General features: G+C 41.6%; 3 protein-coding genes across 3 annotated transcripts; all 3 read right to left on the bottom strand.

The window, feature by feature from the left end:
• Nucleotides 1-25,228: 25,228 nt before the first annotated feature.
• On the bottom strand, nucleotides 25,229-25,837 carry LOC311118169 (stonustoxin subunit beta-like; the record flags this gene model as incomplete). Its single annotated transcript, XM_084193027.1, has 1 exon — nucleotides 25,229-25,837. A coding segment is annotated over one exon (534 nt), but the record flags the coding sequence as incomplete, so codon positions are not given.
• Nucleotides 25,838-39,110: 13,273 nt separating this feature from the next.
• Nucleotides 39,111-44,455, bottom strand: LOC311118168 (NLR family CARD domain-containing protein 3-like; the record flags this gene model as incomplete). Its single annotated transcript, XM_084193026.1, has 5 exons — nucleotides 44,399-44,455; nucleotides 42,134-43,898; nucleotides 41,668-41,841; nucleotides 41,096-41,269; nucleotides 39,111-39,300 (listed from the first exon to the last, which is right to left on the bottom strand). The coding sequence occupies exons 1-5, from the start codon at nucleotides 44,433-44,435 to the stop codon at nucleotides 39,111-39,113; spliced, it is 2,340 nt and encodes a 779-aa protein (XP_084049152.1). The 5' UTR covers nucleotides 44,436-44,455.
• A 6-nt stretch (nucleotides 44,456-44,461) lies between these two features.
• Nucleotides 44,462-56,030, bottom strand: LOC311118167 (uncharacterized protein; the record flags this gene model as incomplete). The annotated part of the gene is made up of 5 exons (XM_084193025.1): nucleotides 44,462-44,473; nucleotides 44,517-44,627; nucleotides 44,757-44,841; nucleotides 45,158-45,274; nucleotides 55,993-56,030. The coding sequence occupies 5 exons, from the start codon at nucleotides 56,028-56,030 to the stop codon at nucleotides 44,462-44,464; spliced, it is 363 nt and encodes a 120-aa protein (XP_084049151.1).
• Nucleotides 56,031-71,933: the final 15,903 nt, after the last annotated feature.

The raw sequence follows: 71,933 nt of genomic DNA, 5'->3' as shown, positions 1-71,933 counted from the left end.
AACAATATCATCAACTATATGAATACACATAACAATATCATCAACTATATGAATACACATAACAATATCATCAACTATATTAATATCACAACAATATCATCAACTATATGAATACACATAACAATATCATCAACTATATTAATACACATAACAATATCATCAACTATATGAATACACATAACAATATCATCAACTATATTAATACACATAACAATATCATCAACTATATTAATACACATAACAATATCATAAACTATATTAATACACATAACAATATCATCAACTATATTAATACACATAACAATATCATCAACTATATTAATACACATAACAACATCATCAACTATATTAATACACATAACAATATCATCAACTATATTAATACACATAACAATATCATCAACTATATTAATATAATAACAATCGTCGTCTTACCTTTTATGTGTCTCTCAATAGAAGCAGAGTCTAGAATGATCATTCGGTCACTGAAAGTTACTTTCGTTTGCTGAACCTATTTACATATCAGGTTCCTCCCTCTCACTCTCACTCTCACTCACACTCTCACCCACTCACTCTCTCACTCTCTCTCTCTCTGTCTCTCTCTCTCTCTCTCTCTCTCTCTCTCTCTCTCTCTCTCTCTCTCTCTCTCTCTCTCTCTCTCTCTCTCTCTCTCTCTCTCTCTCTCTCTCTCTCTCTCTCTCTCTCTCTCTCTCTCTCTCTCTCTCTCTCTCTCTCTCTCTCTCTCTCTCTCTCTCTCTCTCACTCTCACTCTCACTCTCTCACTCTCACTCTCACTCACACTCTCACTCTCACTCTCATTTTCATTTCATTCGTCAGTTCTACCAGCTAATGTGATATTTTTAGATTCCATAACATTTGAGGACATAACTTAAGACTATGTAGTTTCAATGTTTTGTTCACCTACAATCTAACCACAAAGCTGGCCATCTTTTCCCCTCCCTTTCTGGCTGACCTCCTCCTTCCCTTCTAAGTTCAAGTGTGTTTATTTATTATATACACATGATATACACTGTGTGGACAAAACATTAGGAATACCTGCTCTTTCCATGACATAGACTGACCAGGTGAATCCAGGTGAAAGCTATGATCCCTTATTGATGTTACGGAGGACTGTGGTGGTCATGACATTCTGTCAGCCGGTGATTGTCATTCAGATAACTGCCTGTCTCATGCTTATTGACCTTAATTAACATCAACACATTTAGCATCTCCTGGCTTCCACCCATAGCCTGCAAGCCACTGATGCGGACCTTTGGAACATCTACATTTGCAAAAGTCTAATAAATCCCATTGAATATAGCCTACACCGTCACAATAACTCTATGTATTTATTTTAGATAGGTATACAGACACATGACATGAAGAAAATGTAGCCTACTTCAGAAGAACACACTCATGAACACAATCATGCTGGCGCCCTCTTATTATCAATAGCTCCTGCACAACTGCTACCACCCACGTCAACATTCCATTCCAGGAACGGCCTTGGAGACAGACTGGTCGCTACACGACAACACTCACTGGAAAACAACAACAGTTTCTAGAAATGTACACAAAAAGAAACCTGCTTAGTGACAGTCCCTGTTCTCCTGCCTTCTTTAGGGAGAAGAACGTCAACGACAGTTTTGCTAGCTAGCTGGCTAATTTGTCTACCTGGTGTAGCTAGCTAACGTTTTGACCTCATTGGTTCCTCCATGAATGAGGTGTGGCATCAAAGTAACGTGATGACCACTTCAAGGTCGTAGGCTTTCATAATATAATTTCTATAGAATATATAATATTCATTCATAAAAAAAAAAGTGTTAACCACAAAGTATGGGCTTGTTGTTTTGTTTTGGATTTATTGCTTTCATGTTTATTATTGTTGTTTCATGTTTCATGTTTAATATTGTTGTTTCATGTTTCATGTAGGCCTAATTAAAATGTAAATTGCCTCATGCAGCGCGACACATCTCCTTCGCATAGAGTTGATCAGGCTGCTGCCCACACGACGCCAGTACATTTGAAACCGGATTAATCTGTGAAGAGCACACTTCTCCAGCGTGCCAGTGGCCATCGAAGGTGAGCATTTGCCCGATGCAGTCGTTTATGACACCGAACTGCAGTAAGGTCAAGACCCTGGTGAGGACGACGAGTACGCAGATGAGCTTCCCTGAGACTGTTTCTGACAGTTTGTGCAGAAATTCTTTGGTTGTGCAAACCCACAGTTTCATCAGCTGTCCGGGTGGATGGTTTCAGACGATCCCACAGGTGAAGAAGCCGGATGTGGAGGTCCTGGGCTGGCGTGGTTACACGTGGTCTGCGGTTGTGAGGCCGGTTGGACGTACTGCCAAATTCTCTAAAACAATGTTGGAGGCGGCTTATGGTAGTGAAATGTACATTCAACATTCAATTCTCATTCAACAGCTCTGGTGGACATTCATGCAATCAGGATGCCAATTGCATGCTCCCTCAAAACTTGATACATCTGTGGCGTTGTGTTGTGTGACAAAACTGCAAATTTTAGAGTGCCGTTTTATTGTCCCCAGCACAAAGTGCACCTGTGTAATGATAATGCTGTTTAATCAGCTTATTGATATGACACATCTGTCAATATTAAACATGAAACATGAAACAACACGAATCAACATGAAAACAATGAATCCAAAACAAAACAACAAGCCCATACTTTGTGGTTAACACTTTATTTAAATGAATGGATATTATCCATATATTCTATAGATATTATATTATGAAAGCCTACGACCTTGAAGTGGTCACCACATTACTTTGATGCCACACCTCTCTTGGAAAGATTTGATTCGGGCACATCCATTATTCACCCTACTCCACACAATATGAAAAATGTATTTGCGTGCGAGGTGTGACAGCAAAGTATGCTATAGTCAAAGTTCACATTTGAAGTTTAAACCAATTAAATAACCATTGGTTACCAACAGCCACAGACAGATGGAGGCAGGGAGTTCCATTGTCTGTGTGCTGCCCTGGAGAATGTCCTGTTGCCAAAACGGTGAAGGTTGGGTTTGGGGATAATGAGATGTCCAGCAGTGGAAGACCTGAGTGACCCAGTGGGTTGGATGATGAGATGTCCAGCAGTGGAAGACCTGAGTGACCCAGTGGGTTGGATGATGAGATGTCCAGCAGTGGAAGACCTGAGTGACCCAGTGGGTTGGATGATGAGATGTCCAGCAGTGGAAGACCTGAGTGACCCAGTGGGTTGGATGATGAGATGTCCAGCAGTGGAAGACCTGAGTGACCCAGTGGGTTGGATGATGAGATGTCCAGCAGTGGAAGACCTGAGTGACCCAGTGGGTTGGATGATGAGATGTCCAGCAGTGGAAGACCTGAGTAACCCAGTGGGTTGGATGATGAGATGTCCAGCAGTGGAAGACCTGAGTGACCCAGTGGGTTGGATGATGAGATGTCCAGCAGTGGAAGACCTGAGTGACCCAGTGGGTTGGATGATGAGATGTCCAGCAGTGGAAGACCTGAGTGACCCAGTGGGTTGGATGATGAGATGTCCAACAGTGGAAGACCTGAGTGACCCAGTGGGTTGGATGATGAGATGTCCAGCAGTGGAAGACCTGAGTGACCCAGTGGGTTGGATGATGAGATGTCCAGCAGTGGAAGACCTGAGTGACCCAGTGGGTTGGTGGGGGAAGTAAGGGGGAGGTTCTCCTGATCACCAAGGTCAGCAGGGAATGGGGACATTCACATCATGTCGTCCAATGGAGGGAATCACCAGACCAGAACTCAAAGAAAATATTTCTTTATCAGAAATGTTCTAGTCAAATTACCAAAAGGTAACTGCAAAAGTTCCAAATCACTGTCACTTCCTATAATAACATGACACTTATCAGAACGTTTTCTTGCTGATATCACAACACAGGCTGTCATTGGAAAATACATACAGTGAAAAGGAAAACAGCAAATCTAGGATCAAATGACTGCAGGCTGGAAATAGACTGACTTTACAGACCTTATGGAAGTGGTGAACTGGGACAATTAATGAAAACCATGGGCAGTCAGTCACCTGATATTCAGACAGAGGGGGTTTGTTCATGCAAGAACCAATGGGGTCAAAATTAGCTAAAATTAGCCCGCTAGCTAACAAAACTTTGCTAGATGTTCTTCTCCCTAAAGAATGCAGGAGAACAGGGACTACCACTTAGCAGGAGTTTTTTGTGTACATTTGGAGAAACTGTTGATATGGGTGGTAGTAGTCATGTGGAACCTATTGATAATAAGAGGCCGTCAGCATATTGAAAGGTTCCTCCAGGAACCTTTTCACCTTCAGGTTCCTCCAAGAACCATTTATGATCAGAAAGGTTCAAATATGAACCCATTGATTAGGAAACGTTCCCAGAGGAACTCTCCAAATATAAGAACCTTTTTTACATTTCAACTTTCCTAATTGAACCCCTAATTCTTAGTGTGTTCTTCTGAAATAGGCTACATTTTCTTAATGTCATGTTTCTTTAGACCTGTCTAAAATAAATAATTTTACATTTTAGTCATTTAGCAGACGCTCTTATCCAGAGCGATTTACAGTTAGTGAATGCATACATTGTCATACTGGAGTTATTGTGATGGTGTAGGCTATTGAATGGATTTATTAGACTTTTTAAATGTAGATGTTCCAATGGTCCGCATCAGTGACTTGTAGGCTATGCGTGGAATCCAGGGAATGCTAAATGTGTTGATGTTAATTAAGGACAATAAGCATGAGACCGGCAGTTATCTGAATGACAATCACCGGCTGACAGAATGTCATGACTGACACAGCTTTAGGTGACATCAATAAGGGATCATAGCTTTCACCTGGATTCACCTGGTCAGTCTATGTCATGGAAAGAGCAGGTATCCCTAATGTTTTGTCCACACAGTGTATATCATGTGTATATAATAAATAAACACACTTGAACTTAGAAGGGAAGGAGGAGGTCAGCCATAAAGGAGAAAAGATGGCCAGCTTTGTGGTTAGATTGAAGGTGAACATAACTTAGAAAATACACAGGCCCTTAAGTAATGTGTCCTCAAATATTATTTAATCTAAAAATCTCACATTAGCTGACAAAATTAAATGAATCATAGAGGTCTTATAACTAATTCCATTCTACAGGCTAATTTGTTTTGTCTCCTGTCTCTTTATATTCATATACCCTGGGGGCCATGTAGCTTCGTATCTGTCATGTTTGGAGTTGTGTTGCGCTGTTATGCCTTTATAGTTGAGTTGCCTTGGTCAAATACAAATGAATGTTTAAATGAGACAATGACACTGTTGTTCATATACAAATATTGAAAGAATTTAAAGAGAAAACGTAAAGATATGAAACTATTGTCTCATTTTCATTGTGTATTTTATTGCCGGTCCCTAACTAGACCCTGATATAGGCTATCCAAAGGCAGTCAGGTGACATGTCCCTAACTAGACCCTGATATAGGCTATCCAAAGCCAGTCAGGTGACATGTCCCTATCTAGACCCTGATATAGGCTATCCAAAGGCAGTCAGGTGACATGTCCCTAACTAGACCCTGATATAGGCTATCCAAAGCCAGTCAGGTGACATGTCCCTAACTAGACCCTGATATAGGCTATCCAAAGGCAGTCAGGTGACATGTCCCTAACTAGACCCTGATATAGGCTATCCAAAGGCAGTCAGGTGACGTGTCCCTAACTAGACCCTGATATAGGCTATCCAAAGGCAGTCAGGTGACATGTCCCTAACTAGCCCCTGATATAGGCTATCCAAAGGCAGTCAGGTGACATGTCCCTATCTAGACCCTGATATAGGCTATCCAAAGGCAGTCAGGTGACGTGTCCCTAACTAGACCCTGATATAGGCTATCCAAAGCCAGTCAGGTGACATGTCCCTAACTAGCCCCTGATATAGGCTATCCAAAGCCAGTCAGGTGACATGTCCCTAACTAGCCCCTGATATAGGCTATCCAAAGGCAGTCAGGTGACATGTCCCTAACTAGACCCTGATATAGGCTATCCAAAGGCAGTCAGGTGACATGTCCCTAACTAGACCCTGATATAGGCTATCCAAAGGCAGTCAGGTGACATGTCCCTAACTAGACCCTGATATAGGCTATCCAAAGGCAGTCAGGTGACATGTCCCTAACTAGCCCCTGATATAGGCTATCCAAAGGCAGTCAGGTGACATGTCCCTAACTAGACCCTGATATAGGCTATCCAAAGCCAGTCAGGTGACATGTCCCTAACTAGACCCTGATATAGGCTATCCAAAGCCAGTCAGGTGACATGTCCCTAACTAGACCCTGATATAGGCTATCCAAAGGCAGTCAGGTGACATGTCCCTAACTAGCCCCTGATATAGGCTATCCAAAGCCAGTCAGGTGACATGTCCCTAACTAGACCCTGATATAGGCTATCCAAAGGCAGTCAGGTGACATGTCCCTAACTAGACCCTGATATAGGCTATCCAAAGCCAGTCAGGTGACATGTCCCTAACTAGCCCCTGATATAGGCTATCCAAAGGCAGTCAGGTGACATGTCCCTAACTAGCCACTGATATAGGCTATCCAAAGCCAGTCAGGTGACATGTCCCTAACTAGACCCTGATATAGGCTATCCAAAGCCAGTCAGGTGACATGTCCCTAACTAGACCCTGATATAGGCTATCCAAAGCCAGTCAGGTGACATTTGGGAACCTGTAAACACACACAAGAGACACCCACATCAAACCACACCACAAAACCAACTCACGTTTGAATTCAGTCATGGCCGCTAATATTTCTTAATGAACCCAATCTAAAACGATGCCAAATCAGGAAGTGCAGTCACCCTTTAAAACTAACTAATGACATGTTGCACCTCAACCTTTCTACCTTTCAGATGAGCCAAGGAGGAGGACAGATGACAACAGCAGGCCAGTGGATCCCTTAGAACAGCAGCAGCCAGGGGCAAATGGTAGGGAGGAGGATGATTTAGGTGACCCAGACACAGGCCAAGGGCTGAACTACATACAAGCTGCATACAGTGCCTTGCAAAGGTATTCATCCCCCTTGGCGTTTTTCCTATTTTGTTGCATTACAATCTGTAATTTAAATGGATTTTTATTTGGATTTCATGTAATGGACATACACAAAATAGTCCAAATTGGTGAAGTGAAATGAAAAAAATAACTTGTTTCAATAAATTCAAAAGAATTAATTACGAAAAAGTGGTGCATGCATATGTATTCACCCCCTTTGCTATGAAGCCCCTAAATAAGATCTGGTGCAACCAATTACCTTCAGAAGTCACATAATTAGTTAAATGAAATCCACCTGTGTGCAATCTAAGTGTCACATGATCTGTCACATGATCTCAGTATATATACACCTGTTCTGAATGACCCCAGAGTCTGCAACACCACTAAGCAAGGGGCACCACCAAACAAGCGGCACACCATGAAGACCAAGGAGCTCTCCAAACAGGTCAGGGACAAAGTTGTGGAGAAGTACAGATCAGGGTTGGGTTATAAAAAAAAAAAAAGAAACTTTGTACATCCCACGGAGGGAGACTACTCTCCCAGGCAGCTCTCGAGACCAGGTTTCTTTCTGATTGTATCTTTCCCTATGAATGGCCTGGCACTGTCCATCCGTCCCCAGTAGATGGTGATCTCCGTCCATCATAAGTCTGGCGCCTGAGGGCGTAGACAGGAAAACAGACACTTTCCATTTTGCCTACTCACTAATTGGTTTAGAACGTCAACGGTTGGAATATCAACAAAAACTCCATCGGGAGTACAATAAATTATAGCCTTAAGTTTAAAAACAAATCTCTACATGTTCAACATTTCAATGGTTCTATTTAACAGGGCATAGGTTTTGTTTCAAAATGTATTACCAAGACGGAGGAAATCCCATAAGCATTTATAGTTTTTATTAGTTAGGGGTAAGTCAATTCCCATACTTTTACCAAATGTGAACAAATGGCAATCTTTTTCTTAGACTATTTCCCAGAGCCTTTAGACAGTCATACAATGCTTTAACCTTATCTTTATCAAATGATCCATAAAGGGACCAACTCAGAATACTTTTCTCACCCCTTACGTACGTCTACGTTTGGGTGTGCACGTTTGTAAAACAATTATTATTTCCATGATTCCTTTATCAAATCTCCAGTAATCGATTATACACACATACAATTTCTCATTTTTTCCCCATATCTTCACAGAAGCCATATATCGGAACCCCTAGATAACATTATATATAGGAACCCCTAGATAACATTATATATCGGAACCCCTAGATAACATTATATATCGAAACGTATTATTCAATCAGCTGACTAGGCAAATTCCAATCTATTATTATCAACATTTCAATCTTATTATGCAATGATTGGTTCAGTAGTCTTCAGGCTTCGTGTCCTAAGAGTTCAGTTCCCCTCACATTTCCACCTGATCTGTCACGGTTCTCTCTTCGATACCCACACTCATTTTATTGGTTATTAATCTGATCCTTTACAGTCTAAGAAATAACAACCCACACTCTCCTCATTCACACGGGAGGCTATTCATCCTGTCAAAAAGGTTAGCCATTCACACATATTCACTCATACTTGCATGTTCAACACACCCAGGCCCGGCGCCACCAGGGGGCAGAAGAGGGCAATGCCCCCTTAGTTGGAATATTGTGCCTCCTCAGTTCTGTATCCATATTCTGTCCCACAATCTGCCCCCTCCGTCATGCCCAACCAATTTGTTGTGTATGCTTCATTCTTGCAACTCCCTTGCACGCATCATACCTACGTCATACACATTTTACCGGTTAGAGGGGCGGGGTCAATTTGACCGTTTAGGTTTTTACTTTCAAAGTTACTTACTACGAAAAACAAAACGCGCAGCTGGATGGAATTTAGCTAATGTTAACAGTTAGGTAGGTAGCTGATAGTATGATGGATACTAGAAAGTGGCTTCGCCAGGCCACAACGGCAGCATCGGATCAAAGCGGGGGGGGAGGAGGAGAAGCCTGCCACATAGAGGCCAAAGGCAAGGCTGCTGGTCGACGCTAATCACAGAGGCCAAGGCTGCTGGGCCGACGCTAATCACCGAGGCCAAGGCCGCTGGGCTGACGCTAATCACCGAGCCAAGGCCGCTGGTCCGATGCTAATCACCGAGGCCAAGGCTGCTGAGCCGACGCTAATCACCGAGGCCAAGGCCGCTTGGCCGACACTAATCACAGAGGCCAAGGCCGCTGAGCCGACGCTAATCACCGAGGCCAAGGCTGCTGGTCGACGCTAATCACCGAGGCCAAGGCCGCTGGGCTGACGCTAATCACTGAGCCAAGGCCGCTGGTCCAACGCTAATCACTGAGGCCAAGGCTGCTGAGCCGACGCTAATCACCGGTGTCAAGGCCGCTTGGCCGACGCTAATCACCGAGGCCAAGGCCACTGGGCCGACGCTAATCACCGAGGCCAAGGCCGCTGAGCCGATGCTAATCACCGAGGCCAAGGCCGCTGGGCCAACGCTAATCACCGAGGCCAAGGCCGCTGGGCTGACGCTAATCACCGAGCCAAGGCCGCTGGTCCAACGCTAATCACTGAGGCCAAGGCTGCTGAGCCGACGCTAATCACCGGGGTCAAGGCCGCTTGGCCGATGCTAATCACCGAAGCCAAGGCCACTGGGCCGACGCTAATCACCGAGGCCAAGGCCGCTGAGCCGATGCTAATCACCGAGGCCAAGGCCGAGGCCAAGGCTGCTGAGCCGACGCTGATAACAGAGGCCAAGGCTGCTGGGCCGACGCTAATAACCGAGGCCAAGGCTGCTGGGCCGACGCTAATCACCGAGGCCAAGGCTGCTGGGCCGACGCTAATCACCGAGGCCAAGGCCGCTGGGCTGACGCTAATCACCGAGCCAAGGCCGCTGGTCCAACGCTAATCACTGAGGCCAAGGCTGCTGAGCCGATGCTAATCACCGGGGTCAATGCCGCTTGGCCGACGCTAATCACCGAGGCCAAGGCCACTGGGCCGACGCTAATCACAGAGGCCAAGGCTGCTGAGCCGATGCTAATCACCGAGGCCAAGGCCGCTGGGCCGACGCTAATCACCGAGGCCAAGGCCACTGGGCCGACGCTAATCACCGAGGCCCAGGCCGCCGAGCCCAGCAGCAAAGGCAGCTGCGCAACTGTCTTGCAGCCTGGTGACCAGGAGGTAACCAACCCGGCCTGCAGCCGCCAAGACCAAACCTAGCAGCAGCACCGCCAGTATATTACAAGCACCGACGCCTCCGTTAGTGCCTGACGACCTCGGTGATGAGGAGCAAGCGCAGGTTTGTCTGGGGAAATACCCAACCTGCCTGTACTGTGGGAGAAAACGGACATTTTGTAGCACGTGGTTCAAAGGCAGAGAGTGACTGCTGCAAGCCAGATGCAGTTTGATGAGTTATGGGAGAGACACAAGCACATTCAGTGAGCACAGACGGAGTATGTTGCACAGGAGGAAGCGCAGCTGATTCAACTGACATTTGAGAGGGATCTTACAAGCAAATTCCGTGGGGAGTGGAAGGAGAGACTGCTGAGGAGGTTCAACACAGCATCAAGGCGGCTGCAACTCTTTTGAATCTGGGTAAGAACAGGCAGCCTGGCTGGGCTTGGAGTATTTAGTTATTTGCTAGCTTTTGGAAATGTGTGGCAAACGTCAGAAATAGGCGTAGACGTGATTTTCTTTATTGGCGTTGCTGCCAAGTCTACTACTTGATTTCTGTGATTGGATTGGAAAAGTTTGGTTTATAATATATTCGGATTGTTTTTAATGTTGTTTTATAATGTAGAAGAGGTGCTTTGCATTACATTGATGAGGGTGGGCAGACCTTGACCAATGGTTGGGTAACGATGTAGCTATAGTGTTGCCATTAACAACTCATTGCTATGGAATACTAATGTCTCTGTTATCATACGCAGCGTAGTACGGCACTCTGGTGGGAAGACAGCTTGGTAGCTGCGTCCAAGCTGCATTGGACCGATAAGTCCTGGTAGTGCATTCTACATTATTGTTTGCTTTCCGCCATTGGAAATGCATTGTATTGGCATGAGGAAGGGTTATTACGGTAATTAGCAACTGTTTTGCATTGTATTGGCATGAGGAAGTGTTATTACGGTAATTAGCAACTGTTTTACATTGTATTGGCATTAGGAAGTGTTATTACGGTAATTAGCAACTGTTTTGCATTGGATTGGCATGAGGAAGTGTTATTACGGTAATTAGCAACTGTTTTGCATTGTATTGGCATGAGGAAGTGTTATTACGGTAATTAGCAACTGTTTTGCATTGGATTGATGGGTATTTTGCATGTAGCTGTGTAGCGTTGTCATAACTTGCAATTTCTGGAGGCGGTTATGAATTGTCCACGTTTGTAAAGCGGTGCAGTAGCCTGTATTCTTGCGGCAAGACAGCCGTGTGTGGCTGCAAACACATTGTGTGTAATTGTACTATCAATTATTATCCACCCTGTGTTATCAGCAAGCGAAAATAGTTGTGCCCCCTTAGTAACTTCTGATGCCCCCTTGCCGAGTTAATCCTACCGCCGGGCCTGGATTACAGGTGAAATAAATGATGGTGAACGTGCAAGGTGATGAGATTGATGCTCCTTTCCAATAAATATCGAGGGTCTTATTCTGGTGACATGTTGATCGATGCTTGGCTGCTAATGAAGGTAGTTATGTGGCACTACATTAGATCACTCTAATATGGTATCCTTGCGCGCTGCAGGATACATTCAGAGTAAGAATGTGTGATTAGTCCGGAGTCCCGGCTAGTGCTGCGGCTGACCCCCTTAAATACCTGCCGCCTCAGTACATCCACCTCTTCCTTTTCTCACCTCATTCATTTGTCTTGGAGATGAGAGGCTGGTGGTTGACAGAGGAAAAGGAAACCAGGTAGAAAGAGGAGGATACAGGGCATTCAGAAAGGATTCTGACCCCTTGACCTTTTTCCACATTTTGTTACGTTACAGCATTCTACAATTTATTAAATAAATAACAGTCCTCATCAAATCAAATCAAATTTTATTTGTCACATACACGTGTTTAGCAGATGTTATAGCGGGTGTAGCGAAATGCTTGTGCTTCTAGCTCCGACAGTGCAGTAATATCTAACAAGTAATATCTAACAATTTCACAACATATACCCAATACACACAAAACTAGTAAGGAATGGGATTTAAGAATATATACATATATGGACAAGCAATGACAGAGCGTCATGGACTAAGATACAGTAGAATATTATAGAATACAGTATATACATATGAGATGAGTAGTGCAAGATATGTAAACATTATTCATGGTCCACTGATTCATATTGATACCAGTCCATTCATTGGCTGTAAAAGTGGGTAAAAACAGAAAAGCATATAATTGTAGCTATGTGGTCTTTACTTGAGTGTGTTTCAGCAGGGTGAGGTCAGAGAGATGCTTCCAAGTCAGTATTTTTCTGAACTCATAAAATCCTTTATACAATCTGATGGGATGAATGTTCAACCCCATTAAAATAACCATAAAGTCTATATAGCACCTTTAAGTTAAGACCTCACAGATCTGTTCATGGCAAAAGCAGCTCAATTCATGATATTAATTCATTCTTGAAGAATATAACTTATAAATCCTGAGCCTCATCTTGAGGAGTCACCTGTGACAGTATTCATAAAGAGTAGGAGTACTGATCTGGGATCAGTTTTTCCTTTTAGATCATAATGAAACAGATTAAATGGACAGGGGGGACCTGATCCTAGATCAGCACTCCTCCTCTGGGAAACTGCATGTATGAAACCGAACACATAGTCGTAGTCTAGTTACAGCAGGTGTTTACTGCCATCTAGTGGAAGATACCAATAAAACACTTTATTATCAGGATGGGGAGACGGTTGAGCTGAAACTGAAAGAACAGGATACATTTGGATATGACAGAGCAGAAAACACTATATGGAGAGAACTGAAAAATAAAGTAAGTATTTCTGAACAATAATCTGAACAATAATCTATTCTAATGGACAGAGTAAGAGAATGAATACCTGGAATGAGATATAAGGTAGGCTATTATACATGTTATTTAGATTGTCATTAAGGAGACACCTATTTTACAACCCTTATTCCATAAAACATATTAACGCTGTAGAACTGATGCGCATCAAGAAATAAGGTGACAAATCACAGGAAAACTACTTTAGGCGCTCTATAGCGCGTTAGATACATTCTGTCGGAGGTGGTTTAAACTGAAATCTAATGTCGACTTTGCTTATAGAAAACCATATCATGCGAAGGTTTTTACACATGCTCTGTTCTTGGGTTTCATTCTTGGGATTTGTTATCAGCAAAACGTCTGGTAAAGATGGTGCAGGAGCTTTTCAATGATATGGTTTGATGTTTGTCTCAGGGTTTCTCAATCCTTTTGTTCTTGCCCAGCATTTACACACCTGATTCAACTAATCATCAGATATTTGAAGACAGTTTATTTGAGGACTGTTAACAATTATTATAGGCCTACAGTAATTCGTTTTTTTGGAGAGAAAAAAAACAGCTAAATCTGGTTTCGGGTAAATTATAAGTTTAGCTAAAATAATGTAAGAGATGTCTTGAAGAAGGACTATACATTTTTTTTACGCGAGATTCGGTACCATGTCATCAGATACTGCTGTCACATGCAACTGACTGTTAGCGCCACCCTCTGGTTACTATTGGTATATAAAGGGGTGAGGCCATGACTGCAGTTGAAACTGAAAATAACAAAGTATCTGTACAGGGGCCATTTTGAGATGACAGAGCAGCTCATAGTTTAATCTCTAAACTACAACGCAGTTTGAAAGTAAAGTGAGTATTTCAGGTTAATCATCTAGAATAAAGGGAACATTTGGAATTCACCAAACTAGTGTTGGAGTGCTGCTGGGCCATTCCTACCATGCAGAGCCTTTTCTGGCCCCAGGAAATATCACTTCTTATTTAGTGTAAAATGTGGATTCCAAAAGGCTCTAAATATAAAGTCAGGTGTCATTTACCTTAAACTGGAGGCAAAAGAAAAACACACCTGTTTAGGAGAGGTGCTGGGTAGCAGAGTAGAACACCTGTTTAGGAGAGGTGCTGGGTAGCAGAGTAGAACACCTGTTTAGGAGAGGTGCTGGGTAGCAGAGTAGAACACCTGTTTAGGAGAGGTGCTGGCTAACAGAGTAGAACACCTGTTTAGGAGAGGTGCTGGGTAACAGAGTAGAACACCTGTTTAGGAGAGGTGCTGGGTAACAGAGAAGAACACCTGTTTAGGAGAGGTGCTGGCTAACAGAGTAGAACACCTGTTTAGGAGAGGTGCTGGATAGGAGAGGAGAACACCTGTTTAAGAGAGGTGCTGGCTAACAGAGTAGAACACCTGTTTAGGAGAGGTGCTGGCTAACAGAGTAGAACACCTGTTTAGGAGAGGTGCTGGCTAACAGAGTAGAACACCTGTTTAGGAGAGGTGCTGGCTAACAGAGGAGAACACCTGTTTAGGAGAGGTGCTGGCTAACAGATGAGAACACCTGTTTAGGAGAGGTGCTGGTTAGTAGAGGAGAACACCTGTTTAGGAGAGGTGCTGGCTAACAGAGGAGAACACCTGTTTAGGAGAGGTGCTGGCTAACAGATGAGAACACCTGTTTAGGAGAGGTGCTGGTTAGTAGAGGAGAACACCTGTTTAGGAGATGTGCTGGGTAGCAGAGTAGAACACCTGTTTAGGAGAGGTACTTTGTAACAGAGTAGAACACCTGTTTAGGAGAGGTGCTGGCTAACAGAGGAGAACACCTGTTTAGGAGAGGTGCAGGGTAGCAGAGTAGAACACCTTTTTAGGAGAGGTGCTGGGAAACAGAGTAGAACACCTGTTTAGGAGAGGTGCTGGCTAGCAGAGTAGAACACCTGTTTAGGAGAGGTGCTGGCTAACAGAGGAGAACACCTGTTTAGGAGAGGTGCTGGCTAACAGAGGAGAACACCTGTTTAGGAGAGGTGCTGGCTAACAGAGTTGAACACCTGTTTAGGAGAGGTGCTGGCTAACAGAGTAGAACACCTGTTTAGGAGAGGTGCTGGGTAGCAGAGTAGAACACCTGTTTAGGAGAGGTGCTGGCTAACAGAGTAGAACACCTGTTTAGGAGAGGTGCTGGCTAACAGAGTAGAACACCTGTTTAGGAGAGGTGCTGGGTAGTAGAGGAGAACACCTGTTTAGGAGAGGTGCTGGCTAACAGAGTAGAACACCTGTTTAGGAGAGGTGCTGGCTAACAGAGTAGAACACCTGTTTAGGAGAGGTGCTGGCTAACAGAGTAGAACACCTGTTTAGGAGAGGTGCTGGGTAGCAGAGTAGAACACCTGTTTAGGAGAGGTGCTGGGTAGCAAAGTAGAACACCTGTTTAGGAGAGGTGCAGGGTAGCAGAGTAGAACACCTTTTTAGGAGAGGTGCTGGGAAACAGAGTAGAACACCTGTTTAGGAGAGGTGCTGGCTAACAGAGGAGAACACCTGTTTAGGAGAGGTGCTGGGTAGCAGAGGAGAACACCTTTTTAGGAGAGGTGCTGGCTAGCAGAGTAGAACACCTTTTTAGGAGAGGTGCTCGCTAGCAGAGTAGAACACCTGTTTAGGAGAGGTGCTGGCTAGCAGAGTAGAACACCTGTTTAGGAGAGGTGCTGGCTAACAGAGGAGAACACCTGTTTAGGAGAGGTGCTGGCTAACAGAGGAGAACACCTGTTTAGGAGAGGTGCTGGCTAACAGAGTTGAACACCTGTTTAGGAGAGGTGCTGGCTAACAGAGTAGAACACCTGTTTAGGAGAGGTGCTGGGTAGCAGAGTAGAACACCTGTTTAGGAGAGGTGCTGGCTAACAGAGTAGAACACCTGTTTAGGAGAGGTGCTGGCTAACAGAGTAGAACACCTGTTTAGGAGAGGTGCTGGGTAGTAGAGGAGAACACCTGTTTAGGAGAGGTGCTGGCTAACAGAGTAGAACACCTGTTTAGGAGAGGTGCTGGCTAACAGAGTAGAACACCTGTTTAGGAGAGGTGCTGGGTAGCAGAGTAGAACACCTGTTTAGGAGAGGTGCTGGGTAGCAAAGTAGAACACCTGTTTAGGAGAGGTGCTGGGTAGCAGAGTAGAACACCTGTTTAGGAGAGGTGCTGGGTAGCAGAGTAGAACACCTGTTTAGGAGAGGTGCTGTGTAACAGAGTAGAACACCTGTTTAGGAGAGGTGCTGGGTAGCAGAGTAGAACACCTGTTTAGGAGAGGTACTGGGTAACAGAGTAGAACACCTGTTTAGGAGAGGTGCTGGCTAACAGAGTAGAACACCTGTTTAGGAGAGGTGCTGGCTAACAGAGTAGAACACCTGTTTAGGAGAGGTGCTGGCTAACAGAGTAGAACACCTGTTTAGGAGAGGTGCTGGGTAAAAGAGGAGAACACCTGTTTAGGAGAGGTGCTGGCTAACAGAGTAGAACACCTGTTTAGGAGAGGTGCTGGCTAACAGAGTAGAACACCTGTTTAGGAGAGGTGCTGGCTAACAGAGTAGAACACCTGTTTAGGAGAGTTGCTGGGTAGCAGAGTAGAACACCTGTTTAGGAGAGGTGCTGGGTAGCAAAGTAGAACACCTGTTTAGGAGAGGTGCTGGGTAGCAGAGTAGAACACCTGTTTAGGAGAGGTGCTGGGTTGCAGAGTAGAACACCTGTTTAGGAGAGGTGCTGGGTTGCAGAGTAGAACACCTGTTTAGGAGAGGTGCTGGGTAACAGAGTAGAACACCTGTTTAGGAGAGGTGCTGGGTAACAGAGTAGAACACCTGTTTAGGAGAGGTGCTAGGTAGCAGAGTAGAACACCTGTTTAGGAGAGGTGCTGGCTAACAGAGTAGAACACCTGTTTAGGAAAGGTGCTGGGTAGCAGAGTAGAACACCTGTTTAGGAGAGGTGCTGGCTAACAGAGTAGAACACCTGTTTAGGAGAGGTGCTGGGTAACAGAGTAGAACACCTGTTTAGGAGAGGTGCTGGCTAAAAGAGGAGAACACCTGTTTAGGAGAGGTGCTGGCTAACAGAGGAGAACACCTGTTTAGGAGAGGTGCTGGGTAGCAGAGTAGAACACCTGTTTAGGAGAGGTGCTGGCTAACAGAGTAGAACACCTGTTTAGGAGAGGTGCTGGGTAACAGAGTAGAACACCTGTTTAGGAGAGGTGCTGGCTAACAGAGGAGAACACCTGTTTAGGAGAGGTGCTGGGCAGCAGAGTAGAACACCTGTTTAGGAGAGGTGCTGGGTAACAGAGTAGAACACCTGTTTAGGAGAGGTGCTGGGTAGCAGAGTAGAACACCTGTTTAGGAGAGGTGCTGGCTAACAGAGGAGAACACCTGTTTAGGAGAGGTGCTGGCTAACAGAGTAGAACACCTGTTTAGGAGAGGTGCTGGCTAGCAGAGGAGAACACTTGTTTAGGAGAGGTGCTGGGTAGCAGAGGAGAACACCTGTTTAGGAGAGGTGCTGGCTAACAGAGGAGAACACCTGTTTAGGAGAGGTGCTGGCTAACAGAGTAGAACACCTGTTTAGGAGAGGTGCTGGCTAGCAGAGGAGAACACCTGTTTAGGAGAGGTGCTGGGTAACAGAGTAGAACACCTGTTTAGGAGAGGTGAGGTGTTGCAGAGTAGAACACCTGTTTAGGAGAGGTGCTGGGTAGCAGAGTAGAACACCTGTTTAGGAGAGGTGCTGGGTAACAGAGTAGAACACCTGTTTAGGAGAGGTGCTGGGTAGCAGAGTAGAACACCTGTTTAGGAGAGGTGCTGGGTAACAGAGTAGAACACCTGTTTAGGAGAGGTGCTGGGTAGCAGAGGAGAACACCTGTTTAGGAGAGGTGCTGGGTAACAGAGGAGAACACTTGTAAAAGAAAAGGAGATTCTCACACTCTATGAGCTCAGATGAAATAATGTAGTAACCTGATGACCAACGTTTCAAGAGTCAGCTGTCTTCATCATTTACCTTAAAAATACCAAAATATGGATCATAATGAAACAGATTAAATGGACAGGGGGGACCTGATCCTAGATCAGCACTCCTCCTCTGGGAAACTGCATGTATGAAACCGAACACATAGTCGTAGTCTAGTTACAGCAGGTGTTTACTGCCATCTAGTGGAAGATACCAATAAAACACTTTATTATCAGGGTGAGGAGACGGTTGAGCTGAAACAGAACGTGGAAGTTTTCAGCTGGGCTAACGTAATTACAAATGGGTTTTCTAATGATCAATTAGCCTTTTAAAATGATACACTTGTCTTAGCAAACACAACGTGCCATTAGAACACAGGACTGATGGTTGCTGATAATGGGCCTCTGTACGCCTATGTAGATATTCCATAAAAAATCTGCCGTTTCCAGCTACAATAGCCATTTACAACATTAACAATGTCTACACTGTATTTCTGATCAATTTGATGTTATTTTAATGGACAAAAAAATGGCTTTTCTTTCGAAAACAAGGACATTTCAAAGTGACCCCAAACTTTTGAACGGTAGTGTATATCAGAACAAATAGCAGCAGGAATGGTTATACAGCTAGAGACACAATACTGTTAAAATATACATCAGTACATTATGGAAACTAGTTATTGCAGTTAAATACAATTATAATAAACCCTCTAACCCCTCCTGGGACCACCCCAACCCACCCTCCAACCCCTCCTGGGACCACCCCAACCCACCCTCCAACCCCTCCTGGGACCACCCCAACCCACCCTCCAACCCCTCCTGGGACCACCCCAACCCACCCCAACCCACCCTCCAACCCGTCCTGGTACCACCCCAACACACCCTCCAACCCCTCCTGGGACCACCCCAACCGACCCTCCAACCCCTCCTGGGACCACCCCAACCCACCCTCCAACCCCTCCTGGTACCACCCCAACCCACCCTCCAACCCCTCCTGGGACCACCCCAACCCACCCTCCAACCCCTCCTGGGACCACCCCAGCCCACCCTCCAACCCCTCCTGGGACCACCCCAACCCACCCTCCAATCCCTCCTGGGACCACCCCAACCCACCCTCCAACCCCTCCTGGGACCACCCCAACACACCCTCCAACCCCTCCTGGGACCACCCCAACCCACCCTCCAACCCCTCCTGGGACCACCCCAACCCACCCTCCAACCCCTCCTGGGACCACCCCAACCCACCCTCCAACCCCTCCTGGGACCACCCCAACCCACCCTCCAACCCCTCCTGGGACCACCCCAACCCACCCTCCAACCCCTCCTGGGACCACCCCAACCCACCCTCCAACCCGTCCTGGTACCACCCCAACACACCCTCCAACCCCTCCTGGGACCACCCCAACCGACCCTCCAACCCCTCCTGGGACCACCCCAACCCACCCTCCAACCCCTCCTGGTACCACCCCAACCCACCCTCCAACCCCTCCTGGGACCACCCCAACCCACCCTCCAACCCCTCCTGGGACCACCCCAGCCCACCCTCCAACCCCTCCTGGGACCACCCCAACCCACCCTCCAATCCCTCCTGGGACCACCCCAACCCACCCTCCAACCCCTCCTGGGACCACCCCAACACACCCTCCAACCCCTCCTGGGACCACCCCAACCCACCCTCCAACCCCTCCTGGGACCACCCCAACCCACCCTCCAACCCCTCCTGGGACCACCCCAACCCACCCTCCAACCCCTCCTGGGACCACCCCAACCCACCCTCCAACCCCTCCTGGGACCACCCCAACCCACCCTCCAACCCCTCCTGGGACCACCCCAACCCACCCTCCAACCCCTCCTGGGACCACCCCAACCCACCCTCCAACCCCTCCTGGGACCACCCCAACCCACCCTCCAACCCCTCCTGGGACCACCCCAACCCAGCCTCCAACCCCTCCTGGGACCACCCCAACCCACCCTCCAACCCCTCCTGGTACCATAGACACACTGATTTCAATGTCCTTTGCCAAGGTCAGATGACTTTCAGTCAACAGTCTCTTTTGTGTAGCTTCACTCCGTAGCCCACATACTAGTCTGTCTCTAATGATGTCATTTAGAACAGCATTAAACTCAGTGTTCTGGTAGTTTCTTTAATGCAGCAGCACACATTGTTACTGATTCTCCCTCTTCCTGATGTCTCCTGTGGAACCTGAACCTTTCAGCATTAACTAGTGGTTCTGGTGAAAAATGTCCTTTAAGTATCTCCACAATATCCCCATACGTCTTATTACCTGTTCTGACTGGCTGTAGCAGGCTGCCTAGTAAATTAAATGTCTTTGGCCCCATTACACTAAAACATGGAGGCACAATGTTGTCCTCATCCATGTCATTTACAAGAACAAAATATTCATACTGTTCTGTATATGAGCTCCACTGATCAATACTTTCATCAAACTGTCCAATGTTTCCATCAATTCCAATAATTGTTCGTTTCTCAATAAGCTCCTGATTGTCACTCACTTCAATATTGTCCTCAACCAAAGCAATATTTTCCTCAGTCACATGATCTTCATTCACTTCACTCACTGACGTTTCCTCCTAAGTTCACTCATTTAGCAGATTTAATTAAAAGGTTTGTCTTCACAGTTGAATAAATGTCCTTTCCTTTAATCACTGTATATTCCTCCTTTTTAATCACGTTGTTTTCCCACTCCGATGTCCGTCTCCAGTCCTTTTCTGCCGTCCATGACGATGTTAACTCCAGTGGTGGAAAAAGTACCCAATTGTCATACTTGAGTAAAAGTAAAGATACCTTAACAGAAAATGACTCAACTAAAAGTGAAAGTCACCCAGTAAAATACTACTTGAGTAAAAGTCTAAAAGCATTTGGTTTTAAATTTACTTAAGTTTCAAAAGTAAATGTAATTGCTAAAATATACTAAAGTATCAAAAGTAAAAGTACAAGTATAAATCATTTCAAATTCCTTACATAAAGCAAACCAGACAATTTTCTTGTTTTTAAAATGTACGTTCAGCCAGAGGCAAACTCCAACACTCAGACAATTTACAAACAAAGCATTTGTGTTTAGTGAGTCTGCCAGATCAGAGGCAGTAGGGATGTTCTCTTGATAAGTGTGTGAATTGGACAATTTTCTGTCCTGCTAAGCATTCAAAATGTAACGAGTACTTTTGGGTGTCAGGGAAAATGTATGGAGTAAAAAGTACATTTTTTCTTTAGGAATGTAGTGAAGTAAAAGTAAAAGTAGTCAAAAATAGAAATAGTAGAGTCAAGTACAGATACCCCCAAAAAACTAATTAAGTAGTACTTTAAAGTATTTTTACTTAAGTACTTTACACCACTGGTTAACTCTCTTTCTTAGCTAGCTAGACTATGCACTTGCCTCTGCTATCAATACACTGTGCTAACATTAGCCTATTCTGTACCACAGAAAATAACAGTTTTAAACAGTTGTAAAAACCCACTTCTTCCAGACAGAATAGTTCCTGTAGATTCAGACTTACTCATCACCAATCTTTTGTTATGTCTGGTGGGTTTCATAACCACGTCTGTATAACAATTCAATAATGATGAGACAGGAGACAGGAATCAGTTCAACCATTTATCTGGAACGTGATCATCACAATACATACAAACCCCCATGATGCTCTGCAGCACAACCCCAATATACAACAAATACATAGATAAGTAAATGGACACGAAACAAAACTCATAGAGGAATTGAAATGTTCAGTTGTAGAAAGTAGGGCCATGGGATAGGGTCAGAAAGGTCAGTATGTTTGATAACTGGTTACAGAGGTGACATAACAAGCATAAGGTCCATTATAACACAGTGAAGTAGAGGTGGGAGCTAAAAGCAGACATGGACAGTGAGACGGTGTGAGGAGGTCAGGGGTGAAACACTAGATCAGGACAAGTAGAAATTGCAGGGCTGGAAATAGACACAGAGACACATTCTGATCATGCCTCAGACCTGACCTGAGACACCCAAACAGAAGATGCCATAGCAAAGTCCTGTCCAGTAGGCTATATGGGATTTCCTTTCATCAAAATCCAACACATGGAAATGTTTGCAGTGTGTGTGTGTCCATTGTGTGTGTGTATCAAGTGTGTTTGTGTGTGTGTGTCCAGTGTGTGTGTGTATCCAGTGTGTGTGTGTGTGTGTGTGTCCAGTGTGTGTGTGTCCAGTGTGTGTGTGTCCAGTGTGTGTGTGTTCAGTGTGTGTGTGTACAGTGTGTGTGTGTCCAGTGTGTGTGTGTGTGTGTGTTCAGTGTGTATGTGTGTCCACTGTGTGTGTGTTTGTGTGTGTGTGTTCAGTGTGTGTGTGTGTCTAGTGTGTGTATGTGTGTCCCCAAGTGTGTTTGTGTGTGTGTGTGTGTCCAGTGTATATGTCTGGTGTGTGTGTGTGTGTGTGTGTGTGTGTGTGTGTGTGTGTGTGTGTGTGTGTGTGTGTGTGTGTGTGTGTGTTTGTCCTGTGTGTCCAGTGTGAGTGTGTCCAGTGTGTGTGTTTGTCCAGTGTGTGTCTGTGTCCAGTGTGTGTTCAGTGTGTGTGTGAGTGTGTGTACAGTGTGTGTGTGTGCCTAGTGTGTGTCCAGTGTGAGTGTGTGTGTATGTCCAGCGTGAGTGTGTCCAGTGTGTGTTTGTCTAGTGTGTGTGTGTGTGTGTGTATGTTTGTGTGTGTCCAGTGTGTGTGTGTGTGTGTGTCCAGTGTGTGTGTGTGTGTGTGTGTGTCAAGTGTGTGTGTGTGTGTCCAGTGTATATGTGTGTGTGTGTATGTCCGGTGTGTGTGTGTGTGTGTGTGTGTCCAGTGTGTGTGTGTGTCCAGTGTGTGTGCCCAGTGTGTGTGTGTGTGTCCAGTGTGTTTGTCCAGTGTGTGCGTGTGTGTGTGTGTTTGTTTGTGTGTGTCCAGTGTGTGTGTCGAGTGTGTGTGTGTGTCCAGTGTGTGTGTCCAGTGTGTGTGTGTGTGTGTTCAGTGTGTGTGTGTGTGTCCACTGTGTGTGTGTGTGTGTGTGTGTGTTTGTGTGTTTGTGTGTGTTCAGTGTGTGTGTGTCTAGTGTGTCTGTCCAGTGTGTGTGTTTGTCCAGTGTGTGTGTGTTTGTCCAGTGTGTGTGTGTGTGTGTGTCCAGTGTGTGTGTGTGTGTGTCCAGTATGTGTGTCCAGTGTGTGTGTGTGTGTGTGTGTGTGTGTGTGTGTGTGTGTGTGTGTGTGTCGAGTGTGTGTGTGTGAGTGGGTCCAGTGTGAGTGTGTCCAGTGTGTGTGTTTGTCCAGTGTGTGTGTGTGTTTGTGTTTGTGTGTGTGTGTCCAGTGTGTGTGTGTGTCCAGTGTGTGTGTGTGTGTTTGTGTGTGTTTGTCCAGTGTGTGTGTGTGTGTGTGTCCAGTGTGTGTGTGTGTCCAGTGTGTGTGTGTGTCCAGTGTGTGTGTGTGTCCAGTGTGTGTGTGTGTGTGTGTGTGTGTGTGTGTACAGTGTGTGTGTGTCCAGTGTTTGTGTGTGTGTATTTGTACAGTGTGTGTGTGTGTGTCCAGTGTGTATGTGTGTATGTCCAGTGTGAGTGTGTCCAGTGTGTGTTTGTCCAGTGTGTATGTGTCTGTGTGTGTGTGTTGTGTGTGTCCATTGTGTGTGTGTGTGTGTTTGTGTGTGTCCAGTGTGTCCAGTGTGTGTGTTTGTCCAGTGTGTGTGTGTGTGTGTGTGTGTGTGTGTGTCCAGTGTATGTGTGTGTTTGTATCTGGTGTGTGTGTGTGTGGGTCCAGTGTGAGTGTGTCCAGTGTGTGTGTTTGTCCAGTGTGTGTGTGTCCAGTGTGTGTGTGTGTCCAGTGTGTGTGTGTCCAGTGTGTGTGTTCAGTGTGTGTGTGTGTGTGTGTGTACAGTGTGTGTGTGTCCAGTGTGAGTGTGTGTGTGTTCAGTGTGCGTGTTTGTGTGTCCAGTGTGTGTGTGTGTGTCCAGTGTGTGTGTTTGTCCAGTGTGTGTGTGTGTCCAGTGTGTGTGTTCAGTGCGTATGTGTGTGTACAGTGTGTGTGTGTGTCCAGTGTGTATGTCCAGTGTGTGTGTATGTCCAGTGTGTGTGTGTGTCTAATGTGTGTGTCTAGTGTGTGTATGTGTGTGTGTGTGTGTCCAGTGTGTGTCTAGTGTGTGTATGTGTGTGTGTGTGTGTGTGTCCAGTGTATGTGTGTTTGTGTGTCTGGTGTGTGTGTCGGTCCAGTGTGAGTGTGTCCAGTGTGTGTGTTTGTCCAGTGTGTGTGTGCGTGTTTGTGTGTCCAGAGTGTTTGTGTGTGTGTACAGTGTGTGTGTGTGTGTGTGTGTATTTGTACAGTGTGTGTGTGTGTGTCCAGTGTGTATGTGTGTATGTGCAGTGTGAGTGTGTTTAGTGTGTGTGTTTGTCCAGTGTGTGTGTGTGTGTGTGTGTTTGTGTGTGTCCATTGTGTGTGTTTGTGTGTGTCCAGTGTGTGTGTCCAGAGTGTTTGTGTGTGTGTTTGTGTGTGTCCATTGTGTGTGTGTGTGTGTTTGTGTGTGTCCAGTGAGTGTGTCCAGTGTGTGTGTTTGTCCAGTGTGTGTGTGTGTGTGTGTGTGTGTCCAGTGTGTGTGTTTGTGTGTGTCCAGTGTGTGTGTGTGTGTCCAGTGTGTGTGTGTCCAGTGTGTGTGTGTGTGTGTGTGTGTGTGTCTAGTGTGTGTATGTGTGTGTGTGAATGTGTGTGTGTCCAGTGTGTGTGTGTGTCCAGTGTGTGTGTGTGTCCAGTGTGAGTGTGTCCAGTGTGTGTTTGTCCAGTGTGTGTGTGTGTGTGTGTGTTTGTGTGTCCAGTGTGTGTGTGTGTGTGGGTCCAGTGTGAGTGTGTCCAGTGTGTGTTTGTCCAGTGTGTGTGTGTGTGTGTGTGTGTGTATCCAGTGTTTGTGTGTGTGTGTGTGTGTGTGTCCAGTGTGTGTGTGTGTCCAGTGTGTGTGTTCAGTGTGTGTGTGTGTGTGTACAGTGTGTGTGTGTGTACAGTGTGTGTGTTCCCAGTGTGTTTGTGTGTGTGTGTCCAGTGTGTGTGTGTCCAGTGTGTGTTTCCAGTTTGTGTGTGTGTGTGTGTGTGTGTCCAGTGTGTGTGTGTGTGTGTGTCCAGTGTGTGTGTGTGTCCAGTGTGTGTGTTCAGTGTGTGTGTGTGTGTCCAGTGTTTGTGTTTGTCCAGTGTTTGTGTGTGTTTGTGTCCAGTGTGTGTGTTTGTGTGTGTCCAGTGTGTGTGTTTGTGTGTGTCCGTGTTTGTTTTCAGTGTGTGTGTGTGTACAGTGTGTGTGTTCCCAGTGTGTTTGTGTGTGTGTGTCCAGTGTGTGTGTGTCCAGTGTGTGTGTCCAGTTTGTGTGTGTGTGTGTGTGTGTGTGTGTGTCAGTGTTACCATGGTTATTATTTACAGGGACACTGAGGAGTCAACATAAACCCCACACCCTGGATAGAGGGGCTCAGTGAATGTGGAGTGGAATGTGTTCAGGTGGGTCAGTGTGTCAGAGGAGACTCTGTAGAAGGACAGAGTGCCGGCTGGCCAGTCCAGATACACTCCTACTCTGTGGGAGCTGGAGGAGGGAACGTCTATGGTAGTGGACATATTATTGTGACAGGCAGAGTAACGGTTGTCAGAGCAGATCAGACTCCAGGACTTGTCATTACCTCCAATCACACAGTCATCAACCCTTCCTCTCCTGCTGATTCCTTTATATGCCACTCCTACAACAGCCCCTCTCCCACTCCACTCTACCTCCCAGTAACAGCGCCCAGTCAGACCCTCTCTACACAGCACCTGGTCACAGTACTGAAATCTCTCTGGGTGATAAGGATACGGCTGCTTCTCTCTCCTACATGTCACCTTTCTGTTCTCCTCAGACAGAGAGAGGCGTCTGTTTACTGTGTTTAGGTCCAGTGTGAGATCACAGACATCTGATGGATGAAACCAGACACAATATTAGAAATCATCATCATTCACATTAGAATGTTAACTCACTTTTCACTAATTCATTTAATGTAGATGTTTCTAGGTATCAAAAGGAGAAGTTAAGGTAACTTGAGACTTGTTGAATGATCATATGTTATGCTGTACGGTAATATAAAACACACTTATTCCCATTAATTACACACACACACACACACACACACACACACACACACACACACACACACACACACACACACACACACACACACACACACACACACACACACACACACACACACACACACAAACACACACACACACACATCCTGAACACACACACACACATTTCTAATGTAACACGAACACACACACACACACAGACACACACATTGTCAAAGCAACTCTTTGTAAACGTTGGTGTCCCTGATTTGTGCTTCTGTAGAACTACAGCTGATATTTAATATGACCAAGTAAGTAATGATGGTGGTCTTTGACTTTGACTTCACTTGAATTAAGACTTATTCTTAGTTATATTCTTCACAGCAGTCAACACTCACATTTTCTAAGTCCAGGTTTCATTGTGTTCTCTCCACCATGTTCCACACTGTAGCGGTAAGCAGAAGAACAGACAGTCATTGAGGGATACACCTGAACTCACACACACACACACACAGTCAGCATATAACTTTGTCCAAGTGTGTTTGTGTGTGTGTGTGTGTGTGTGTGTGAGTGTGTGTGAGAGTTCAGGTGTATCCCTCAATGACTGTCTGTTCTTCTGCTTACCGCTACAGTTTGGAACATGGTGGAGAGAACAGAATGAAACCTGGACTTAGAAAATGTGAGTGTTGACTGCTGTGAAGAATATGACTAAGAATAAGTCTTTATTCAAGTGAAGCCAAAGTCAAAGACCACCATCATTACTTACTTGGTCAAATTAAATATCAGCTGTAGTTCTACAGAAGCACAAATCAGGGACACCAAAGTTTACAAAGAGTTGCTTTGATAATGTGTGTGTCTGTGTTTGTGTGTGGCGTGTTCGTGTTACATTAGAAATGTGTGTGTGTGTGTATCCAGTGTGTGTGTATGTGTGTGTTCAGGATGTGTGTGTGTGTGTTCAGGATGTGTGTGTGTGTGTGTGTGTGTGTGTGTGTGTTCAGGATGTGTGTGTTTTTGTGTGTTTGTTCAGGATGTGTGTGTTCAGTGTGTGTGTCCTGTCTTTGTCCTTTTTGTGTATGTGTCCTTTTTGTGTGTGTATTTATCCAGTGTGTGTGTGTGTGTGTACAGTGTGAGTGTGTCCTTTTTGTGTATGTGTCCAGTGTGTGTGTGTGTGTGTGTGTCCAGTGTGTTTGTGTGTGTGTCCAGTGTGTGTGTGTGTCCATTGTATGTGTGTGTGTGTCCAGTGTGTGTGTGTGTGTGTGTGTGTGTGTCCAGTGTGAGTGTGTGTGTGTGTGTGTGTCCAGTTTGTGTGTGTCCAGTGTATGTGTATGTGTGTGTGTATGGATCCAGTGTGTGTGTGTGTGTGTGTGTCCTGTGTGAGTGTGTGTGTTTCCTTTTTGTGTGTGTGTGTGTCCAGTCTGTGTCTGTGTGTGTCCAGACTGTGTGTGTGTTTGTCCAGTGTGTTTGTTTGTGTGTGTATGTGTGCATGTGTGTGTGTGTCCAGCGTGTGTGTGTGTGTCTAGTGTGTTTTTTTCCAGTTTGTGTGTGTGTGGGTGGGTGAGTGTGTGTTTGTGTGTGTGTGTGTCCAGTGTGAGTGTGTGTGTGTGTGTCCAGTGTGTGTGTGTGTGTGTGTGTGTCTGTGTGTGTGTGTGTGTGTGTCTCCAGTGTGAGTGTGTGTGTGTCCTTTGTGAGTTTGTGTGTGTTTGTGTGTGTGTGTTTGTCCAGTGTGTGTGTGTGTGTGTGTGTGTGTCCAGTGTGTGTGTGTGTGTGTTCAGTGTGTGTGTGTGTGTCCAGTGTGTGTATGTGTGTGTCCAGTGTGTGTGTGTCCAGTGTGTGTGTGTCCAGTGTGTATGTGTGTGTGTGTGTGTGTGTGTGTGTGTGTGTATGTGTCCAGTGTGTGTGTGTGTGTGTCCAGTGTTTGTTTGTGTGTGTGTCCAGTGTGTGTGTGTGTGTTTGTGTGTGTGTGTGTGTGCCCAGTGTGAGTGTGTTTCCAGTGTGTGTGTGTGTTTGTGTGAGTGTGTTTGTCCAGTGTGTGTGTGTGTGTGTCCAGTGTGTGTGTGTGTGTGTGTGTGTGTGTGTGTGTGTGTGTGTCCAGTGTGTGTGTGTGCGTGTGTCCAGTGTTTGTGTGTGTGTGTGTGTGTCCAGGGTGTGTGTGTGCCCAGTGTGTGTGTGTGTGTGTGCCCTGTGTGTGTGTCCAGTGTGTGTGTGTGCCCAGTGTGTGTGTGTGTGTCCAGTGTGAGTGTGTGTGTCCGTGTGAGTGTGTGTATGTGTGTCCAGCTTGTGTGTGTGTGTGTGCCCAGTGTGTCTGTCCAGTGTGTATGTGTTTCCTTTTTGTGTGTGTGGGGGGCCAGTGTGTGTGTGTGTGTGTCCAGTGTGTGTGTGTGTTTGTGTGTGTGTGACCAGTGTGTGTGTGTCTGTGTCCTTTGTGTGTATGTGTGTTTCCAGTCTGTGTGTGTCCAGTGTGTTTGTGTGTGTGTGTTCATTGTGTGCGCTTGCATGTGTGTCCAGTGTGTATGTGTGTCCAGTGTATGTGTGTGTTTGTGTGATACACTGATACACGTGCACACATACACACTGGACACAAACACACACACACACACAGTCTCTATATAACTTAGTCCAAGTGGTGGTCAGAATGTTTGTCTTAACTAGCCTGATAACTCCAACATGTCTGATATGAACATTGACATAAACCTCTACATACTTGAGTTTCTCCAGTCTGCAGTGTGGATCCTCCAGTCCAGCAGAGAGCAGTCTGACTCCTGAGTCTCCTGGGTGATTGTAGCTCAGGTCCAGCTCTCTCAGGTGTGAGGGGTTTGACTTCAGAGCTGAGACCAGAGAAGAACAGCCTTCCTCTTTGACTAGACAGCCTGACAGCCTGCAAAGAGTCAAATCATATTAAAATCACAGTGCAAATATATATATATTTTTTTTTTTTTGGGGGGGGGGGGGGGGGATCAGCTTAATATTGCAGATAGATTGTATCTTCTATCAATGTAATATATAATATATATACAGAGGTGGGTAGTAACGAGTTACATTTACTCCGTTACATTTACTTGAGTAAGTTTTTGAAAAAATTATACTTCTAGGAGTAGTTTTAAAACACTATACTTTTTACTTTTACTTGAGTAGATTTGTGAAGAAGAATCTGTACTCTTACTCCGCTACATTAGGCTACAATGAGGTCGTTACTTTTATTTTTACCTCTTTGGTATTCTATGCGTCATTGTCTTTATCCCCCGGCATACGCCTTATTTTAATGTTTTATTTTGACAGAGAGAGAGACTTCCGCTAAGGCTCTACCACGTGACTGTGTTTCACCAATCAAACGTAGTTGTGCAGTCTCGTCACGTTACGATACTCAATCTCAGCGGCGGGACGGGTTAGCTTTACACTCGTAGCAACACAAAAATGTCAGAATTAGCCGTCGGCAATGCAGACACAGACGAGGAGGAACACCCGCAACTCTGGCCTCATATTGAAAGCATGTTTACCTTAGTAAAAGTGCGAAAGTGCAGCTACATTATGCGGTGTCTTCTGTGTTTACCAAAACAAACTGACATTTCAGCATTTAAGAACTCAACATCTAACTTGAGGAAACATGTAGCGGTAAGTTTCCTAAATTAGTTTTTTTTTGCTGTGGATAGGCACATGTTTGTCTTTTAGGTTACATATGTTTTAAACATTTTCTCTCTCTCTCTCTCTCTCTCTCTCTCTCTCTCTCTCTCTCTCTCTCTCTCTCTCTCTCTCTCTCTCTCTCTCTCTCTCTCTCTCTCTCTCTCTCTCTCTCTCTCTCTCTCTCTCTCTCTCTCTCTCTATATATCCAAATTTGATGTAATAAGTCTCTTTTAATGTCTTGATCTCCCTGTAGCCTCACATATTTGTTTTTATCCACAGAGGGTTCACCCCAACAAACTGGCAAAGTACACAGACTTACTAAAGAACCACAGAAAGCGTAAATCCTCCTCTTCCAGTGATACTCTTGTGAAAAATGCAAAAATCACAGCCTTCGCTGCCCCAGGGCGGGTAACACAAGCAACGCTTGACAAGCTGGTGCTAAATTTTGTATGTGAGGCCAACCAACCATTTTCTGTGGTTGAGACGCCATCCTTCAAGACTTTGATAGAAACCTTGCAACCTCATACAGTAATGACAAGGAAAACGTTATGCACAAGAATACAAGAAGCTGCAAAACACAAGAAGAGCATAATCATCAAAAAGCTGAGTGCTGTGAACTATGTTGCTACCACAACAGACTGCTGGTCTGCCAGACAACGTAGCTACTTAGGTGTCACCTGTCACTGGATAGACAACACCTCACTGGAGAGGCACTCCGCTGCATTGGCTTGTAGACCTGTCAAAGGCTCGCACACGTTTGATGTCCTTGCTGCTGCATTAGAGGAAATACATTCTGAGTACCACATCAGGGAAAAAGTGACCAGGACGACAACAGACAGTGGCTCAAACTTCCTGAAGGCCTTTCGATTATATGGTGAGGAGAAAGAGGAGGAAGCCATCAATGTACAAGAGGAGAGTGACTCCACCCTTGATGATGCAACAGAAGATCAGAGTGAGTCAGAGGTGGAGTATCAAGATGTGTCTGCTATTCTGGATGACAACACAGGCCTTGAGTACCAACTTCGAAGGCACCAAAAGTGTGCATGCCATCTCCTCAATCTTATATCCACAGTTGATGCCACTGCTGCAGGAGGAGCTGCAAACGAAACCTACAAGAGGCTGTCTCGGTCTGCTTTTGCAAAATGTCATGCTCTTTGGAATAAAACCAGCAGGTCAACCATGGCTCATGAAACAGTGGAGCGTGAATGCAAGCTGCAGTTTCTCCGACCCAATCAGACACGCTGGAGCTCCCTGTTCCTCGCTGTAGAAAGGATTGTGCGCATTCACCGAGAGCAAGGAGAACAAGCAATTCACAATGTCTGCACAACATTAAAGATAAAGATGTAAGTTGACAAAATGTATATTTTGTTTTTAAAGAATAATAAAAATAAATAAGCCTTGCTGATTAATGGGTGAATCAACTTGTCTCAAGTAACTAAGTTTTCTTTGCATGGTGGTGTGACATTTGTGGATGACTTGAATGAAATAATTTAACTCATTTATTTTATTTTTATTTATTTGTGTATTTAACATGTACAATGCATAATAAAGACATTGTACCAGAAATAGCTATAAGTAATTTTTTTAGCGTTACATCTTTTATAGGTTCAATCCAGCTGAAATTGGGTTTTTGGTCGAGTATGCTGCTGTGATGAAGCCTGTTGCCATGGCCCTTAATATCCTCCAAGGGGAATCATCTGTGCATATGGGCCTCCTGCTGCCAACACTTTACCAGTTGCGGGACAAGCTGAAGAAGTTGGAGTCAACTTGCAAAATGTGTACACCTCTTGTTCACGCCCTGCAGCAAGGGATCCAGAAACGTTTTGGAGACGTCATGAAAGAGCCTGAGCTGATTGCAGCAGCAATACTCCTATCAAGATTCAGAACATCCTGGACCACAGAGGAGAACATCTTAAATGCTGATAAATATACTTGTTTATCAATTCAAATGTGAACCAGTAGACATTGACCTATATAACTCTGTATAATGTTACTGTCATTTAGGATTATAGTGTGTCAGTGACAAACCACAGGGTGGCAATATAGTTAGAAGCTCAGGTAGCTTTTAATGTCAAACATCAGCAGCTTGACAGCCTATACAGTAGAAGGGTAAGAATAATGTGCAGACTTAATTCGTTTGAAAAACGATTTATCTTGCCCTAAAACCCACAGGCCTTGACTACATCAGAAATCACCTAGACACCGACTTGGATGATGTCACCAGCGCAAACAGCGGCCTCTCTGATGAAGACGACTTCTTTGCATCCATGGAGTTGGGAAAATCACAAGTAGGAGAGCTGGAGAGGTACCGTTCATGTCTGTCCCCTGCAGGTATGGATCTACTCCACACCTTTCCTCGCATCAAGAAGCTGTCACTCAAAGTCAACACAGGTCTTCCTGCATCTGCAGCCTGTGAGAGACTTTTCAGTCATGCAGGACTCCTGTTCACTGCTAAACGATCACAGCTTCACAGCAAGAACCTTGAGAGCCAGCTACTGTTGAAGCTTAATAGTGACATCACTGAGTGATTCTTTGGTGAAATAGTTTCTTTCTGCATGTTTTGACACACACACACACACACACACACACACACACACACACACACTCCCAGTGGGGCCTTCAATATAAAAGGGTTTTCATGTTACTGTGCCAAAGAGTTCCTGGAGTGTTGACTCCAGTCAACCAGTCAAAGGGCCAGTGTCAGCCTAAAGGTTAGAATATTGCCAAATCTGTTGTCTGTCTGTGGGAGTCTAGATTGGGGAAGCTGCTCCTCAGCTGCTTTTGAGGTGCTTTGAGCAAAGCGTTTAATCCCCTTAACAGTGTAATGGCTGTGCTAGAGAGCGCAGAGCTATGAATGTATAACTCCATTGTAAAGACACATCATACATGCTTTACATGCTTATCTTGGGGGGGGGGGGGGGGGGGGGGGGGGGGGGGGGGGGGGGGGGGGGGGGGGGGGGGGGACTTTTTTTGTTAGATATTGGAACTGGAAGTAAACATAATGCCCCATCTACAACTACATCACTCTCCTCTGATGCATTTTAGAGAACATGAATTCAGCTTAATTTGTGTTCTGGGATACTAGGCCTGCAATATTGTTTTATTTGGCCATCTATCATGGACTGGTGCTTTTTCAGTTGATGTGTACTGCTGCTCTTTTCCTCTGCTCAGTGAGATGTGCAGTGTGGCCTAATCACAGATCAGAGTATTAATTTCTAGGCACACGGAAAAAGGGCTGTTGCTTGCCATGCAATACAAAGGTACTGAGTAGGCCTAATCAACACCTATTGATTATTTTACGTTGACCGCTTCCTTCTGGTGTGCAGTTTTCTGTTCAGCATGCCTGGTATGAAATGTTTGTGTGTTTCCTTCTGTTGTTCTGTCACTGTGGAGACACTGTGGAGACACACACACAGTTTATGGGCTGCCTCGTTCTAGTTCTGCCTGGTAAAAAAGTATAAAGGTTTGGAAATTTGTGTTACTTGTGCTTATTTATTTTTTATTTATTATTATTTTATTTATTTTATTTTTTAAGTACTTGAATTTACCTGAATTATTTTAATTTAAGCTATTTTGTAATTAATTTTAATTTATTTTATTGATTGGATGAACTATAATTTGCCTAAAGATGATTATTTTGTATTTTTGTCTGTCTGATCGTTGTCTTGTGTTAAAAAATAAATCAGACGTTACTCAGTACTTGAGTAGTTTTTTCACCAAGTACTTTTTTACTCTTACTCAAGTAATTATTTGGATGACTACTTTTTACTTTTACTTGAGTCATATTATTCTGAAGTAACAGTACTTTTACTTGAGTACAATTTTTGGCTACTCTACCCACCTCTGTATATATATATATACTCCCCTTTATTACATTTACATTTTAGTCATTTAGCAGACGCTCTTATCCAGAGCAACTTACAGGTAGTGAATACATTTTTTTTTTTATACTGGCCCCCCGTGGGAATCGAACCCACAACCCTGGCGTTGCAAACGCCATGCTCTACCAACTGAGCTACATCCCTGCCGGCCATTCTCTCCCCTACCCTGGACCAATTGTGCGGCGCCCCATGGGTCTCCCGGTCGCGGCCGGCGGCAACAGAGCCTGGATTCGAACCAAGATCTCTAGTGACACAGTTAGCACTGCGATGCAGTGCCTTAGACCACTGCGCCACACAGGAGTACATAACCTTTGTTTACTTTTCAACGATCCTTTAAATTAGTGAACAGCAGGCCTCTACTTCCGGACTATACTTACTATCTACACTTTATGGACAGAGTTAATTTTACAATAATTTTATTATATATATATATATATACACAGTGGGGAGAACAAGTATTTCATACACTGCCGATTTTGCAGGTTTTCCTACCTACAAAGCATGTAGAGGTCTGTAATTTTTATCATAGGTACACTTCAACTGTGAGAGACGGAATCTAAAACAAAAATCCAGAAAATCACATTGTATGATTTTTCAGTAATTAATTTGCATTTTATTGCATGACATAAGTATTTGATACATCAGAAAAGCAGAACTTAATATTTGGTACAGAAACCTTTGATTGCAATTACAGAGATCATACATTTCCTGTAGGTCTTGACCAGTTTGCACACACTGCAGCAGGGATTTTGGCCCATTCCTCCATACAGACCTTCTCCAGATCAGGTTTCGTGGCTGTCGCTGTCGCTGTCGCTGGGCAATACAGACTTTCAGCTCCCTCTAAAGATTTTCTATTGGGTTCAGGTCTGGAGACTGGCTAGGCCACTCCAGGACCTTGAGATGCTTCTTACGGAGCCACTCCTTAGTTGCCCTGGCTGTGTGTTTCGGGTCGTTGTCATGCTGGAAGACCCAGCCACGACCCATCTTCAATGCTCTTACTGAGGGAAGGAGGTTGTTGGCCAAGATCTCGCGATACATGGCCCCATCCATCCTCCCCTCTATACGGTGCAGTCGTCCTGTCCCCTTTGCAGAAAAGCATCCCCAAAGAATGATGTTTCCACCTCCATGCTTCACGGTTGGGATGGTGTTCTTGGGGTTGTACTCATCCTTCTTATCCTTCTTCTTCCTCCAAACACGGCGAGTAGAGTTTAGACCAAAAAGGTCTCATCAGACCACATGACCTTCTCCCATTCCTCCTCTGGATCATCCAGATGGTCATTGGCAAACTTCAGACGGGCCTGGACATGCGCTGGCTTGAGCAGGGGGACCTTGCTTGCGCTGCAGGATTTTAATCCATGACGGCGTAGAGTGTTACTAATGGTTTTCTTTGAGACTGTGGTCCCAGCTCTCTTCAGGTCATTGACCAGGTCCTGCCGTGTAGTTCTGGGCTGATCCCTCACCTTCCTCATGATCATTGATGCCCCACGAGGTGAGATCTTGCATGGAGCCCCTGACTGAGGGTGATTGACCGTCATCTTGAACTTCTTCCATTTTCTAATAATTGCGCCAACAGTTGTTGCCTTCTCACCAAGCTGCTTACCTATTGTCCTGTAGCCCATCCCAGCCTTGTGCAGGTCTACAATTTTATCCCTGATGTCCTTACACAGCTCTCTGGTCTTGGCCATTGTGGAGAGGTTGGAGTCTGTTTGAATGAGTGTGTGGACAGGTGTCTTTTATACAGGTAACGAGTTCAAACAGGTGCAGCTAATACAGTTAATGAGTGGAGAACAGGAGGGCTTCTTAAAGAAAAACTAACAGGTCTGTGAGAGCCGGAATTCTTACTGGTTGGTAGGTGATCAAATACTTATGTCATGCAATAAATTGCAAATTAATTACTTAAAAATCATACAATGTGATTTCCTGGATTTTTGTTTTAGATTCCGTCTCTCACAGTAGATGTGTACCTATGATAAAAATTACAGACCTCTACATGCTTTGTAAGTAGGAAAACCTGCAAAATCGCCAGTGTATCAAATATTTGTTCTCCCCACTGTATATATATATCTTTTTTTTTGCTCCTGAACTTCTTCTACTCTCAACCTTTCCGATCATTTTCATGATATCCATCCGGTTTGCTTCTATATGCCATATCTTTCTAACTGTGCTCTTTCCCAAAAGCTCCCAACCTACAACCTATATACTTATTATGGACACAGTATGCTTACATTATTAGCTATCTTTGTTATTATTTGTTGTTATTTGTTATTAGTCCCATCCTTCAACTCTATTCAATACCTCCCATCTATCTCTTAACACCATCCATATAGGATTTCTATTTGCCATATATGTTTCAACCGTACTGTGATGTTTTACAAAAGTTCTGAACCTTTCTATTCTCATTGCTTCTACAGATTGTGAATTAAAAATAAACATTTTTGCTAAAAGTATTATTATATTATTGATCGATTGACTATGACTTTTCAGATCACCCAGTAATGCTATCTGCAAGGTTAGCTCCAGGTAAATATTGCAATCCTTTAGCCATTCCTGGACCTGTGTCCAAAAACAAGCTACAAATGGACAGAACCAAAACAAATGATCTAACGATTCTGTCTCTTCACAGCAAAATCTGCAGAGCTGGGAAGATTGTATCCCCCATATAAATAGCATTCTATTGGTAGCAAGAATTTTATATAATAATTTAAATTGAAAGATTCAAATTTTTGAATCCGGTGTCGTTTTGTGGTCAGTTCATAAACACTATGCCATGGGATCGGTACGTCAAAGATCTCTTCCCAACTATTTTGCAATCTATATGGGACGGCTGTCAATCCTTTGGTCCTTAAGTCAAACTGATATACTTTTTTATTTATCACAGTTTTCTTTAACGAATTATGTTCTTTAATGCAAGGCCGACAGACAAGTTCCTTACTCTCTCCCCCTTCCACTTTCCTCTTCCATTTTTGCGGTAAGGCTGCAATTATTTGGTTGTAATTTTGGGTAGAGCAGACATTTCCATATGTTTTTGTTAGCTGCATGTGCGACATAACTCCACCAGTCCTACCGATGATATCATTTACGAAGATTATACCTTTTTTAAACATTCTGTCAAAAAATAAAGTTTTTTTTTTGTCAATTAGTATATTTGAATTTAACCACAATATTTGTTGCATTATTTGTTCTGTCGTTTCTGGATGATTAAATTGAAATTGCAACCAACTTTCTATGGCTCGTTTTAGAAATAGTGATATTTGGGAGATTATTTCCTTTTCAAATAACTGAAAGTGAGAGGTTGTAATCTGAATAAAGGGAAAAAGGCCTTTCTTGAACATTGGGTGAGACAATCTTACTAATTTGCTTGAGAACCAGTTCGGATTTAAGTATAACTTTTGTATGACTGAAGCTTTTAGTGATAGGTCTAATGCTTTAATAATTAATAATTTCTGTCCCCCGAATTCATATTCATTATATAAATATGCCATTTTTAATTTTGTCTGTCTTGCCGTTCCAAATAAAATTGAATATTTTTTTCTCATATAATTTAAAAAACTGTTCGCTAGGCGTAGGCAAGACCATAAGCAAATAGGTAAACTGGGATAATACTAAAGAGTTAATCAGGGTGATTTTTCCACAAATTGACAGGTATTTTCCTTTCCATGGTAGTAAGATCTTATCTATTTTTGCTAACTTTCTATTAAAATGTATTGAAGTGAGATCATTTATTTCCTTTGGGATATGTATTCCAAGTATATCCACATCACCATTAGACCATTTTATTGGTAAACTACATGTTAATGTAAAAATTGTATTTTTTAGTGATCCAATACGTAATATAGTACATTTGTCATAATTTGGTTGTAATCCAGAGAGGTTAGAAAATGTATCTAAATCCTCTATGAGGCTGTGGAGGGATTCTAGTTGTGGATTTAAAAGAAAACATGAATCATCAGCGTACAATGACACCTTTGTTTTTAAGCCCTGTATTTCTAATCCTCTGATATTATTATTGGATCTGATTTTAATAGCTAACATCTCGATGGCCACAATAAATAGATATGCCGATAGTGGACAACCTTGTTTCACTCCTCTTGACAGTTTAAAACTTTCGGAGAAATAGCCATTATTTACTATTTTACACCTAGGGTTACTATACATGATTTTGACCCATTTTATAAGAGATTCTCCAAAATTGAAATGCTCCAGGCATTTATATATAAACCCCAGTCGAACTTTATCAAATGCCTTTTTGATATGAATAGCAGGCCTGGTTTCCCATATTTTCCATAGTGTTCTATTGTTTCCAATACTTGCCTTATATTATCTCCAATGTATCTTCCATGTAAAAAGCCTGTCTGATTAGAATGAATAATATCCGACAATACCTTTTTAATTCTATGCGCTATACATTTTGGTAGGATTTTTGCTTCACAACACTGAAGTGTAAGGGGCCTCCAATTTTGTAAATGGACTGGATCTTTATATTTTCCACTTGTATCCTGTTTCAGTAATAATGAGATCAGACCTTCTTCTTGAGTGTCAGATAATCTACCATTTACATAGGAGTGGTTAAAACATGCTAATAACGGTCCTCTTAGTATATCAAAAAAGGTTTTCCCGGACTTAAAGTCTTTAATTGCATCCAGAAGTTCCTCCTGCTAACCACTGCTATTCTTTGGTGGTGAAAATAGTGGCAGTATATTTTTTCCAAATGTTCAGATATATCAGTGTCCTGAAACCTGCCATATATATTCATTAATGAATGTATCATTATTAGAAATGACTAATTATCAAAGTATTGCTTGTAGATAAAAAAATGCATATTACAAATATTTGAGTACTGACCAGACCAGTTTAAAAAGCAGTATCAGTATATCAATAACAGGTTTCTAAACACTACTAAATCAATCCTGATGATGACATGATTAAGAAAAATAATGACTGAATCATGAATAATAATGAATGAGAAAGTTATAGAGGCTACAACAAAACATGCTAACCTCTCACCATTACCAATAACAGAGGGGGTATGATCCTTGTTCCTCTGTAACTTTCTCATTCATCATCATTCATGATTATTCATAATCACGGTAGCATCCACATGAATGTAGAAGTGTTCAGAAACATATTCTATTCTTACTGACAATACAAGTGAAGTGACTCCAAAATGACAGGACATTATTCACCATTCAGTTTCTATTGGGAAAAACATAATCTATAACAAAACCAAGACAAACTGCAAATGTATTCAACAAGTTTGTAGAATCACAAGCTTGATGTAATCACTGCAGGTAAGGAATATGGGACCAAATACTAAACTTATGACTACTTTAATACAATATAAGTGAATATGTCCAAATTATTAAGACTTTTTCAAATGGGAGAACTAGATACGTAAAGTGCTTCATTTCATTTTTAAACAGTAACACAGATATGTATGAAAATACTCTCAAATAAAAGGTGACATTCTGTACTCTCGCCTAATATGAAACATTCTATCTCAAATCCAAAATGCTGGAGCATAGCACCAAATGTAAAACTGTAAGCTTCACTGTCCAAACACATATGGTGTGGACTATGTGTGCCTGGTAAACACATGTGGATCTGGTGAACAGTTATCACTTGTTGACCAACTACAGGAATACTGACCTCAGAGTCTCCAGTTGACAGTGGGGATTCCCCAGTCCAGCAGAGAGCAGCTTCACTCCTGAATCCTTCAGGTCATTGTTACTCAGATCCAGCTCTCTCAGGTGTGAGGGGTTTGACTTCAGAGCTGAGACCAGAGAAGCACAGCCTTCCTCTGTGACTAGACAGCGTGACAGCCTGCAAAAGTACAATCATATTAAAATCACACTGCTATTCTTTGGTGTGAAAATATATTCTTTCAACAATTTCAGATACATCAGTGTCCTGAAACCTGCCATATCTATTCATATATGTATATATACACACTACTACCAGTCAAAAGTTTGAACACACCTACACATTCAAGGGTTTTTCTTTATTTTTACTATTTTTTACATTGTAGAATAATAGTGAAGACATCAAAACTATGATATAACACATATGGAATCATGTAGTAACCAAAAAAGTGTTAAATTAATCCAAATATATTTTATATTTCAGATTCTTCAAACAGCCACCCTTTGCCTTGATGACAGCATTGCACACTCTTGGCATTCTCTCAACCAGCTTCATGAGGTAGTCACCTGGAATGCATTTCAATTAACAGGTGTGCCTTCTTAAAAGTTAATTTGTTGAATTTATTTCCGTCTTAATGTGTTTGAGCCAATCAGTTGTGTTGTGACAAGGTAGGGGGGTTTACAGAAGATAGCCCTATTTGGTAAAAGACCAAGTCCATATTATGGCAAGAACAGCTCAAATAAGCAAAGAGAAATGACAGTCCATCATTACTTTAAGACATGACGGCCAGTCAATACGGAACATTTCAACAACTTTGAAAGTTTCTTCAAGTGCAGTCGCAAAAAACATCAAGCGCTATGATGAAACTGGCTCTCATGAGGACCGCCACAGGAATGGAAGACCCAAAGTTACCTCTGCTGCAGAGGATACGTTCATCAGAGTTACCAGCCTAAGAAATTGCAGCCCAAATCAATTCTTCACAAAGTTCAAGTCACAGCTCAACATCAACTGTTCAGAGGTGACTGTGTGAATCAGGCTTTCATGGTTGAATTGCTGCAAAGAAACCACTACTAAAGGACACCAATAAGAAGAAGAGACCTGCTTGGGCCAAGAATCACGAGCAATGGACATTACACAGGTGGACATTTGTCCTTTGGCCTGGAGTCCAAATTTGAGATTTTTGGTTCCAACCGCCGTGTCTTTGTGAGAAGCGGTGTGGGTGAACGGATGATCTCAGCATGTGTAGTTCCCACCGTAAAGCATGGAGGAGGAGGTGTTATGGTGTGGGGGTGCTTTGCTGGTGACACTGTCTGTGATTTATTTAGAATTCAAGGCACACTTAACCAGCATGGCTACCACAGCATTCTGCAGCGATACGCCATCCCATCTAATTTGGGCTTAGTGGGACTATCATTTGTTTTTCAACAGGACAATGACCCAACACACTTCCAGACTGTGTAAGGAGAGGGATTGAGTGCTGCATCAGATGACCTGGCCTCCATAATCACACGACCTGAACCCAATTGAGATGGTTTGGGATGAGTCGGACGGCAGAGTGAAGGAAAAGCAGCCAACAAGTGCTCAGCATATGTGGGAACTGCATTCCAGGTGAAGCTGGTTGAGAGAATGCCAAGAGTGTGCAAAGCTGTCATCAAGACAAATGGTGGCTATTTGAAGAATTTCAAATATAAAATATATTTTCATTTGTTTAACACTTTTTTGGTTACTACATTATTCCATATTTGTTATTCCATAGTTTTGATGTCTTCACTGTTATTCTACAATGGAAAAAATAAAGACAAACCCTTGAATGAGTAGGTGTGTCCAAACATTTGACTGGTACTGTATATACATGAATTAATGTATCATTATTAACAGTAGATAACATGTTTCTAAACACTAATAAATTAATCCTTGTGTGTGTGTGTGTGTGTCCAATGAGTGTGTGTTCATTGAGTGATACAGGAATACTGACCTCAGAGTCTCCAGTTTACAGTGGGGATTCCCCAGTCCAGCAGAGAGCAGCTTCACTCCTGAATCCTTCAGGTCATTGTTACTCAGATCCAGCTCTCTCAGGTGTGAGGGGTTTGACTTCAGAGCTGAGACCAGAGAAGCACAGCCTTCCTCTGTGACTAGACAGCCTGACAGCCTGCAAAGAGTCAAATCATATTAAAACCACACTGCTATTCTTTGGTGTTGAGTAATTTCCTTTCTGTGAGTAGATAACATGTTTCTAAACACTACTGAATGAATCCTAATGATGCCATGATTGAGAAAGATCATGAATGGATCATGAATAATAATGAGTGAGAAAGTTACAGAGGCTACAACAAAACATGCTAACCTCTCACCATTAACATCAAATAAAAGGTGACATTCTATAATGAAACATTCATTCTGAAATCCAAAATGCTGGAGCATAGCACCAAATGTAAAACTGTAAGCTTCACTGTCCAAACACATATGGTGTGGACTATGTGTGCCTGGTAAACACATGTGGATCTGGTGAACAGTTATCACTTGTTGACCAACTACAGGAATACTGACCTCAGAGTCTCCAGTTTACAGTGGGGATTCGCCAGGACAGCAGAGAGCAGCTTCACTCCTGTATCCTTCATGACATTGTTACTCAGATCCAGCTCTCTCAGGTGTGAGGGGTTTGACTTCAGAGCTGAGACCAGAGAAGCACAGCCTTTCTCTGTGAGTCCACAGAATGACAGCCTGCAAAGACATCATCATGATTTCACAAACACACTGTTAATTTAACACCAGTAGTGTAGAAGGACAATGGTAGATGCACTTGGTTTATTCTCTTAAACAACATATAGATTAATCTTCCGTCTCCTAGAATTGCATGGTCATATTGTTATACTAATGTGAACATCAATGCATTGATTCAGTAAGTTTTTCAATATAATATAATATATTATATACATATTATAATATATATTTTTCTCTAAACTGAATATTTCTTCCTGATGATTAGTACTTAAATGTCATTTTATGTACTCACAGAGCAGCTCTGGAGGCTTTGACCACTGGCAGCAGCCTCAGAAGACCTTCCTCTGATCTGGAGTATTTATTCGGGTCAAACACATCCAGCTCCTTTTCTGAAGTCAGCAACACAAAGACCAGAGCTGACCACTGTGCAGGTGACAGTTTGGCTTCTGAGAGACTTCCTGATCTCAGGTAGCTTTGGATCTCCTCCACTAGAGAATGGTCATTCAGTTCATTCAGACAGTGGAACAGATTGATGCACCTCTCTGGAGAGGGATTCTCCCTGATCTTCTCCTTGATGTACTTGACTGTTTCTTCATGGCTCTGTGAGCTGCTTCTTGTTTTTGTCAGTAGACCTTGTAAGTGCTTCTGATTGGACTCCAGTGAGAGGCCCAGAAGGAAGCGGAGGAACAGGTCCAGGTTTCCTGTCTCACTTTGTAAGGCTTTATCCACAGCACTCTTGTAGACAGTTACTTCAGTAACTTGAGGTTCGGCCATTAGATTCTCATTGTTGTTGATGAATGAGAGGAACACAAATACAGCAGCCAGAAACTCCTGAATGCTCAGATGCACGAAGCAGTACACCTTGTCCTGGTACAGCCCACATTCCTCTTTAAAGAGCTGTGTGCACAATCCTGAGTACACTGAGGCTTCATTGACATCAATGCCAGCCTCTTTCAGGTCTTCTTCATAGAAAATCAGATTGCCATTCACAAGCTGTTGAAAAGCCAGTTTTCCCAGTGAAAGAATGCTCTCTTTATTCCAGTGTGGACCTGTCTCTTCTTTCCCAAGATACTTTTCATTCTTCTGTTTGGTATGAAACTCCACAAGGTGTGAGTACATCTCAGTCAGAGTCTTGGGCATCTCTTCTCTCTGGTCTGTACTCAACATGTGTTCAAGGACTATTGCAGAAATCCAACAGAAGACTGGAATATGGCACATGATGTGGAGGCTCCTTGATGTCTTTATGTGTGAGATGATTCTGCTGGCCAGGTCCTCATCACTGAATCTCTTCCTGAAGTACTCCTCCTTCTGTGGGTCATTGAACCCTCGTACCTCTGTCACCTGGTCAACACACCCTGAAGGGATCTGATTGGCTGCTGCAGGTCGGGTAGTTATCCAGAGGAGAGCAGAGGGAAGCAGATATCCCTTGATGAGATTTGTCAGCAGAACATCCACTGAGGTTGACTCTGTGACGTCACAACAGATCTTGTTCTTCTGGAAGTCTAGCGGCAGTCGGCACTCATCCAGACCATCAAAGATGAACAGAACTTTGTACTTGTCGTAATTGGAGATTCTTGATTCTTTGGTTTCGATTGAGAAGTGACTGAGAAGTTCAATGAAAGTGTGTTTGTCCTTTTTCATCAAATTCAGCTCCCGAAAAGGGAATGAAAATATAAATTGGACATCCTGATTTGCTTTTCCTTCAGCCCAGTCCAGAATGAACTTCTGCACAGAGACTGTTTTTCCAATGCCAGCGACTCCCTTTGTCAGCACAGTTCTGATAAGTTTGTCTTGTCCAGTTAAGGGTCTGAAGATGTCGTTACATTTGACTGCAGTCTCTGGTCTTGCTTGTTTCCTGGTTGTTGTCTCAATCTGTCTCAGCTCATGTTCATTATTGACCTCTCCTGTTCCACCCTCTGTGATGTAGAGCTCTGTGTAGATCTTATTGAGAAGTGTTGGGTTTCCTTGTTTAGCGATCCCCTCAAATACACATTGAAACTTCTTCTTTAGATTAGATTTGAGGTCACGTTGAAGAATCACAGCACGCTCATCTGAATCTAGAAACAACACAGAGGATATTAATATTACATCTGTTTTAATGCCTACAGTATTGTAAGACTGTCTTATAAAGTTTAAATTATAATCATTTATTCTCTTGTCTGTATAAATGTGTAAATGTTTTCATAATGCATTACAGACTGGTGTGACTGATTATATTATTATGATCTCTCTCTCTCTCTCTCTCTCTCTCTCTCTCTCTCTCTCTCTCTCTCTCTCTCTCTCTCTCTCTCTCTCTCTCTCTCTCTCTCTCTCTCTCTCTCTCTCTCTCTCTCTCTCTCTCTCTCTCTCTCTCTCTCTCTCTCTCTCTCTCTCTCTCTCCTCTTCTCTGTCTAAATTAATCACCACAACACATCCCTGCTGCTACTTGATGAGGTCACTAGGTGTTGTGTTAAGGCTGCTACAATATCACTGAGTTACACAGCTACTTTAGCAGTACTTTAGCTACAGCTTTTAAATGTTCTAAAACAGCATTCAACATGAGGCAGACAGCTCTTACTTTTCTCCAGTGTGTCAGCAAGCTCCTTCTGGTTCATTTTCCTCAGGACGTGCAGTGTGATCTTCAGAGCCCCCTCTCTGGCACTGCTCTCCTGCTTCTCATCTTCAGCATCCACCACTTCCTTATCCTGCTTCTGACTCTCAAAGCCTTCTGGGAGTTCTGGACTAAGAATCCTCTTGAACATCTTCAGCTCGTTCTTCACAAATGTCATAATATTATCTTCAAGCAACTGAAATAAATCAAGTAAATAAGTTAAGCAAGAGAATAAATGCTTTCTCATTAACATATTAATGAATGATTGACAGATCAACTTTACTTGAGGTAAACGAAAACAAATGTACATAACAGGACCACATACACTGAATATGGAGGCCAGGTCTGTTTGAGGACTCTGGGAAGACTGACCACTGAGAATCTCTGACTCTGATCTCTCCTGTTGGTTTCTGGGGACAAAACATGAGATTACATCTCCTCATCCAGGGAGTGCACACACACAACACACACACACACACACACACACACACACACACACACACACACACACACACACACACACACACACACACACACACACACACACACACACACAGGGAGGGAATGTTGTGTTTGTTTAATATTGTTTCAGGGCTATGAAAATGGAAAAAAGGTTTAGCCTATGGATTATGAAAACAACAAAAATAAATGGGAAAATGGGAGAGGAGAAATGACTAGAGACAGTGTTGTTTAACTCACTGACCATGACCCATGAGTTCTTCTTACCTTTGTTCAGTAGAAAAGTCTCCCTCTCTAAACCATATAGGTTGATCCATAGACTGGTCACTCTTCATGGACACACAGCTGGGTACAGGGGAGGCTGGTCTCTCCTGCTTGATTGGGCTTCAACACAACAGAGACAAACATTTCATGTTCTATTTTGCTACTGTCTGTAAATTGTCTCAATATATTTCATGATGTGTAGCCTAACATGTGAACAATGATGTGATTTAGTGCATTTTTATTGTGTAAGCATTAGAATAAACTACCTCAATATTTGCAGCCGTAGGTAGTAATATCTTTCTAGAAGCTGATCCATGGTCAGTATTGTTAAATAATTATAATGTTAAGGAAAGATTTTAATGGAGAAAACTGATCAGAGAGCAGAACTCCCCTTCTTTCGATCCTATCAGTATCGATACATGCTCCACCGGACGTGATACCTTGTCATGCTGCTGATCCAGATTCTACTGGTCTGCCTGCGGATATGGAACTCTGACCTGTTCAACGGGCGTGAGACCTTGTCTCGAACCTGCTGTTTCGACCCTCTCTCTCTCTCTCTCTCTCTCTCTCTCTCTCTCTCTCTCCCCCTCTCCTTCTCTCTCTTTACCACACCTGCTGTCTCGACCTCTGAATGCTCGGCTATGAAAAGCCAACTGACATTTACTCCTGAGGTGCTGACGTGTTGCACCCTCTATAACCACAATGATTATTATTTGACCCTGATGGTCATCTATGAACATTTTAAAATCTTGAAGAACGATCTGAACTTAATGGCCATATCCTCTTATAATCTCCCCCCAGCACAGCCAGAAGAGGACTGGCCACCCCTCAGAGCCTGGTTCCTCTCTAGGTTTCTTCCTAGGTTCCTGCCTTTCTAGGGAGTTTTTCCTAGCCATCGTGCTTCTGCATCTGCATTGCTTGCTCTTTGTGGTTTTAGACTGGGTTTCTATATAAGCACTTGGTGACAACTGCTGATGTAGAAAATGTCTTCTGGGAATACATATGAAGGAGACCAAGCCAGGGTTTGGGGTTTGAGAAGTCAATGAGAGGTAAAAATGACTTCTTTAGTTGTTAATTTTGAAAATGTTCTGTCTTAAGTAGTTTAACAAACTGACACATTTTCATGTTAGTCAAAAACAACTTTATATCGAAGGAGTGACTTTGATTTGACGGCCTGCACCTGTGCAGTTCGGCACAAGACGACCATTAGACCCAATGACGTATTTCTGCGCATGAGCTTCAAATCAAATCAAATTGTATTTCTCACATGGGCCAAATACAAAAGTGGTACACTTTACCGTGAAATGCTTACTTATGAGCCCTTTCCCAACAATGCAGAGTTAAAAAGTCACAAAAATTAGCTAAATAAAAAAAGGAAATAGTAACATAATAAAATAACAATAATGAGGCTATAAGGAGTACCAGTACTGAGTCAATGTACAGGGGTACCAGGTAGTTGAGTTAATAACTAGACTATATACAAGGAGTACCAGTACTGAGTCAATGTGCAGGGGTACCAGGTAGTTGAGGTAATAACTAGACTATATACAAGGAGTACCAGTACTGAGTCAATGTACAGGGGTACCAGGTAGTTGAGGTAATAACTAGACTATATACAAGGAGTACCAGTACTGAGTCAATGTCCAGGGGTACCAGGTAGTTGAGGTAATAACTAGACTATATACAAGGAGTACCAGTACTGAGTCAATGTCCAGGGGTACCAGGTAGTTGAAGTAATAACTAAACTATATACAAGGAGTACCAGTACTGAGTCAATGTGCAGGGGTACCAGGTAGTTGAGGTAATTGAGGTAATAACTAGACTATATACAAGCAGTACCAGTACTGAGTCAATGTGCAGGGGTACCAGGTAGTTGAGGTAATAACTAGACTATATACAAGGAGTACCAGTACTGAGTCAACGTGCAGGGGTACCAGGTAGTTGAGGTAATTTAGGAAATATGTACATGTAGGTAGGGGTAAAAGTGACTAGGCAATCAGGATAGAGATTACATCTCCTCATCCAGGGAGTGCACACAAACACACACACACACACACACACACACACACACACACACACACACACACACACACACACACACACACACACAGGGAGGGAATGCTGTTTTAGTTTAATATTGTTTCAGGACTATGAAAATGGAAAAAAGGATTAGCCTACGGATTATGAAAACAACAAAAATAAATGGTAAAATGGGAGAGGAGAAATGACTAGAGACAGTGTTGTTTAACTCACTGACCATGACCCATGAGTTCTTCTTACCTTTGTTCAGTAGAAAAGTCTCCCTCTCTAAACACTATAGGTTCACCCATAGACCGGTCACTCTTCATGGACACACAGCTGGGTACAGGGGAGGCTGGTCTCTCCTTCTTGATTGGACTTCAACACAACAGAGACAAACATTACATCTCTCATCTACTCTGAGCTCAGATGGGGAAACAAGAGTTTCATTCTAAAACGCAATTTTCAGAAATGTTGGTAAATTAGCTTATATTCTTTAAAGAAATTATGAAAGAGATTGGTGTGTTTTTTCACTATCTAATCATGGCATGGGGTTGTTCAATGACAGACATGTATTTGTTTAAAATCTATCACTTGATGGTTTCATTTCAGAGACAAATAATGTGTTTCTTTTGTAAAATGCTATATATCTGCCTCACTCTCAGAGAAATCAGAAGTATTGCTAGGTTTTACACAGTAATAAATGTAACAAATAACCACATTTGTAATAAAGTACTGTACACATGTACAACATTCAATACAGTAATATGAGATCTGTATGTAAAACATTTACATTTTACATTTTAGTCATTTAGCAGATGTTCTTATCCAGGACTGGTTTCCCAAAAGCATCTTAAGGCTAAGTTCATTGTTAGAATCTTCCTATTAGCATCATAGATGCTTTTTTGCCCTTCCGCATGACTTTATACACAGAAGATCTCCAGTAAACATAGAATCACATGGTTTATCCGTCTCTTTGTGACCGCAGATAAATTCAGAACAAAGTTGAGTACAAATACAAAGTTGCCAATGTCTTTGCAATTGATTCAAACAAGGGACGTATACAAATTTGTTTCAAATGAACACCAAGATGACTGCATTAAAATATAAACAGTAGGCTATAGGCCTATTTCAATCAAATTGAAATACATTTAATGTTCAATCAATTGAGTTCTATTTTTCTACTTGTAGACTACGGTCTGTAATTTGTCTCAATATATTTCATGATGTGTAGCCTAACATGTGAACAATGATGTGCCAAATCTGTGATTTAGAATTAGCAGCCTCAATATTTGCAGCCGTAGGTGGTAATATCTCTCTAGGAGCTAATCTGTCATCAGTATTGTGAACTAATTATATGGAAAAATTTGAATGGGGAAAACTGATCCGAGAGCAGCGCTCCCCTTCTTTCGATCCTATCAGTGTCGATACATGCTCCACCGGACGTGATACCTTGTCATGCTGCTGATCCAGTTTCTACTGGTCTGCCTGCGGATATGGAACTCTGACCTGTTACATTGTCCCGAACCTGCTGTTTCGACCCTCTCCATCTCCTTCTCTCTCCCTCTCCTTCTCTCTCTCTCTCTCTCTCTCTCTCTCTCTCTCCTTCTCTCTCTCTACAACACCTGCTGTCTTGACCTCTGAATGCTTGGCTATGAACAGCCAACTGACATTACTCCTGAGGTGCTGACGTGTTGCACCCTCTATAACCACAGTGATTATTATTTGACCCTGCTGGTCATCTATGAACATTTGAACATCTTGAAGAACGATCTGGCCTTAATGGCCATGTACTGTTATAATCTCCCCCCAGCACAGCCAGAAGAGGACTGGCCACCCCTCAGAGCCTGGTTCCTCTCTAGGTTTCTTCCTAGGTTCCTGCCTTTCTAGGGAGTTTTTCCTAGCCACTGTGCTTCTACATCTGCATTGCTTGCTCTTTGAGGTTTTAGACTGGGTTTCTATATAAGCACTTTGTGACAACTGCTGATGTAAAAAAATATATAATTGTGGTACGCATATGAAGCAGACCAGGCCAGGGTTTAGGGTTTGAGAAAACAAAGAAGTAAAAATGACTTCCTTAGTTGTTAGTAAAAAAAAATGTAACTCAGCATTGTTGGTTAAGGGCTCGTAAGTAAGCATTTCACAGTAAGGTCTACACATGTTGTATTAGGAGCATGTGACAAATCTAATTTGGATTGATTGATTTGTTCATTTTATAAATGTTCTGGCTTTAGTAGTTGAACACATTATTACTTCAACCTCATGAAAGTGACAAACTGACACGTTTTCATGTTAGTCAAAAACAATTTTATATGGAAGGAGTGCCTTTGATTTGACGGCCTGCACATGCGCAATTCGGCGTGAGACGACTGTTCGGCGTGAGACGACTGCTCGACCTGATGACATGTTTTTACGCATGACCTTCAAATTCAATCAAATGAAATTGTATGTCACATGCGCCGAATACAACAGTGGTACACTATACCGTGAAATGCTTACTTACGAGCCCTTTCCCAACAATGCAGAGTTAAAAAGTAACAAAAATTAGCTAAATAAAAAAAGGAAATAGTAACATAATAAAATAATAATAATGAGGCTATAAGGAGTACCAGTACTGAGTCAATGTACAGGGGTACCAGGTAGTTGAGGAATAACTAGACTATATATAAGGAGTACTAGTACTGAGTCAATGTGCAGGGGTACCAGGTAGTTGAGGTAATAACTAGACTATATACAAGGAGTACCAGTACTGAGTCAATGTGCAGGGGTACCAGGTAGTTGAGGTAATAACTAGACTATATACAAGGAGTACCAGTACTGAGTCAATGTGCAGGGTACCAGGTAGTTGAGGTAATAACTAGACTATATACAAGGAGTACCAGTACTGAGTCAATGTGCAGGGTACCAGGTAGTTGAGGTAATAACTAGACTATATACAAGGAGTACCAGTACTGAGTCAATGTGCAGGGGTACCAGGTAGTTGAGGTAATAACTAGACTATATACAAGGAGTACCAGTACTGAGTCAATGTGCAGGGTACCAGGTAGTTGAGGTAATAACTAGACTATATACAAGGAGTACCAGTACTGAGTCAATGTGCAGGGTACCAGGTAGTTGAGGTAATAACTAGACTATATACAAGGAGGACCAGTACTGAGTCAATGTGCAGGGGTACCAGGTAGTTGAGGTAATAACTAGACTATATACAAGGAGTACCAGTACTGAGTCAATGTGCAGGGGTACCAGGTAGTTGAGGTAATATGTACATGTAGGTAGGGGTAAAAGTGACTAGGCAATCAGGATAGAGATTACATCTCCTCATCCAGGGAGTGCACACACTCACTGACAGACACACACACACACACACACACACACACACACACACACACACACACACACAGGGAGGGAATGTTGTGTTTGTTTAATATTGTTTCAGGACTATGAAAATTGAAAAAAGGGTTAGCCTATGGATTATGAAAACAACAAAAAGAAATGGGAAAATGGGAGAGGAGAAATGACTAGAGACAGTGTTGTTTAACTCACTGACCATGACCCATGAGTTCTTCTTACCTTTGTTCACTAGAAAAGTCTCCCTCTCTGAACTGTATAGGAAGTTCCATAGACCGGTCACTCTTCATGGACACACAGCTGGGTACAGTGGAGGCTGGTCTCTCCTGCTTGATTGGGCTTCAACACAACAGAGACAAACATTACGTCTCTCATCTACTCTGAGCTCAGATTTGGAAACATAACAAGAGTTTCAGTCCAAAACGCTATATATCCATTTTCAGAAATGTTCGTAAATTAGCTTCTATTGTTTAAAGAAATTATCAAATAAATGGTTGTGTTTTCTCACTAGCTAATCATGGCATGGTGTTGTTCAATGACAGACATGTTTGTTTGTTTAAAATCGATCACTTAATGGCTTCATTTCAGAGAGACAAATGTTTTTTTGCATTTTCTGTTTGGGGTTTTAGACTGGGTTTCTATATAAGCACTTTGTGACAACTGCTGATGTTAAAAATGTATTCTGGGAATGCATATGAAGCAGACCAGGCCAGGGTTTGGGGTTTGAGATGCCAATGAGAGATAAAAATGACTTCCTTAGTTGTTCATTTAGAAAATGTTCTGTCTTAAGTAGTTTAACAAACTGACACATTTTCATGTTAGTCAAAAACAATTTTATATCGAAGGAGTGCCTTTGATTTGACGGCCTTCACATGTGCAGTTCAGCACAAGACGACCATTAGACCCAATCAATTAACATTAATTGTGTCACCTCTGGTCGAGAAAAAATCATTTTCCTAGTACATTCATTGTCAGATTCATCAACCAGCAGCGAGCACTCTGCCTTCTCGAACAAGTAGCCAACTCAGCCCCGATAAAAAGCTTGTGCCGTCAGCGGCAGCGAGTACTCTGCCTTCTAGCGCAAGCGAGGGGAATGTTGAGGTACATTTGCATGATGTAATTTATTGGCGGGCTGGAAGATGCACTCTTGTCTTATCTATTCCGATGTTGTTTACTCCCAATATCAGATATTAAGATCATTTTTTATAATACATGAATACTAGGGTTGAGGTTGGAGCATCTGACTAGTGATTATTTACCCGGGGTTCAACACCTGCTAAAGTCAATATTTAATTGCTCTTCCAAAAGCATCACAGGCCTAATACGAGATATATAGCTAACTAAAGTATTGAGTGACCATCTTAGAAAACAATGGGACATATAGTCTTTGGTTGCATGCTATTTTATGTTAATCATATTGCTGCTTGTAGCCTATAACTGATGCTTCGTGGTCATATGCTGCCATCCATTGGAAATATTTAGCAATTAAAAGTTATTAATTCACGTTCAGACATTGGTGAGGCAGTTGAGAATAAAGTGTATTTTTTTTGTTAATTCCTTAGATCAGTCTCAAACTTGCCCCACCTATCCGATGCCATTTTCTGGACTTTCACATAGAGAATACTAGGTCACCCAGTTCAAACCACATTTGAAAAATAAAATGTATGTGTCTTGTTTATCAAGTGTTCTGCCTTGCAATAATAAATATCATAAAATAACTAATAACTACAAAAAAAGCAAAATGCGTAAACAGGTTTTGATTAACAAAATTATCAAAATGCTATTTAATACTATAATTGTATTTACTAACATAATAATATTATTACTAAAATAGTTTCTAAAAGTGTTCTAGGCTACCCTACCCTTAAGGCTGAAATAGGTAATACGTAGGGTAAGAGTTTCTGTATAGGGCTTTATAAATACATTTGATTGATTGTTAGGTTTAGGGTTTTTATGGCAAAAAACAGTTTTGGTTTATAGCTCTCTTGCGCCTCTCTGTGGCCGTCAGTGGTTACTACATAACTCATTCATGACACTTGCTAGGCTCATAATCTGAGGTAGCAACTGCATCCGATCTACAAATCCATTAGCTAGACCACCCGATTAGACAACAATCACCCCATTATACCCATTTGGTTTGCAACTCTGTGAACCTGTGCAGCATTCGCTCAAATTTGATGCCTACTAATAAAGATTTCGATGCATATCAAATTACCCAGAGGCCATTTAGAAACAACAAATCAAAGAAAATGTGTTATTTCTTCATTAAAAAATGTATACCGGCTGTTTAAATCAGCCACCTCTTGAAAAAAAGGACAGGGGCATGCGTTTTGTTTAGGTTGTACACCTTTTTCTGAAAATATGGTTACCCATGACCAGAAACTGTTTAACATTTCATGGCTTTTCGCCAGCGATCGCTAGCGCTATGGGTTACCACAAGGTGTACACAGGTGAACTGTGAGCCATAAATAGGCGTAACCTTGTTAATAATAAGTTACCTGAGGTAAACCTACAGGGTTAACGCTCACCAAGTAGCCGTAACCTTGTTAATAATAAATTACCTGAGGTAAACCTACAGGGTTAACGCTAGCCAAGTAGCCGTAACCTTGGTAATAATAAATTACCTGAGGTAAACCTACAGGGTTAACGCTCACCAAGTAGCCGTAACCTTGTTAATAATAAATTACCTGAGGTAAACCTACAGGGTAAACGCTCACCAAGTAGCCGTAAACTTGTTAATAATAAGTTACCTGAGGTAAACCTACAGGGTTAACGCTCACCAAGTAGCCGTAACCTTGTTAATAATAAGTTACCTGAGGTAAATCTACAGGGTTAATGCTCACCAAGTAGCCGTAACCGTGTTAATAATAAGTTACCTGAGGTAAACCTACAGGGTTAATGCTCACCAAGTAGCCGTGACCTTGTTAATAATAAGTTACCTGAGGTAAACCTACAGGGTTAACGCAGGCAGGTCTCATTGATAACAATAGTGAAGCTGGCGTTGTGACGCAGAACAATGGGCTGGGAATAGAACGTTCTGAAGGCGAGTCGGTGCCACGGAGCTCAATAGAACTAATAGGAGCTGGTAGGGTGAAAAATGCCCAAACATAAGGCCTGTTGTTTCGCGATTACTTCATAACCAGGGACAGAAGGTAATATTATGAAACTGGGCTCCATGGCGGATGCAATGAACTAATTTTATCAGAAATAAACGTTGTAAAAAATGTCGCTTGAGGCGCCCCGAAAATAATATTAAAAAGTTCAGTCCTTGGACACAGAGGGATTAAACACTAAAGTTACCGTCCATCTAGTGAAGAGAGGAGAACCGGACAGAGGGATGGTAGGTAGCCAGCATCCGTCAACGACAGAGGGAAAAGCCCTCCACAGTATTTAACTGGTGGAAGAAACAACCAGGGAGCTCCATCGGTCCACAAGAAATGCAGGCAGCCGGTGATGATGTAGTGGTAGCTAGGATAACTAGGATGCTGCTGATAGAGTAGCTAGCTTAGCTAGCTGTACCGACTAGCTTGGCTAGCTAGCAGGTCGTTCGTCTGTCCCTCGAGGATGATGACGAACCCGTTGAACCACAAGATGAAACAAGGATAGCGAGTGAAAAGGATCTGGCTACACTCATACTGTCACTGACCATTACGCAAAAAAGCTAATTGAACAATAAATGTCGGTGTCTCAACACTGTAATGAACTCCGTCGTTGTTCCCCAAGATCACCTCAGACCACTCTGCGCGTAACTGGACAATATGCTTGGCGCCAAACCGTACGTGGACGCGGACAGTTCTGGACGGGGACGCGGACAGTTCCAGAACGCGGACATGAGCAGAGCCACACAATAAACTAAACCCAGTCTTTACAGTGGCTTGCATTTTTTAAATTATGTAAAACAAACATTCTAAGTTTTTTTTTATAACAATATTTTGAGATCTGGGCCCATATCCACAAAGTGTCTCAGAGTAGAAAATTGGTCATTTAAGTGCTGAGAATAAAGACTTCTACTCTTATGGGTATAAATTAAAGCTATGCATGAAGCCTATAGTCCCACCTAGTTGGCAGATATTTAGGACACCTCATGAGCTGTCCTAACCAGTTAAGAGTTAACAGCAGGTGTCTTGATAATACTATAGAATATTGCAGTGAGTCAGTGGTTCCTGCGCCACATGTAATTGCTTTGGAGTAGGTCATATATTTCTATATGATCAATCCATAAATAATATAGATATTTCTTGTGCTTTTGGCAATGATTTATGTATAATAATTATGTATAAATGATACCATGTATGTCTGCATAGATTAACTCATGCTTATTTCTGAAGATTAACTCAGGTTTTCGCCCAGCGGCTAAGGAGTTGGAGCAGTGGCAGGAGTTGGACCTATGGCAGAAAGGTGGCTGGTTCGAATCCCGGGCCGGGCGCTGGAAAAAACGTGCGGGCTTGATCTGACCACTGGAAGGCTGCTGGGTTCACATCCTCAAATCATTCACCTTTCGTTGATCAGAACTCTAGAGGTTCTTCTTCACTGAACCCAAAAATATATATAACTTTTAGTGGTTCCATATATTAAGGAAGTGATAGAAGCCTTTTTGGTTCTATAAGGAACCTTCTTTTCTAAGTGTATAATAAACACGCTTTTCTTTTGATTATTTAATTACCTACATCATGTTTTTTCAAGTTATCCCTTTGGAGCGCAACATCACGTTGTTAAAAAATCTTCCTAAATTGGCCATGGCTATAAATTGGGCAATTGAAGGCATCTAGGGCGAAATATGTGTTCGATGAAAATGAACATTGTATGCAAAGTTGTAGGCAACATTATTGACAAGGGACCCTGATGCCTACGATGCCAAAGCTATTTAGAGTTGTTAAACGGGTGTGAAGAGTGTGTTGGTATTTTTATTTTTATTTTTATTTCACCTTTATTTAACCAGGTAAGCCAGTTGAGAACAGGTTCTCATTTACAACTGCGACCTGGCCAAGACAAAGCAAAGTAGTGCAACAAAAACAACACAGAGTTACATATGGGGTAAAAAAAAAAAAATAATAAAAAAAAAAAACAGATCAATAAGAGAATAAAAAAAAAAAAAAAAAAAACATTTTTTTTAACAGAATAAAAGAAAATAAACTTAATAAAATAAAATAAATAAAAAATACGGTAATATTGACAAAATTCCGCTTGTAACAACCATCAGAATTGGTTAAAGAAATATGCATTCCATTATATTAGGCAATAATGAAGATTAGGCAAAGTGGTCGTGTCGTATTAAAATTCTATCAAATGTCTTCCATTGCAACGAGTCCAGTCAGGGTGCTGCAGAACCCATGCAGTACCTCCGCTGACCCCGGATTGAGAACTCCTGATTTAGCAGATGCTCTTATCCAGAGCGATATACGATAGCTCTTAAGATAGCTATTTATTTTAGAAATAAACTTAACAAATTCTTCATAAAATTGTTATCTCACCTCTTAGCTTTGGTGTCATGTTCCCCAGAGAGACGCATTTTAGAGGCAGGGCCCCCCTCCTCTCTCTCCCCAGAGAGACTCATTTTAGAGGCAGGGCCCCCCTCCTCTCTCTCCCCAGAGAGACTCATTTTAGAGGCAGGGCCCCCCTCCTCTCTCTCCCCAGAGAGACGCATTTTAGAGGCAGGGACCCCCTCCTCTCTCTCCCCAGAGAGACTCATTTTAGAGGCAGGGCCCCCCTCCTCTCTCTCCCCAGAGAGTCTCATTTTAGAGGCAGGGACCCCCTCCTCTCTCTCTCCAGAGAGACTCATTTTAGACCACTGACCCCTAAACAGAGATGCAGCATGTTGGTTGTGGTTACCACAGTGACAACTAATTCTAGAATGTCCATTGTTCTCTTTTACTCATGATCTCTTAGAAATAAAACATTTACTAACAGACATATCGAAACAGTCAGGCTATTTAATGCAATCAGATGAATATCTGGTTGTGACATCTCTTCTCCATGTTAACTGTCAATAATAATAATACGTCACTGTTTGTTAAGGTAGTTATAGACAGTGCAGCAACACAAGGCCATGTCTCACACTTATTTGTATTCATTAAAAGTCGGCCATTTGTTGTCTTTCAATCTGAGAATGTAGACAGAAGGGCTAAAACGGGCATGATTGATCTGAGGGGAAATCATTGATACATTCAGAAAGTATTTTTGCAACAAGTAGGAGATTTATATTATGTAAAGTAGGCTAGGTTATAATATATAATAGCGGTTTGTTAGTGATATGCAGATGGAGGTCTATACCTCAGCTATAGCCTACATATCCTAGATGACCAGCCTAAACCTGTTCAGATCAGTTCCCATAACGTTATAACAGTAACAGTAGCAGGAGCCTAGTCCTGATACAGATGGAGGTCTATACCTCAGCTATAGCCTACATATCCTAGATGACCAGCCTAAACCTGTTCAGATCAGTTCCCATAACGTTACAGGCCTACCAGTAGCAGGACAGAGCATGTACACTATATACATAAAAGTATGTGGACACCCCTTCAAATGAGTGGATTCGGCTATTTCAGTCACACTCGTTGCTGACAGGTGTATGAAATCGAGCACACAGCCATGCAATCTCCATAGACAAACATTGGCAGTAGAACGGCCTTACTGAAGAGCTCAGTGACTTTCAACGTGGCACCGTCATAGGATGCCACCTTTCCAACAAGTCATATTTCTGCCCTGCTAGAGCTGCCCCGGTCAACACTAAGTGCTGTTATTGTGAAGTGGAAACATCTAGGAGCAACAACTGCTCAACCGTGAAGTGGTAGTCCACACAAGCTCACAGAAATATTAACATCATTAAATGAACTGCATTGCCATGAACAGATCTGTGACTTTATGGTCATTTAAATGGGGTTGAATATCCATCCCATCAGATTGTGTAAAGGATTTTATGAGTTCTGAAAAATAGTGACTTGGAAGCATCTCTCTGACCTCACCCTGCTGAAACACACCCAAGTAAAGACCACATAGCTACAGTTATATGCTTTTCTGTTTTTACCCACTTTTACAGCCAATGTGTGCACTGGCATCCATATGAATCAGTGGAAAATACAGACTGGTTAGCCATCTCCCAATAGATGGACCCCACGCAGAACTTTCAGCAATGCAGCATCTTCAGTAAGCGAGTATTCCAGACACTCTCTTCTTATGAACCAGTTGCTATTAAATGAAGTTTTTTTGGACAGAAAACCTGCGGCTACGGTAGGATTCTAGGATAATCTGGGCTGGCACCTCTGTTCCAAGATAGTCAGGAACAGTCGGAGGTGGAGGGGGCTGTGGAGCCATTATCCAGGCGGTGCTTGTGGAAGGGTGGGTAGGCTCTGCACACGGAGCTAACTGGAGCTCGGCAGCATCATCACTGTTGGGCTTGCCGGCGGCCTCGCTGGTTTGATGATGCTGCTGCTGCTCATCACTCTCCTTTGGCTTTGTTTGGCTACTTTTTGTACCATTGTCTGAAGAAGCCTATTGTGGTGAAACGTCAGGAGTACGTTTTTTTTTGTTGAAACTTTTAAATGAGCCACATGGATGCTAACTGGGGACTCAGGTAAAACTAGACAAATACACCTTTTTATTTTGGTATTTTGGGGACCAAATAAATGTATACCAACAGTGGACAATTCCCAGCAAAAGCATGGAGCTACAACTCTCTAGTGGAGAATAGAGGGAGTTTTCCCCTTGGAGAATCCAGAGTGGCTCACTGAAGAAAAACATATTGGAGAATAACAACAATCTCAATCTGAAGCTTTAAAAAATCCATTCTTCCTCCTGCCCCACCTATTGTCCCTGTATGAATATTAGTTGGCATCTAATTGAAGAACATACTGCCTTATAGATCCCAGCCTGACAAACAATTGTTTGGGCCTTACTTTGAGCACTTTGCACTGTGCCTCCATTGAGTCTCCATGTGTCAAGCAGTACAGAGAAACGCCCTCTAGATGACAGCAGAGGCCTGCTCTTGGATCTACCCTGTCTAACCACCAGTTTAGTGACCTTGTTCCATCAATATGTCCATACTACTTCACAACCGATTTGAGGTCTTGACCAGCAATGTCCCATTGGGCTCAACCAACCTTCAATTAGCTGCTCAGTGTTGATCTCTGTGGCTTGAACATATTCAGCCTCTGGCAGACTCTCTACATCGCTCATGTCATCTTCAATGGGATCAGTCCCCGTCTCAAATTCATCATGAGGGCAATTCTCATCTAAGTTGGGGCTTAAAAGCTCTGTGGTTTTGGTAGATGTGTGACCGATAGGCGCTAAAACATATATTTGTTTTCCCACACCCATTATGTCCACAGGTAATTAGACAATGTGGTTCATGCTGGTGATAAGAGGCCAATATGTGTGAGTCGTCTATAAATCCATACTTTTTCCATAAACGTTCATCAAATACAACCACCGACTTTTTGCTCCTTTCTGTTTCTTGAAGGTGGAAACGCAGCACGAATGCCCATGTGTCAATTGAATATCCGATGACGTAGGTCAACAAATACTCGTTATCCAATCAAATCACACAATCTACATGTCACGTTGTATAAGGATTTGAAGACAGGCGCAGGAATAGGTAATAGGGGTTTTATTTTCTCCCCCCAACACAAGGTACGTCATGAACAACGACGGGGACGAAGCCCAAAACAAACACGTATATATATATATATATATATATATATATATATATATATATATATATATATATATATATATATATATATATATATAACACAGGGCTGTAACCCAAACACGTATATATATATATATATATAACACAGGGCTGTAACCCAAACACGTATATATATATATATATATATATATATATATATATATATATATATATATATATATATATATATATATATATATATATATATAACACAGGGCTGTAACCCAAACACGTATATATATATATATATATATATATATATATATATATAACACAGGGCTGTAACCCAAACACGTATATATATATATATATATATAACACAGGGCTGTAACCCAAACACGTATATATATATATATATAACACAGGGCTGTAACCCAAACACGTATATATATATATATATATATATATATATATAACACAGGGCTGTAACCCAAACACGTATATATATATATATATATATATAACACAGGGCAGTAACCCAAACAAGTATATATATATATATATATATAACACAGGGCTGTAACCCAAACACGTATATATATATATATATATATATAACACAGGGCAGTAACCCAAACACGTATATATATATATATATAACACAGGGCTGTAACCCAAAAACGTATATATATATATATATATATATATATATATATATATATATATATATATATATATATATAACACAGGGCTGTAACCCAAACACGTATATATATATATATAACACAGGGCTGTAACCCAAACACGTATATAAATATATATATATATAACACAGGGCTGTAACCCAAACACGTATATATATATATATATATATATATATATATATATATATATATATATATATATATATATATATATATATATATATATATATAACACAGGGCTGTAACCCAAACACGTATATATATATATATATATAACACAGGGCTGTAACCCAAACACGTATATATATATATATATATATATATAACACAGGGCTGTAACCCAAACACGTATATATATATATATATATATATAACACAGGGCTGTAACCCAAACACGTATATACATATATATATATATAACACAGGGCTGTAACCCAAACACGTATATATATATATATATATATATATATAACACAGGGATGTAACCCAAACACGTATATATATATATATATATATATATATAACACAGGGCTGTAACCCAAACACGTATATATATATATATATATATATATATATATATATAACACAGGGCTGTAACCCAAACACGTATATATATATATATATATATATATATATAACACAGGGCTGTAACCCAAACACGTATATATATATATATATATATATATAACACAGGGCTGTAACCCAAACACGTATATATATATATATATATATATAACACAGGGCTGTAACCCAAACACGTATATATATATATATATATATATATATATATATATATAACACAGGGCTGTAACCCAAACACGTATATATATATATATATATATATAACACAGGGCTGTAACCCAAACACGTATATATATATATATATATATAACACAGGGCTGTAACCCAAACACGTATATATATATATATATATATATATATATATATATATATAACACAGGGCTGTAACCCAAACACGTATATATATATATATATATATATATATATATATATATATATATATATATATATATATATATATATATATATATATATATATATATATATATATATATATGTAACACAGGGCTGTAACCCAAACACGTATATATATATATATATATATATATATATATATATATATATATAACACAGGGCTGTAACCCAAACACGTATATATATATATATATATAACACAGGGCTGTAACCCAAACACGTATATATATATATATATAACACAGGGCTGTAACCCAAACACGTATATATATATATATATATATATATAACACAGGGCTGTAACCCAAACACGTATATATATATATATATATATATAACACAGGGCTGTAACCCAAACACGTATATATATATATATATATATATATATATATATATATAACACAGGGCTGTAACCCAAACACGTATATATATATATATATATATATATATATATATATAACACAGGGCTGTAACCCAAACACGTATATATATATATATATATAACACAGGGCTGTAACCCAAACACGTATATATATATATATATATATATATATATATATATATATATATATATATATAACACAGGGCTGTAACCCAAACACGTATATATATATATATATATATATATATATATATATATATATATATATACAGTGGGGAAAAAAAGTATTTAGTCAGCCACCAATTGTGCAAGTTCTCCCACTTAAAAAGATGAGAGAGGCCTGTAATTTTCATCATAGGTACACGTCAACTATGACAGACAAAATGAGAAAAAAATATCCAGAAAATCACATTGTAGGATTTTTAATTAATTTATTTGCAAATTATGGTGGAAAATAAGTATTTGGTCAATAACAAAAGTTTCTCAATACTTTGTTATATACCCTTTGTTGGCAATGACACAGGTCAAACGTTTTCTGTAAGTCTTCACAAGGTTTTCACACACTGTTGCTGGTATTTTGGCCCATTCCTCCATGCAGATCTCCTCTAGAGCAATGATGTTTTGGGGCTGTCGCTGGGCAACACAGACTTTCAACTCCCTCCAAAGATTTTCTACGGGGCTGAGATCTGGAGACAGGCTAGGCCACTCCAGGACCTTGAAATGCTTCTTACGAAGCTACTCCTTCGTTGCCCGGGCGGTGTGTTTGGGATCAATGTCATGCTGAAAGACCCAGCCACGTTTCATCTTCAATGCCCTTGCTGATGGAAGGAGGTTTTCACTCAAAATCTCACAATACATGGCCCCATTCATTCTTTCCTTTACACGGATCAGTCGTCCTGGTCCCTTTGCAGACAAACAGCCCCAAAGCATGATGTTTCCACCCCCATGCTTCACAGTAGGTATGGTGTTCTTTGGATGCAACTCAGCATTCTTTGTCCTCCAAACACGACGAGTTGAGTTTTTACCAAAAAGTTATATTTTGGTTTCATCTGACCATATGACATTCTCCCAATCCTCTTCTGGATCATCCAAATGCACTCTAGCAAACTTCAGACGCCTGGACATGTACTGGCTTAAGCAGGGGGACACGTCTTGCACTGCAGGATTTGAGTCCCTGGCGGTGTAGTGTGTTACTGATGGTAGGCTTTGTTACTTTGGTCCCAGCTCTCTGCAGGTCATTCACTAGGTCCCCCCGTGTGGTTCTGGGATTTTTGCTCACCGTTCTTGTGATCATTTTGACCCCACGGGGTGAGATCAAGATCGAGGGAGATTATCAGTGGTCTTGTATGTCTTCCATTTCCTAATAATTGCTCCCACAGTTGATTTCTTCAAACCAAGCTGCTTACCTATTGCAGATTCAGTCTTCCCAGCCTGGTGCAGGTCTACAATTTTGTTTCTGGTGTCCTTTGACAGCTCTTTGGTCTTGGCCATAGTGGAGTTTGGATTGTGACTGTTTGAGGTTGTGGACAGGTGTCTTTTATACTGATAACAAGTTCAAACAGGTGCCATTAATACAGGTAACAAGTGGAGGACAGAGGAGCCTCTTAAAGAAGAAGTTACATGTCTGTGAGAGCCAGAAATCTTGCTTGTTTGTTGATGACCAAATACTTATTTTCCACCATAATTTGCAAATAAATTAATAAAAAATCCTACAATGTGATTTTCTGGAAAAAAAATTCTCAATTTGTCTGTCATAGTTGACGTGTACCTATGATGAAAATTACAGGCCTCTCTCATCTTTTTAAGTGGGAGAACCTACACAATTGGTGGCTGACTAAATACTTTTTTCCCCCACTGTATATAACACAGGGCTGTAACCCAAACACGTATATATATATATATATAACACAGGGCTGTAACCCAAACACGTATATATATATATATATATATATATATAACACAGGGCTGTAACCCAAACACGTATATATATATATATATATAACACAGGGCTGAAACCCAAACACGTATATATATATATATATATATATATATATAACACAGGGCTGTAACCCAAACACGTATATATATATATATATATATATATATATATATATATAACACAGGGCTGTAACCCAAACACGTATATATATATATATATATATATATATATATAACACAGGGCTGTAACCCAAACACGTATATATATATATATATATATATAACACAGGGCTGTAACCCAAACACGTATATATATATATATATATATATATAACACAGGGCTGTAACCCAAACACGTATATATATATATATATAACACAGGGCTGTAACCCAAACACGTATATATATATATATATATATATAACACAGGGCTGTAACCCAAACACGTATATATATATATATATATATATATATATATATATATATATATATATATATATATATATATATATATAACACAGGGCTGTAACCCAAACACGTATATATATATATATATATATATATATATATATATATATATATATATATATATATAACACAGGGCTGTAACCCAAACACGTATATATATATATATATATATAACACAGGGCTGTAACCCAAACACGTATATATATATATATATAACACAGGGCTGTAACCCAAACACGTATATATATATATATATATATATATATACACAGGGCTGTAACCCAAACACGTATATATATATATATATATATATATATATATATATAACACAGGGCAGTAACCCAAACACGTATATATATATATATATATATATATATAACACAGGGCTGTAACCCAAACACGTATATATACATATATATATATATATATATATATGTATATATATATAACACAGGGCTGTAACCCAAACACGTATATATATATATATATATAACACAGGGCTGTAACCCAAACACGTATATATATATATATATAACACAGGGCTGTAACCCAAACACGTATATATATATATATATATATATATATATATACATATATATAACACAGGGCTGTAACCCAAACACGTATATATATATATATATATAACACAGGGCTGTAACCCAAACACGTATATATATATATATATATATAACACAGGGCTGTAACCCAAACACGTATATATATATATATATATATATATATAACACAGGGCTGTAACCCAAACACGTATATATATATATATATAACACAGGGCTGTAACCCAAACACGTATATATATATATATATATATATAACACAGGGCTGTAACCCAAACACGTATATATATATATATATATAACACAGGGCTGTAACCCAAACACGTATATATTTATATATATATATATATAACACAGGGCTGTAACCCATACACGTATATATATATATATATATATATATATATATAACACTGGGATGTAACCCAAACACGTATATATATATATATATATATAACACAGGGCTGTAACCCAAACACGTATATATATATATATATATATATATATAACACAGGGCTGTAACCCAAACACGTATATATATATATATATAACACAGGGCTGTAACCCAAACACGTATATATATATATATATATATATAACACAGGGCTGTAACCCAAACACGTATATATATATATATATATAACACAGGGCTGTAACCCAAACACGTATATATTTATATATATATATATATATAACACAGGGCTGTAACCCATACACGTATATATATATATATATATATATATATATATATAACACTGGGATGTAACCCAAACACGTATATATATATATATATATAACACAGGGCTGTAACCCAAACACGTATATATATATATATATAACACAGGGCTGTAACCCAAACACGTATATATATATATATATATATATATAACACAGGGATGTAACCCAAACACGTATATATATATATATAACACAGGGATGTAACCCAAACACGTATATATATATATATATAACACAGGGCTGTAACCCAAACAAAGGAGAGAGGTGTAAACCTCTATATAATACATGGACGAGACCCGTAATAACAAGAACACAATACACGGTACTCAGGAGACCAACGGACATGGGGACAATAATGGACAAGGACAATGGGGAACAGAGGGAACATATATACACATACTAATCAGGGGGAATGGGAACCAGGTGTGGTAATGAGACAAGACAGTCCGGGGGTTGGTGGTAATGATCCATGTCAGTGGCGCCTAGAAAGCCGGTGACGTAGACCTCCGGAGCTGGTGAACGGAATGAGCAGCGGTACCGGGGGAATCCGTGACACTACATATGGGGTGTCAACCAATCAATATTTCGCAGATCATTACAGGCGTCAGGAACCACAAAATGTGACGCCTAACTTTATTGACTTGGCACATTTTAAGTCCAGAGATACTGAGAAATAACAACCAGGAAAGATAAATCATAGAAAGATATGTTTATTTTACATATTACAATAATTGTATAGCCTAGGTTTCATTTCCAAACAGACACATTCACTACATTTGTTCCATTATTCACTTAATTACTTATTATTTTCAGTAAACTCTAATTCTATAACATTTACACTGCTAGTTTTACACAATATATTTTATATATATATATATATATGTCATTTATATAATGATCAATATATAACCATATAATATATATAGCATTTACTATATAGACACACACACACACACCTAATGTGAAGAAGGTGAGATTGGCTGTTACACCAACTAAGGTGAAGAAGGTGAGATTGTCTGTTACACCAGCTAAGGTGAAGAAGGTGAGATTGGCTGTTACACCAGCTAAGGTGGAGAAGGTGAGATTGGCTGTTACACCAGCTAAATTGAAGAAGGTGAGATTTGCTGTTACACCAGCTAAGGTGGAGAAGGTGAGATTGGCTGTTACACCAGCTAAGGTGGTGAAGGTGAGATTGTCTGTTACACCAGCTAAGGTGAAGAAGGTGCGATTGACTGGAACACCAGCTAAGGTGAAGAAGGTGAGATTGGCTGTTATACCAGCTAAGGTGAAGAAGGTGTCATTGTCTGGAAGACCAACAAAGTCCCCTGTCCCCGAGGTGAAGAGGACACCTCCAGTCTATGGGTCTGGTCCCCTTGCCAGGGCCAGATATTACCTGGATTGCCATCAATACCTCCATGCTTTGTTTATGAGGTCACTTGTGAAGAAGTACAAAGAGGTCATCATCAAGAGGTAAGGTAGTAGAAGTATGTGATAAGAGTGATTGTTTTTTAGACTTGAGATTATAAGTCAGTTGATATGCCATACCATACCATATATCTACAATGTAGGATCATAGGTTTGTGTGATTTCTATGTATTTTCAGAGAAAGGAGTTAGTGCAGGAAAAAGATGGTCCCTTGTCCCAACCGGTGGAGACAGAGGTCTTTCAGACCTTTTCCTGGAGTGAGACTCTGGCGTGGGCAGAGGAGAAGGCACCTTTGATGACCACCTGTTAGAGGGCAACCCTTCCCCAGGCCAGAAACCTCAAAGTAGACCTCATCAAAGGTAGAGAAATCACCACAATGTGAGGATTAACCCAATATCATGTTCACACTAGATGTCCAATATCAATCATTTCACAATTGACATGTTGTATATAGTTCTACCGTTTCTACAAGTCAATTAGTAAAGTAAGTACAACACTGACATGTAAGCCTTGACCGAGACAAAAGACAAAACTAAGAGAAGAAACCTTCTAATGTCTCCTCTTTTCAGAGACGACTTTCAACGTAAGAAGCAGGACCTCCTTGACAGAGGGACATGGATGGTGCTGCCAATGGCCTTGTTCACCAGCAGGAAAAATAAAATGAAGTTTGTGCCAACATGCCTGGAGATGGAGCTGTGGAGGGGAGGATGCTGTGAGAAGATATTGTTCACTCTGAACTCCATGGCCATCTGCCTATGTTCTGATGCCACTAGAGGACATGTTAACAGGTTGAGGGTCGGCAATGATACCCAGATCATGAAGTGGAAGAAACAGGCTGAGGTAAGTGTGAGTCTTAAACATATGTAAACACAATTTGATTCAGCCTATTTCATTATTCTATTATTTCATTGAATTTCTCTTGGCAGTTGTGGTCTACAGCCAATCTACAGCCAATCAAGGACTAGCTACCCATCCCCCACTGCTGCTCTCACCCCCCACCCCATCCCCTGACATGCTGGACTCTCAGGTTCTGTTCAATAAAGTGCAGCACAGCACAGTACAGTACAACTTTATTAGTACATGTCACAGGGAACAAAGGAAATTTGTCTTTCTGAAGGGGTTGGTCACAGATCTGCCAGTTCAGATCAAATCCCACATTTTGTTGTCTGGCTCAGGACTCAAACCAATGACCTTTCAGTTACTGGACTAATTCTCTAACTTCCACCTCCTAACACTTCTAGCATGGGCTTCCTAGGCAAATTTCCTTTTACACTATCCCATGAGTGGAGAAAACATGAGTCTGTCTCATGATCTGGTAATGAGGTAGTCCTGCCTTGAACTTCAAAATCAGTGTCACCCTCAGGTCAAGAGGGCATTACCTCTTGGTCTAATGGTCAAGACACTGGTTTTTCCCATGGGACACCTGGGTACAGATCCCGCCCATGAAATGTGAACACTTCTCCCAAGGCACCATTCCACTGCTTCCACCAATGTAGTGTTTTTTTGCAAACAGCAACGGTGTAATGCCCCTTTCGTCAAAAATCCGGGTCACCCTGCCCGTAGGCAGACAAATATATTGTAGTGAATTCAGGGGGAAGCCCCAAACAGGTTTTGAACCTGGGTCCATCAACTGTCAAGCCAACACCTTAAGCGTGTTAGGTTCTAAATGAACCTAGTAAAACTCAGGGACGTTTAGTAAAGCTCAAACCAAGTTTATTCACCCATTGGATCATACAGCTGCATAAGACAAAGAACATATTCACACAAGCACTGGTATTTAACCCTTTCTCCTATGCTGAGCCCCTCCTTCCACATCTGAACAGCCAATAAACCTATGTTGCTATCCAGAAGATTAGTGATATATGTTCTTCCTCACTTCATCTAACCTGACCTCTGCCCAAATTGCTCACTCCTCCCCAACTCACGGCTGTCATGTTGACTTGTACCAGACTGTGTCTCTTCTCCTCCAATAGGATCCCTGATGGCTAACAATAACATATCCTGACAGAATGGAAACGTTATACATTCCCCTCTCTCCCTCAGTGACACGAATAAGTATATTTCATGTTTAGAAGTCAGAACCCAACAAGCGCTACGCCAAGAGGTCCGAACCTCTCGATGATGTGGCTAGGTGTTGGATTAAGGTCGCTACATTACCCGCTTCCTTGGAGAGAGCATGCCCCCACACTTCTTTATAGCAAGTCTCTCGCGTGTACATGCCTCTTTGATGGCCTCACAGGCACTATCTGTTATGTGAATTATTTAACAAACTATTTTAGTGTCTCTGTGCGTCTCCCAAAAGGTTGCAAGTCTTTTGGGATTTAACTAACGGCCAGAGTCCCGGTCTGCATAGTCAGAGATATTTATTCATTGAGAATTCTGCCATCACAATTTCAGAGTCCATCTTTTATACTCATACGTCATACAAAAAGAAATCCCTTCCCTCTGTGGGCGGGCTGTAGTTTTCCACTCTAAAACTGCTCTACTGACCTTCAGTTCACACACACACACACACACATATACACACATGCATACACACATACATACACACACATACACACACATATCCTACTCCCTGCTTTACTCAGTTATTGCCGTTCTCACAATATTCTGCACCATGTTTTCATAACAGTTTCTCCCCTCCCTAAATTGGGAGGCCTCTTTATCTTAGTTTCTCAGTTGTCTTTGTTGTCTGGCCTAACTCTTACTCACATTGCTAAATAGTGGCTCAATGCCATAGCCTTTACTGGTCCTATACTCACACATTTCTAACACATTATACAGAGTTTCAGGGTGTAATAATTAGTCATTAATAATTAATCTATCAATTCCACCCTTTGACTAAATATTACACACATACAAAATACAGTGGGGAAAAAAAGTATTTAGTCAGCCACCAATTGTGCAAGTTCTCCCACTTAAAAAGATGAGAGAGGCCTGTAATTTTCATCATAGGTACACGTCAACTATGACAGACAAATTGAGAATTTCTTTTCCAGAAAATCACATTGTAGGATTTTTAATGAATTTATTTGCAAATTATGGTGGAAAATAAGTATTTGGTCACCTACAAACAAGCAAGATTTCTGGCTCTCACAGACCTGTAACTTCTTCTTTAAGGCTCCTCTGTCCTCCACTCGTTACCTGTATTAATGGCACCTGTTTGAACTTGTTATCAGTATAAAAGACACCTTTCCACAACCTCAAACAGTCACACTCCAAACTCCACTATGGCCAAGACCAACGAGCTGTCAAAGGACACCAGAAACAACATTGTAGACCTGCACCAGGCTGGGAAGACTGAAGCTGCAATAGGTAAGCAGCTTGGTTTGAAGAAATCAACTGTGGGAGCAATTATTAGGAAATGGAAGACATACAAGACCACTGATAATCTCCCTCGATCTGGGGCTCCACACAAGATCTCACCCCGTGGGGTCAAAATTATCACAAGAACGGTGAGCAAAAATCCCAGAACCACACGGGGGGACCTAGTGAATGACCTGCAGAGAGCTGGGACCAAAGTAACAAAGCCTACCATCAGTAACACACTACGCCACCAGGGACTCAAATCCTGCAGTGCCAGACGTGTCCCCCTGCTTAAGCCAGTACATGTCCAGGACCGTCTGAAGTTTGCAAGAGTGCATTTAGATGATCCAGAAGAGGATTGGGAGAATGTCATATGGTCAGATGAAACCAAAATAGAACTTTTTGGTAAAAACTCAACTCGTCGTGTTTGGAGGACAAAGAATGCTGAGATGCATCCAAAGAACACCATACCTACTGTGAAGCATGGGGGTGGCGACATCATGCTTTGGGGCTGTTTTTCTGCAAAGGGACCAGGACGACTGATCCGTGTAAAGGAAAGAATGAATGGGGCCATGTATCGTGAGATTTTGAGTGAAAACCTCCTTCCATCAGCAAGGGCATTGAAGATGAAACGTGGCTGGGTCTTTCAGCATGACAATGATCCCAAACACACCGCCCGGGCAACGAAGGAGTGGCTTCGTAAGAAGCATTTCAAGGTTCTGGAGTGGCCTAGCCAGTCTCCAGATCTCAACCCCATAGAACATCTTTGGAGGGAGTTGAAAGTCCGTGTTGCCCAGCGACAGCCCCAAAACATCACTGCTCTAGAGGAGATCTGCGTGGAGGAATGGGCCAAAATACCAGCAACAGTGTGTGAAAATTTTGTGAAGACTTACAGAAAACGTTTGACCTGTGTCATTGCCAACAAAGGGTATATAACAAAGTATTGAGAAACTTTTGTTATTGACCAAATACTTATTTTCCACCATAATTTGCAAATAAATTCATAAAAAATCCTACAATGTGTATTTCTGGATTTTTTTTCCTCATTTTGTCTGTCAAAGTTGACGTGTACCTATGATGAAAATTACAGGCCTCTCTCATCTTTTTAAGTGGTAGAACTTGCACAATTGGTGGCTGACTAAATACTTTTTTCCCCCACTGTATATGTTGTTATAGAAATGAATCACACTCATTGAAGTATATAAGATGGTTTGCATATAAAAACATTACAGGTTCATCAGTGTTACCCCATGATTAAAAGCGTAACGTTACTTTTTAGCAATGGTAACTGGTACATCATACTTAAAACGAGACTTTAATACACAAAAGATCATTACAATATCTTTTAAACTAAAGATTTATAGTTCTAGGAAAACATCCAGTCTCAAACTATCTGGATCGTCGTCGTCCTCCACCAAGCCTGGTAGGTCATATCCTTAATTCCTTAGGTCGGAGTCCGGTATTGGGCCGTATCTCACCATCTGTTGCGAAACCACCTTCTCCATCTCCTTTTCTCACCAACCCTCAGACACAGGAAATAAGACAACATCCACAAAGAACAAGTATACCCATAGAAGCTATAACTTCACCCAGAATAGCTACAACAATAGTTTTCCATTTACCAAATATGTTATCAAACCAAACGTTTATGGAGCTATCAATACCAGAGTTCTCAGCCAGTTTGTTTGCCAGTGTGGTGAGTCCCTGAAGCGCTTTGGTCACGGACCCGTCCAGTGCTGTATTGTTGGGGATGAAAGTACAGCACATAGATCCAAACAGAACACAAACCCCGTCCCGCTCAGCCAAAAGCATATCTAAAGCTTTTCTATTCTAACATGTCATTAAGCTAGTTGCCGCTGACTGCTCAGCTAATCCCTTTATTGCATCACGAGTGTGGTTTATAAATCTTTTGCTGGTTATATTAAATATAATTTATCCAATCTACATTTTTATTAATTGTTGACCACCAGAAAATACTTGATTCAAACCCAGCTGCGATCTGATTGTGGATCCCATCAATATATACAGTGGGGCAAAAAAGTATTTAGTCAGCCACCAATTGTGCAAGTTCTCCCACTTAAAAAGATGAGAGAGGCCTGTAATTTTCATCATAGGTACACGTCAACTATGACAGACAAAATGAGAAAAGAAATTCCAGAAAATCACATTGTAGGATTTTTTATGAATTTATTTGCAAATTATGGTGGAAAATAAGTATTTGGTCAATAACAAAAGTTTCTCAATACTTTGTTATATA

This window comes from Coregonus lavaretus (genome assembly GCF_964263955.1).
Source record: "Coregonus lavaretus genome assembly, contig: HAP1_SCAFFOLD_1089, whole genome shotgun sequence".
Taxonomy (NCBI): Eukaryota; Metazoa; Chordata; class Actinopteri; order Salmoniformes; family Salmonidae; genus Coregonus; species Coregonus lavaretus.
Note: the sequence above shows the minus strand (reverse complement) of the source record. Positions and strands in the feature narration are given on the sequence as shown.